This window comes from Papaver somniferum, chromosome 2, assembly GCF_003573695.1.
Source record: "Papaver somniferum cultivar HN1 chromosome 2, ASM357369v1, whole genome shotgun sequence".
NCBI classification, from domain to species: Eukaryota; Viridiplantae; Streptophyta; class Magnoliopsida; order Ranunculales; family Papaveraceae; genus Papaver; species Papaver somniferum.
Window position 1 is genome coordinate 218,477,385 of NC_039359.1, and position 72,089 is coordinate 218,549,473.

Consider the following 72,089-nt stretch of genomic DNA (forward strand, 5'->3'; position numbering starts at 1 on the left):
TCCATCTGTTCTCTCATGTTCTCATTAGCTGAGGCTCAGATGAAGCTTTAGTGGACTGTTAGGTAGTGGAATGCTAGGTTAGAGCCTTAGTGCAGTGTTTTGCTTGTGCAATGGGAAGAAATTAGTGCTCTGGTATGCCTGTGATTGACTGTGCTGTCAAAAGACAGTCAATACTAGGGGCATATCAGTGAGCAAGCTGATTTTCCTCCCATTCTAGATGTATGCATAGGATGTTCAATTCAACCTAGGATCACATTGCTTGGCTAGGTCACAAGGGTGGATTCAAAGCCTTAGCTTTTACCTCCACTGTTACCATTTGTTTCATTGCTGCTCCCTTGCCTTAGGCTAACTGCCTTTGTGCCTCATTGCCACTGATTTTTGCTTCTTTCCCATGATCATTGTTAGTTTGTTGCACTGCCATTGTTAATCTCTTAGTTATTGTTCCCTATTCTTCCATGTTCCTCATCTCTGTCTGTGTTCTCTTTTATTCTCTTTCTTTTGCTATCTTTTGCTCTTCTAGTTTCTCTGTTTTGCTCCCCATTAGTCCATTGAAGCTCACTGTGGCCTAAGTGCATTGATCATTAAGAGCCCAGTCCAGTTCACTATGGACTCATTCAAAAACCAAACTGATAGCTCTATCAAGCCCAGCTCACAGTTCACTTTCCAAGCTAAGGCCTATCACTGTCAAGCCCAGATCCTCATACAAACCAACTGAGCCCAAAGCTCACTTCAACACTGAGCCCAAGTTCAGTTCATTGAAACCAAAGGCTAAAAGCCCAGGTTCATAGCTAAAAAGCCTAGCTCCAGCTAAGGCCCAAATCATACCAAAAGCCCAGGTTTAATCCCAAGCTCAGTTCACTACACTGAGCCCAAGCCTAAGTTTAAGGTCAAAGCGTAGTTCACTGTTCATTCCAAAATCATTCAAAGGCCCAAGGCCTAAAGCACTTCATCATTACAACAAACCCATTAAGCCCAATTTACTCAAAGGGTATTCAAAGCCCAACAGTTCCAAAGGGTATTCATAACCCATTGGTACCACAACCCTTTGTTACCTAAAGCCCAATAGCCAACTAGAACCCAAAATAGTTAAACACTACAAAACACCCCCGGTCTCTGTGGATCGACCCGTACTTGCACGAGCTACATCTGACGACCGTGCACTTGCGGTATTATTGTAGGCCCGTTTTTATTACGCTTAATTTTCACGCTTTCCCGGGCCCACCAAGTTTTTGGCGCCGCTGCCGGGGACTCGGGTTTGTTTCTCTAGTAGTTTTATTAGCTATTTTTTCATTTCACTGTATAGCATTTGCATCTGCATCTGCTTCACTTCATTTGCTGTTGGACCTGCTGTTCTGAACCAGTTTTTCCTCTGCTGGGACGCCACCAAGGAAAAGAACCAAAGCCCAACTGGGTTTTTGCAACAATATCAGAGCAGCTGGGCTGTGCTAAAAAGGTAAACCCATTTAAGAGAACCCGAATTGTGGGCTTCCAATTTTTAATTGTGGGCTTGTAATATTAAAGCCAATTTTTTGGGCTTTTTATTTTCTGTTGGGTTTGTAATTAATTTTTGTGGGCTTGTTTGTTTAATTTGTGGGCTTGTATTTAATTTTTGTGAGCTTGTTTAATTTGGACTGGTATTTTGTATTCTGGGTTTTTAAACCCAGCTGAGCTTGTAACCGATCACGCTAGGTTAACTCGTTAGTGGGCCGAGTACCCAAATTCTAGGCCGAGATTTTGGACTCAGTTTCACCAAACGTTTTCAAACCAGCTGAGCCAAAGCAAACACAAAACCAACAGTGGGCTTGCTCCCATTCAAAAACCAAATTTTATTTTCTTTTTTAAAAAAAAAAAAAAAAAAAAAAACCAAAATTTTGCTCCTAATTTCAAAACCAAATTTTCTCCCATTCAAAAACCAAATTTTTACTTGCTCCCATTTTAAAACCAAATTTTTTTTTTCTCCCATTAAAACCAAATTTTTTTCTTTTATCCCACCAAAACCAAATTTTCCCAAAAATCCAAACCCTTAAAAACCAAATTTGGCTTTGTAACATAGTTACTTAGCTTTTGAGCCAATCATGTCTAGATTTTGGTCTGCTTCGGGGAGTGGAAACAAAACCTTAGAGAACTTGCTTACGGGCCAAATTCACATTGTGATCCTCCCCCATTCCATGATGTCAATAGTCATAGGAATTATTATGGACATTTTCAAAGTCCCGAGCCGCAATACATGAACCCTAATGACTATTCACATGCATCATTCATCACAACGTGAAAATGAACATTTTGCTAGTGCCTCACTCACACAATCATCACTGATCATCAATAGAAGCTCGAATCACAGCTTTAGAAATGCAATCACATGAGGAATCTGTCACACTAATTTTCTTAGGCAACCTGAAATCTATGCATGTCCCGCATGTGGTAGTTTAGACCACCCTGTTGAGAATTGTCATATTTTGCATAATTTTAGGCAATCTAGAGAAAATCCAAGGTATGAAATGCCCATAAATTGTGAGATGGTAGTCATTGGGACCATAATCAATCCTTTGAGGGTTGCGATCAATATTTTGTAAACCCTAATGACCATGCACACATGTACCATTCACCACAATTTGAACATGAAGAATTTTGTACTCCCATGAATTTAGACTCCACCACAGAAGCTTTAAGACTCAGTAAGCAAGACTATGATAGATCTACATCACGAATTCATGCATATTTAGATCAGATTTTGCTTCACCTACAAAAGGAGGAAATTCATGAGGAAATGTATGTTGTCCCTAATGAAGTGTCTAGTCCCATTCATGTAAATAATGTTGAATATGAACCTAATTTAGAGGAACATGAATCGACTAATGACACCACCACTGTTAATGAGGACCAATATGCATGCTACCATGATGATGATTATGATTATGATGATATGTTAGAAGAACATGAAAATATTGTGGAACCTGTTGGTTCAAAACATATGGCTTCTCGCCCTCGACCTTCATGATGTTGTTCTTTCTAATACTCATTGTAATTCATATGATTTTTGATATTGACATGGATTCGTACAATTATTCTGTGAAGATGAGCATGACATAGGAATAGTTGAATCTTCTGTAGACACTAATATGCATGAAATATATTTGATGTGTCTGATTCTCTACCTAGGTCACATTGTGATATTTCTCCTGATTTGCCGATGCATGAGAATAAATTTGTTGATGATGTTGATGACTCTGATTATCTTGCCAATTTGTTTGATGATTGTGAGCATGTTGTGACACGTGTAGAAGACTTAGAGATGTTGATGTGATTAATAATGATGTGCCTATCTTCCTACATAAGTCACAATCTGATGGCCTTCCACCCAACCTAGATTTGGTTTGTACCCATATTGTCAAACCGACTTTTCTGAGAGTCCCTAATCTAGTTTGGAACTGTGTGCTTCCCAAGTCCTTTTGGACTATTTTGCATCTAAGTATAATATTTGAGGAGCCACAGTTGGAATTAGCATGTTTCCCGTCCCTAGCAAGTTCATTTCGAGTAGACCTTGTGCATGATGAACCCCCAAAACTGCGAGATTTTGTTTCCAAAATTTTATCCGTTGAAAAATCCAGGTTTGGGGGTAGCTCATTTTGTTTCACAGCTTCACTTGCATGCCTATCATATTATTATTGTGTGAAGCTGTTGAAACCTCTACACTTTGTCTTTTGGGTTGATCCTCAACTCTTTAGATTGTTAGTGTATGGTGAATTTTTTGTATATAATCCAGTAGATAAAATTTTTAAAAATCCTTTTGTTCCTTTTGTATATATTTTGCTAATCCAATATGATCTCGGCTGACATATGTTGGATTCTTGCCTTGAATAACGGAGTTCTAATATTGCTTTCGCCGAAATCGGGTATTCTCTTTCCTTTTTCTCTACTCAACATGATCCTCTTCATATGTTGTATTATAATTTTGTTCATATTTTGAAACATTGAGGACAATGTTTAGTTTAGGTTTGGGGGTATAGAATGGATACCATGATAATATGCTATAATTGAAAACGAACTCCTTCTTCTTTTGAAAAAATTGAAAAATTCCAAAAAAAATTAGAAAAATGAAAAATCATAAAAATGGAGCTCATTTACCTTGAAATGTTGACTCTTGTGCATATATGTAATTTTTAGGAGTCTTAGTCTAGATATTTAGGCACCCTGATTCTAGCACAATTCACATAGTGATAAGAAATTTGCACGCGCACGATCTACCAATACATGTATAGCCTCGATCTTCAAGGTGTTTGATAGGAAGTCACGATTGCCAATCACATTAGAATACTGAACGAAACTTGACTAGCTTGTTCTTTGGTTGGTTGGGATAGAAGGTGGAGGTTACATTAAGAAAGACAACCATCGAATTTAACTGGGTGCATCAAAAAGGGCTACCTCTTGCAAAGTGTCATGTAATCTTTTGTTTCCTTTTGTATGTATCAAAAGTGTTTCCTTATTCAAAAAAAAAAAAAAAAAAAAAAAATCAAGTATTTATCAATTCCATTCTCTCTTGTTCCAAAAATAAAAGAGAGTAGTCAATGTAAATAAGAGTCATGTAAAGTCATTTTGTGTTTTATTGTAATAAGCAAGGAGGGTGTATGCCATTGATGTACAACGCGAGTAATTGTGAAATACCTCCAACTCATTCACAATTCTCGTAAAGTCCGGACAGCTAGCTAGATTTCGACCTTGGTTCTTAGCCTGAGAACTATCTCTTGGTGATTAGTAGTCATAACTTCAGATCTTTCTTTACACATGTGTAGATACACTTTACACTCTTATCACATGTCTTTTTTTGTTATCAGTGCTAGGATTGTGCCTTTGATAGCTAGATTGACATCTCCATTTTGCTGTGAGCTTAAACTGACTTGCACATGTCACATTTGATGGAATCTGAGCTTATATTTTGACCTAGAACTTTGTAGGTACGTTCTAAGCAAACCTTCACGAGACTTCACTCGTCCACTAGGGACACTTAGTGGTTTAAAAGGCTTAGTGCATACGCTAAATGCATTCGAGAGACCAGCGACAGTGGTATAGGTAGGATTTCCTTAGTTTTGTTTTACTTGAGGACAAGTAAAATTCAGGTTTGGGGGTATTTGATGAGTGCCAAATATTGTATATTTTATCCCTTTTTGTTGGCATTTAACTCATCTTTTGTGCAGTAATTCTACATTTTATCCCATATTCTGTATTTTCATTGTTTTCAAGAATAAATATTTTTCTTACTTAATTTTGCATTTTTAGGTAATAAATAAAGTCTGGATGACTTGCGGAGCGGAAAAGAGCTGAAGAGTGGTGAAAAGCCGGAAGAAATTACGCAAGGAAGCCGCAAAGAATGGAGCGCACGTCCAAAAAGCTAGGAATGGGCTCAAGAAGGAAGAATTGTTCTTAAAGAAGATATGGGCTTGGCATACCCAAGGCCCAAAACCCTTACCCAAACCCATTTTATATCCATACCCGCCTCCATTCTCAACCGTTAGATCGGATCCATCTCATCATCCAATGGTCTCTTCTTCATCGTTCATCAAAATCTGAAGTCCCTGCAAAACACCATAGTACCTAAATTCCAAGCCTTCAGATTAGATCACATTTAGATCCTACGGTCGCTTCTTTGCCTGCGCATCAAATCTCGATACTTCCGCTTAACACTACAACACCTAACCTCGATCTTCGCCGTCAGTTTTGATGTATCTCGTCATCCAACGGTCTCCCTCATCCATTTCCATCCGCCGTTGGATCATTCCATCATCCTATAATCCTACGGTCCAGCTTCGCGAAACATCAAAATCCTCTACACCTGCTCAACACACTAGTATCCTATACATATACCCTAACCAAACGCCCCCTCCTTCTTCTCCATCGACTTCTTCTTTCCCCCCCCCCCCCCCCCCCCCCCCTCTCTGCAGCAGAACCCGTACCACCACCTTCTCCATCATCACCACTACCCACTCCACTGCCACCGCCACCAACTCATCTACCACCACCACACCTCCACCATCATCACCCCTACCTTCCTACAGCTATTACCCATCTTTATAGCCCCCTAATTCGTCAATTTATCCCCTGCCGAAACCCTAGGTGAATGGTTGACGAATTAGTGAAGCTAGAAAAGCAATTGAAGGCATGGGAATGGAGCTGGTGAACGAGGAGAGGAATGGGTTGAAGAGGGAAGCGTCAAATCGCAGGTTTGGTAAGAAAAATCCCTAACCCTAATTTTTTTGTCCATTTAGGGTTTGTTTGATAAAACCCTAATTACTGCTAGGGAGAGCATGAGGAAGAACAGTGGCAACATGGGTATGATTAAATTAGTCGAATTAGGTGAGAAACCCTAATTTTGTCACTGTTCAATTTGGGGATTTGGGGGAATTTTTCTGTAAACCCTAATTTGGGTGTCTGGGTATAAAAAGGGGACTGTGGGTGTGATGTGAAGGGATGCTGGAATAGCCAGTGTCCAGAACTTTGATGTTCTGCATATGTTCTATGTTTGGTTTTGTGTAATGTTCATGATGTTCTGCATATGATGTTCATGTGTTTAATTCTTTTCCCTGTTTTAATATCCTGTTGATGTTGTTGTTAATGTGATGTTTTGGGAGAACTGGATTAGCCAGTCTCTCCAATTTTTGTGTTGTTCCATCTGTTCTCTCATGTTCTCATTAGCTGAGGCTCAGATGAAGCTTTAGTGGACTGTTAGGTAGTGGAATGCTAGGTTAGAGCCTTAGTGCAGTGTTTTGCTTGTGCAATGGGAAGAAATTAGTGCTCTGGTATGCCTGTGATTGACTGTGCTGTCAAAAGACAGTCAATACTAGGGGCATATCAGTGAGCAAGCTGATTTTCCTCCCATTCTAGATGTATGCATAGGATGTTCAATTCAACCTAGGATCACATTGCTTGGCTAGGTCACAAGGGTGGATTCAAAGCCTTAGCTTTTACCTCCACTGTTACCATTTGTTTCATTGCTGCTCCCTTGCCTTAGGCTAACTGCCTTTGTGCCTCATTGCCACTGATTTTTGCTTCTTTCCCATGATCATTGTTAGTTTGTTGCACTGCCATTGTTAATCTCTTAGTTATTGTTCCCTATTCTTCCATGTTCCTCATCTCTGTCTGTGTTCTCTTTTATTCTCTTTCTTTTGCTATCTTTTGCTCTTCTAGTTTCTCTGTTTTGCTCCCCATTAGTCCATTGAAGCTCACTGTGGCCTAAGTGCATTGATCATTAAGAGCCCAGTCCAGTTCACTATGGACTCATTCAAAAACCAAACTGATAGCTCTATCAAGCCCAGCTCACAGTTCACTTTCCAAGCTAAGGCCTATCACTGTCAAGCCCAGATCCTCATACAAACCAACTGAGCCCAAAGCTCACTTCAACACTGAGCCCAAGTTCAGTTCATTGAAACCAAAGGCTAAAAGCCCAGGTTCATAGCTAAAAAGCCTAGCTTCAGCTAAGGCCCAAATCATACCAAAAGCCCAGGTTTAATCCCAAGCTCAGTTCACTACACTGAGCCCAAGCCTAAGTTTAAGGCCAAAGCCTAGTTCACTGTTCATTCCAAAATCATTCAAAGGCCCAAGGCCTAAAGCACTTCATCATTACAACAAACCCATTAAGCCCAATTTACTCAAACGGTATTCAAAGCCCAACAGTTCCAAAGGGTATTCATAACCCATTGGTACCACAACCCTTTGATACCTAAAGCCCAATAGCCAACTAGAACCCAAAATAGCTAAACACTACAAAACACCCCCAGTCTCTGTGGATCGACCCGTACTTGCACGAGCTACATCTGACGACCGTGCACTTGCTGTATTACTGTAGGCCCGTTTTTATTACGCTTAATTTTCACGCTTTCCCGGGCCCACCAAAGATACACAGGGATCACTGCTTTATATAGGCTACCATTGACCAAGGAATCCCTTGAACGATTTTTTGGGCACTACTCAAAAATGGAGGGGGATTATTCTTCAATTTTTTGGGTGGATATTAGATATTACACTCCGCCAATTTCAAAGAGACATTTTTCACTGGGCTTCTAAAATTACTCTCCACTGATTTAGCCTTTTGGAACACAAATATTTTTGGGAACATACACAAAAATATTAAATCTATAAACAACAGAATTGATAGTATTCATAGATCTGGAAATATCTCTAAAGAAATAGACACACTAAAAAATCTTCAAGCGGAGCTAGGAAAATGGTACAAAATCAAAAATGATTATTACCATCAACTTTCTAGGGATAAGTTCTTTAAAGAATATGATCAGAATACAGAATATTTCCATGCCTCCGCCTCAAATAGAAAAAGAATTAGTGCGATAAATTCTCTTTGAGAACCTTCTGGGCTATGGCTTTCAGATAGAGATCAAATCAACTCGATGCTGGTTAAACACTTCCAACAAATAGGTTCGTTCCAAAACATCAACTTCGACTTTGATCTATCTACCATCCTTAACCCTTGCATCAGTATCGAAGAAAATGCATCATTATCTGTAATTCCCACTAAAGAAGAAATTTGGCTCACCCTTACCAATATGAATCAATGGGGAGGTCCAGGTCCGGATGGCTTTCAGTCAGGTTTCTTTAAAGCCAACTGGGAAATTCTGGGAAATGATATCATCGACACTGTACAAGAGTTCTTTCGTTTGGCCACTCTCAACAAAGATCTTAATCATTATTTCCTAACCCTCATGCCAAAAATATCCGCACCACAAACGTCGGGGGATTTCAGACCTATTAGCCTAAGTAATACCATTTGTAAAATTATCTCAAAGATATTAGATAATAGACTAAAACCCATTCTCGGTAAAATAATCTCCCCTAATCAATCAGCTTTCCTCCCTGGTCGACAAATCACAGATAACATCATAATTGCTCACGAACTTATTCATTCGATGAAAACCTCCAAGAAAAAAAAAGGTTTCCTAGCGTCAAAGCTAGATCTATCAAAATCTTTTGATATGGTCTAATGGAACTTTATTGAGAAAGTCCTCTTAGCTTTTGGCTTCTCAGAATTCTGGACAAAGCTCGTTTTACAATGCATTTCAACAACCTCCTTTTCAATCCTTCTTAATGGTTCCCCGGGACCATCTTTTAATACCTCTAGGGGTTTAAGACAAGGTGACCCTTTATCACCATATCTCTTCCTGATTTGCATGAAAATTCTCTCTAGATTCCTCGAAAAGGCAATAGAAGACAAGAGAATTTTTGGGTTCCAAATAAACAAAGATGCTCCAAATATCTCTCACCTCTTTTTTGCGGACGACTGCTTTTTATTTACAAAAGCAGACCTGGGGGAAGCGAAAAGCCTATTGGAAATATTACATTTATTTGGGAACATCACGGGACAAATGGTTAACCTACAAAAATCCAGTGTCTATTTCAGCCCAAAAATACATTCAAGACATGGAAAAATCATCGCAAAAATATTAAAAGTCCCGCTGATGACCAAAAATGATAGGTACCTGGGTACACCTCTATTCTTCGACAAAAACCGAAAAGCAAACTTTGAGTCGCTGCTACAACGTTACTACTATACGTTACAAGGTTGGAAATCAAAATTGTTATCTCAAGTAGGGAGGACTGTTTTGATAAAATATATCCTTAAATCCTACCTAACATATCAAATACAAGTCCTCGCCCTGCCAAAAACAACTCTTGATCAGCTCGATCGTATTCAGAGAAACTTCTGGTGGAAAAAAATGGGCAAAAAAGAAAAGGAGGATTTATAAGGGATTGGAAAAGTATATGCAAACCCATATCCCAAGGAGGTTTAGGAATTAAAAATCCCGATCAGTTTAACTTATCCCTTCTCACTAAACTTGTCAGCAGACGGGTCACTGAACAAGACCAATTATGGGTCAAACTTTTAAAAGAAAAATATTTCCCAAACTCCCACCCTCTCGAAAAATCCAGAACTTCGAACCTCTCGTGGATTTGGACTAGCATACAAAAAGGGTTAGAGTTAATAAAAGGTAATTTATTTGGCAAGTCAAAAATGGAGCTTCGGTGAAAATCTGGGAAGATAGATGGATCCCTAACGCAGATATAATCCAAAAAATCCATAACCGTCAAGAATAGGCACCAACAAGAGTTCAAGATCTAATTACGGATCAAAATAGATGGGATCAAGAAAAGCTAAACCATTTGTTCTACCAGGAGGACAAGGAAAAAATCCAACCTTTAAATCCAAGAAATCTTGAGCAAGACATTATTAGATGGAGACACCATCACTCTGGAAAATTCTCGGCCAAAAATGTTTATACCTTTTTAGCCAGTCAGGATCTTGACAATAATGATAACCCAGATTTCCCATGGAGCAAGATCTGGAGAATTCAAGTCATCCCTAGAATTAGGCTTTTCATCTGGAAAATAGTGCAAAAATTTCTCCCAACATCGGCTAGAGTAGGTGCTCACAATACGGAAACTGACCAGATTTGCCAACTATGTAACAATCAAGTGCAAGAAATGAAGGTTCATCTCTTCTGCGAGTTTCCTTTTGCAAGAGACGTTTGGTTTGGTCTATCCCTGCATAATATAATCCTTAGATACACTCCCAGCTCCGTTATTGATTGGGTTAAATGGTGGATTACGGAAACTGACTTGAGCCATTTTCAGGTAAAAATATCCACCACACTTTGGTTCATTTGGAAATACAGATGTTCGGTAGTTTTTGAGAAAATCCACCCAGACCCAGTCAGTTTAATAGGACAAATAAATATTTTCTTAAATTCCTCCCCGTCGAATACCCTTCAAGGCATTAAGAAGAATCAAAAGAAAATATCAATCAACAATTCTTGGTACAACCTAAATTCAGATTGGATAATCTTCATTGATGCTTCTTATAAGAAAGAGGATTCATCGATGGGATACGCTTTCATCATATACTCTGCTGATGAAGAGACTTTCATGCACCTTTCTGCGGGTTCGCAGTGGGCTATGTCAGCTTTCCACGCAGAAGAAAAATCATTGCTAAAGCAATTACGTGGTTAAAGGAGAATATTTTATCAAGTGTGGTCATTGCAACTGACTGCAAGGCTTTGGCAGACAACTTAAACAGGGTTATTATAGAATCTTCGTGGTCGGCAGAAAATACCGTGCAGGAAATAAGGATAATTTTGGAGACTTACCTCAAGCTAAAGTCAAATTTATAAAGAGAAATAACAACAATGCAGCGGACTACATCGCTAATGAGGCAAGGATTAAAAGGCTACAACACATGTCAGAAAACCTAAACCAAAAAATTTATAAATCTAGCATAGATTCTAATTCTTTTGATAAAAATGATCTTGTAAATCTGTTGTACTACATTTGCTAGCTTTAATATATGATCTTTTCCATAAAAAAAAAGACATTAGAAGTAATAATGAGTCACCCCTTATCTAAGTTTTTTTTTAATACCAAACCTATCCTTGATAATTAAATTAGTTAGTGTAATGATTAATTAGTGTTAGTGTAATGATTAATTAGTGAGATTAGATTAATTAGTTGGGTGTTTTTAAAAGAATAATTTTTGAGAAGGAAGGTTTTTGTTATTTTGGGTATTTAAGAAAGGCTATCTGTTCTTAAGATGGTTGATTTCGAAATGAGGGTTTTGGGTACTTAGGTATACTTCAAATTTAGTCAATGTTGCTTGAATTGGCAAAAACTTTCGGAAAAATGAAAAATTTATAAACTGATTTCGACCATGGAAATAAAGTTCGGCTACGACATCTGAAGAACAGGTAGCCGACCTCATCTACAAGTGTAGTTCGGTTAATGGTTCTGAAGACACGGGTAGTCGAACTCAGCTTTAATGGAGTTTTTGATTTCAGTGAAAAGTTTGGCTAGGAAAAAAAAAGTTGTGACATAACCGAACTAAAAGTTCGGCTGTGAAAAAAAAAATCAACGTAACCGAACTCAGTATATAAGTTTTCAGAGAAAAGTTCGGTTAGGAGAAAAAAAATGCGACGTAACCGAACTTAAAGTTCGGCTAGGAAAAAACGTTGCGACGTAACCGAACTAAAAGTTCGGCAGGGAAAAAAATTTGCGAGGTAACCGAACTTTTCTCTGAAAGAAAAAACTTCATTAAAGTTGAGTTCGGCTAGTTCGACAAACTATTCCACATAATTCCTAGCCGAACTTCTCTCTGCAACTTCAATTTTCAACTTATTTTGATGATAATTGCTCATTTTTTCATCTAAGTAATGGGTTTGTGGAATTTTTTTAAATCGAGACGATGAAGCGGAAAGAAGAGAAGAAAATGAACCCTCTATTGGTAACGGATTTGTGAAAAATTAAAAGTAATGAATTTGTTATAATTTTGATTTTATTTTGTTAATGATTTAGATTAAGTTATATATAATGCGTGTGTATATTTATTAGATTAGTTTTAATTTTAATTAGGTTAAGGGTAGGTTAGTCATTTCCACACTTTAGGACACCCCTTATAAGTATAGGATAGGCATTCCTATCACAAAGTAGTCTCCCTCCGTTTTTGAGTAGTCCCATCCCTCATAGCCTCTAGGCCCATTAGTGATTCACGTGGCTAAGCCCGGGCTGGAGGCATCCCACTAACAAATGTATAGTCCCACATTCCACATATAGAGAAAAGGGTAACCCTTTATGTAGCTCGTGGAATGACGTTCCTACCGAGCAGTGATACTACCACAGCACAATGTGGATAGGGTTACCATAACTTCAGATCTTCTGAAGAAATGTGCACTATGAGCTCATTTTTTAAACTTTTGAGTACATTTTGATACCTATCTATATGCAATATATCAGATCTTCTGAAGAAATGTGCACTATGAGCTCATTTTTTAAACTTTTGAGTACATTTTAATACATATCTATATGCAACATATAGGCCTGAGACTGGAGGCTTGAATACAACATCAGCAATGAAATGAACTGCATGTGCAAAGGAAAGGCCTCCTAGCTAGCTAGAGTAGAGGTTCAAGTAATTTGGAATTAGGGACCATGGATTTTTTATGGGGACCATGGTTTTATTAGGTTACCTTTCCTATAGTGGTAACGGGTGTCCTAAAACGTTGAAATGACTAACCTACCCTTAACCTAATTTAATTTAAAACCAACCTAATAACCACCTATATAATAACCACCACCTCCTCCCACCACCAGCGCCCACCACCGCCGATCACCACCACCACCACCTCCGATTATCACAACCACCAACCACCGATTACCACCACCACCGCCCACCACCGCAAACCACCGCCGATTACCACCACCACCACCTCCGATTATCACCACCATCAACCACCGATTACCACCACCACCTCCTCCCACCACCACCACCACCGCCTATTTAAGAAATGTAACAACATCAATGCAATCACAATTAAGTTCTGTTACATGATAATTTTATCGAGTATAAAAGACGCCAGCCGCAGCCTGATTCTGCCATGGGACCACTCCGGAGGTATTTTCCAACAAACCCTTCACTTTAATTTGATTTTGATTGCTTCAATCGAATAGAAATCATCAAAATAGGGTTTTAGTAGGAGTTACAGAGCCATGTTCGGTTAGGCCGATTTTCCAAAAAATCCTAGTTTACTAACCGAACTTCTTGAAAATAAAGAACACGAAGAACAGTTCGGTTCTATTGGATTTAAAACTAGGTCACCGAACTCTCTGTTCGGTTGTTTCGCAAAAAAATTTAAAACTACAAAGTAACCGAACACCACCCTTAGAACCGAAAAAAAAACAAATCCAGTCTATCCGAACTGTGTTGTTGTGGCCACTATCTTGAGTTCCAAAATAACCGAACTTAGCCAATAGAGTTTGGTTTTTTCGCAAAAAAATTTAAAACTACAAGGTAACCGAACTTAGCCAATAGAGTTCGGTTGATTCGCAAAAATACTTTTAACCGAACTCCTTGTATTAGAACAACAGAAGTCCATAAGTTCGGTTCCTTCGCAAAATAAGGATATCACCGAACTTTAGTTTACGAAAATAATGAGAAGTCCACAAGTTCGGTTCGTTCGCAAAAATGTTAAGTTTTCTTTGTAACCGAACTCTACCTTTGAAACTTTGTAACTGAACTCTACCTAATTCGCCAATAAATAAATTTCGTAGTAACCGAACGTTTGCCTAATTGCATATATGCATATATAAGCCCAGTTCGGTTGATTCGCAAAATATGTTGAAGTTTGCGAACCAACCGAACTTCTAACACTAGGTTACTTTTAACTTGCAGTTCGGTTGGGAACTTGGTTGCATTGAAGTTTGCGAACTAACCGAACACACAAGATGTACCCAAATAAATTGTTAAGTTCAAAGTTACGTTACCTACCATTTTATCCTAGGTAACCGAACATTACATTGTACGACCAAAACCTCCATGAACGAGCGAGTTCGGTAACCTGCGTGTTTGGAAAACGTAACCGAACTACACTTTCAGGTGTGTTCGGTTACATGTTCTTGACATATGGTAACCGAACTGACCCAAATCTACATAAAAATTTTCATTTTTTTTGAAAGTTTGGAGCAATTCAACCAACATTATCTAAGTTTGAAGCACACCTGGGTACCCAAATACCCTTCCTTCGGTTTTGGTTGGTAAAATCCATCGTTTTTCATGTTTTCCTTCTTCATCTTTTCTAACTTTATTCTCTCAATAATTCTACTTCTTTAAAAAAAAAACATCTGATTTTTTAATCTCACTAATTATCTTTAACTTAATCATCTGACTAATCATTACACTAACTATTATTAACACTAACTAATCATCACCCAAAATTAATCAGGAGGGTAATTTAGATATTGATATAAATATCCAGATAAGGGGTGACCTAAATTTACTTCTAATGTCTTTACCCAAAATAAAATCATGATCCCAAAAAAAACTATGGTCCCCAAAAAATCGTTCGTAATTTGGGAAGGCAGTTGGCCGGCCCCATACGGTAATCAGGGAAAGGCCCACTTTGGGGCCGCAAAAGCCTGATTTGATATAGGGGGTATGTTTTAAAGTAAAATATATTGGAGGACTTAATCATAAAACTACATAAATATTTTGGACAGAAGTTAAATTGATATAAATATATGGGGACTTATTTGTGAATCATCTTTAAACTACACAAAAATTTCTTTCTGTTTTTCACAGACTATTTCGTTCTTTCCTTTTGCCTCGGGAGTCTCTTGTACTCTTTAATCTTAAACGTTAGGAGGAAGATGCATCTTCTCTACTTCTAACGTACATACAGATAGATAATACTTAAGGTTTATATTTTGGTGAAAAGATGTTGGTTTTTTTTTTTGATTCATCGATGTTCCCAATAATTAATTGAAGAACTATTTTTAAGGATTATGGAAGGGCTTATAAAGGATGTTCAAGTTGATTTTGGTATTTTTTTGAAAATGTTAAACCTTAGAAAGTTTAAAATTTAGGGTTTTAAAGAAAAAACAATTACTACATTTTATATTCAGAGTTGTATAAGGAACAATAGGGGGCAAAAAATTCCCAGGAACGGCCCTGGTTGGACCACGCAGGGTTCAAGTAATTTTGATACTAATTCATCCGAACTCTTTCCCAAATCCATGGCTTGAATCATTTGTGGTTGATGGATTCGGCAGTGACTCGAGATTTTTAGTTTATCACCAAAGGCAGCAAAAACAGTACAGAACTAAGTACCAACTAGAAAAGACCCCAGACCAACACCCGCTATACAGATAAATCTATACAAAACGAAAATAAGCTTGCTGTAGCCATTCAAAAGTTGGCAGAAAAAGAGGAATAGAATCATAACTAAGACTTCATCTCCATCATATTTTTCTCCATCTTGCTATAAATCAGAGTTAATGTTAACAGACCTCAATTCAAGACTTTAAACCCACTCCAAGGAGAAAAGGATCAATAGAATCTCTGCAAGACTGTGACAAAGTTACTGGCACTTCCCAGACCACATGCAACAGCGTTACTAACCGAACCAATGTGATTTCTTACTACGAACCCAAGATCAGTAGCTCCAGGGTTTCCTTCTGCAGACCCATCACAACAAATAAGGATAAAACCAAACCATCACTTGGAAGAGCCCAACTACACTGCACTCCTCTAATAACCTTCATTCTCCTGCAAACAAATCCTGAAAACTGCAAAATGTGGCTACCAAACCACCTGTGTCATTTCATTCTTATCTGACACTCTTTGGTTAGTTGGCAAATTCTTATCTGGATCTTCAAACCCAACCGGTAGGACAGGATTCTCACTATCGGTTGATGTAAACGATATTTCTTTTATACAACCAAAAGATACACATTTACAAAATTTCTAAACACAACAAAAAAAACTCTCCAAAGGTCAACCCACCTTTAAATTCGGATATATATACCTTTCAAATCAACAAAGAACCTACATTCAATCCATTTGGCATAACATGATTTTTTTTCTAAATTCATTCTTGAATTCAGTATTCGCAAGTGTTCAGTATTATGTGGCGTTAATTACCTTTAACTGAACAAAATACAAGTAGTGAAATACCTTTAACTGGTGTTACCAAAAAAAACTAAGGATCACATAAAAGATTAAATATTATAGGAGAACCATCAAATAAGTTTAAACAGCCACATTTTGCAGTATCAACGACAGTCCAAAGTCCATGCCACCATTGAAGAACGGGTCGTACCTAATACAGCCAATGTAATGGAGAGTTATGCACGCATTTATCAAACGATTAGCAATAGACAAGGTATATGGAAATCCCATTACCATTTCTGGAAAGATGACACGTTATCGCCTATCAATCAAATTAAATCAGCCCCCCAACAGAACTTTTAAATTTGCCAATCACATCCCTGTGTCAAGAGAAGTTTATATTGTATATTGTTTAGTACTAACTAATATTGGTTAAAAGAATAGAATCCGTAGCAAAGCCGCACAAACCTCCGTTGATTCAGTAGATGCTCGGCCTCCTCAAGCTTTCGCCTTTGGCCCTCAACAGTCTATGGTTGACATAAAACAAGGTCCACATCACAGTTAGTTCCAACTGAGGTAATACTTGTAAGTTTCAGTCGCATCTGAGCTACACATGTCTGCAGTTTTATGGCTCAAAGGACGCAAAATCAACTATTTGTTAACAGATGCTCCAGTTGACCAAGAATTCATGGGATTACTAATTGTGCACAAGTAGAGTGTCTATAATCTAACGAACTAGCCTTATGCTCATACGTCAAGATAATCTATTCAGGTTTAGACTAGTTACCGAGTATGTCACACCCAACAAATTTTACATCTGCTTGCAATCAAATTTCCTAGAAGCAGTAATGTTACCATATCTGTTACAATATCTAAAGTAACCTTAACCTAAACGCTAGCGCAATCCCGTTACTAACCCATGCCTGTTTGGTTTCGGATAGACGCGATCCAACAATCAACTACAGGAATATCAGATTTAAGCAAATAAATCCTTAGCTACAACGGAGGAAAAGTTCATTATTCTAGATAATCATACTCACCACAGCCTTCGTGTTAATCGATCCGGCTATAGAGTTCAACAGCTGTTGACATTTCTCGAAATTGCTAGTCAATTCAGTAACCTATCAACAAAATTACAAACTAAGTTATTTAGGGCAAAATCACAAATTTGTATATTAAACAGTTCAAAGAGCAAAAACCCATAAAATTGATACTTACCAACAAATCAGAATGTTGATCACGAGTTCCATTCTCAATTGCATCAGATAAATTCTCCACCAACTGAATTAAAAACACCAAAATTTAAAATCCAAACTTTACAACAAAAAAGCAAATAAATTTGAAAACCCTTTAATCCAATATGTTCAAAAAAGTATCAATTAGGGTTTTTCCTTACATGTAAGAGATGGAAATGAGAAGCTAAAGATTGGTGATGCTGATTTTGCTGTTGTTGTTGCTGTTGTTGCTGCTGCGGTGAAAGAATGAGTCTTTGTTGCTGTAATTGCTGTTGTTGTTGCTGCTGTTGCTGTTGTTGTTGCTGCTGCTGCTGTAATTGTTGTTGAAGGAGTTGCTGTTGCTGTTGTTGTTGAAGGGTAAGAAGTTGTTGTTGCTGCTGCTGTTGTTGCTGTTGAAGGAGGAAACGTTCTTGATTTGAAGAAGTTGGTGTAAGATTGTTAGATTGCGGATTTGGGAGAGAAACCCAATTTCCTCCTGAGTATGGGTTCTCCATTAAATCTCCCCCCTTTCTGTTTATTACAGCTGAGCTTAGTTTTTCGGAAGACAGAACGGAGAGAGACCTATTTGTTGTGAAATCGAACCGGTATAAGACAAGAGAAGGCGTATACCGGGTTGGGATTTCCTTTATGGTTCATACCGTGTGGACAACAACCAACCCGAGTCGGAACTCCCGGTCTAATGTTTTTCTCCAACTCAATTGACTCGTTTGAATGTGATTTATTACATCCACCTCAAAAATATATGCTCCTTCCTATTATTTTGAAACAGAGGTAGTAGTATTCAACTATCTTTTGAATCGGACATCGAGTCAAATGAACAAAAAAAGATCTGATTCGGATTGAAAAAAAGAGGATCTGACATCTGATTCAAACGCTGAGTTAGATTTAATTCACAACTTAGACCGACCAAACAAGGTGTAAGCCTTTCTAGTGTATTTATTTTTTTGCATATAGGTGAGAGGATCGGAAACTCTCGTCCTTAGGCATAATATCCATTTTCGAATATGCAGATCTATGAATGGAAGTGCAGGTTTCTTGAGGAAGAGTTGCAAGAATATCTTTGTTGACGATGAATATTGATTCAATTTACTATGGATTTTTCTTCAGAAAATCAGAAAGGACACCAATCAGTTATTTCCAATCTATCTGAATACTGATTATGGATTGTGAACTTTGCGAAAGGCACAATAGCGCATGACGTAGCGCTTGAGCTTCGCTTGAGGTAGATGCCCATCTGTAGATGGTGGATTTTCAACAAGGGCTAAAATCGTAAAATCATGATACTGCATGTTTCTGACCTAGCTTCAGGAATGTATGTGACGATTCATGTTTTATGATCCGTAAACCGTTTCACGATCTCTGAGTGAGTGAGTGAGTGAGTGAGTGTTCCTCTCAGAGCCATGATGAAAATGTTTCTCGAAAGGCCTCCCCGGCTGAGCGTTCGATGATGCACACATTTCATCACGACCTATATATAGAATCAAATGATTGGGCGGTTCTCTAGACATAATTGTTTGTTAGAGAGTTTAACGCCTTTAGGACGTCACGTTTCTCTTTGTTCCCTGACTACATAGAGAGACCCACCTCTACATAGAATCTTAATAACTGGGCGGTTATCTAGACATAATTGTTTGTTAGAGAGCTTAACGCCTTCAGTACGTCACGCTACTCGTTGTTCCCTGACTACGTAGAGAGACCGTGTATAGAATCAGGCGTTTTTTTAGACATAATTGTTTGTTAGAGAGCTTAACACCTTCAGGACGTCACGCCGTTCGTTGTTCCTTGACTATACATCCCTCAGAACGAATATGATGCTTCAAGTATCTCATATCTTGATTCTGCAAATAGATTAATTATAGTGTCATTCGCCAACTGAATTCCTAGAAAATAATATAATCTATCTCATTACCCAGTTTCATGGATTATTCCCGACCGAATTCCATGAATTAGTAATAGATAATCACTACTCGTGCGTCTGAGCCACCGTCGAGTAAGTCCCAAGAAAATGGTGCAAGTGTACTTGACAATAATGCACGCACGAGCACTCGAACACACGAACGAACGATCGAAAAAATGGACAAACGAGCAACTTATGGAGGAAAATAATATTAAATAAAATAAGCAAGAGGCGTGGGACCGGGCCCACCGGCCGGCCAGCCATGCCTCCGTGGCCGGTCCCCTCTCTCATTATTTTATTTTATTTTAATTTATTTCCCTCATCTCATGGAGACTCCTTCATTTGAGCAAACTCCCTCATTTGATCGAAACTCCCTCGTTTAAGAGAAACTCTTAGTTTTTTTTCATCGAACAAAATAGGGAAAGGTGTCACGGGACCGGGCAACCTAGTCGTCCGGCCATGCCCTGGATGTGGTCGGTCCCACACCTTACAATCCCTTATTTTATCATATTATTATTTCCATCATCTCATGTAACTCCATCGTGTGAGCGAAAACCCTAGTTTTTCAATATTTTCTCAAATATTGCTCAAACCATGAAAAAGCCAAAAAGTCAAATGGTCACTCGACCGACTATGCTTTTCACGTCAAAAATTAAAATATCATTATTTTAATATTCTCAAAATATCAGTCGCATGAGCAAAGTTCTGCTTGCTCATTCGAGCAAAATTGAGAGTTTCAGTCAAGATCAAACTCTTCTGAAAATCCAAAATACTGCTCAAACGCACAGCAGAAAATATAAAAACTCTCAGGACTGAGACACGGACATCATCGTGATATGGACATGCTACCTTGACCGACCAAGGCCGGACCTAAGGCTTGCAAGGAGCCGGTCCCACACATCTTCACAATTTCGACCTAATTTGCTAACAATTTCTCATATTGGGTCCAAACTCTCTCCAACAAACTTGGGACTCCCTCAAACGACCGTCAGCCGGTCCCACGACCACCAAGGGATGGTCTCATTCCCTCTTGGTCCCCTTGGTCGGTCCCTCATCTCTCCATAATTAGGTTTTACTACCTAACGCTCACACGAGCACTATTTTAATAAATGATTAAACCAGCATTTGATCATTCTTTCACCAACCAGTCAACAAAGGACTTTGGTGCATGCTCACTCGAGCACTTGGGCGCTACATGGTCGTCCATCATCCCATGTATCCGGTCACTTCTTCACTCAGTGTCCTATTTTCAGTAAATCATCAATTGACGAGCAATTGATCAAAATTAGGGTTTCGAACAAATGCTATGCAAATCATAATTCTGAGAAATTTAAAACACTAGTAAGTTGATGTTGATCCAGCAATCAACATCTGGATTAATTATACAATATTCGGTCCAACTACCAATATTTTAATTAATATTTTATTTGGTCACGCTACCAATAACTCAACGAATGAGCAATACTTATTCAAATGCTCGAATATTGATTCAACTATCAATATTCAGTAATTTACCGAATGAGCAATACTTGCTCAGATGCTCGAATATTGATCCAACTATCAATATTCAGTAATTTATCGAATGAGCAATACTTGCTCAGATATTGATTCAGCTATCAATATTCAGTAATCCATCGAAAGAGCAATACTTGCTCAGACACTCGAATATTGATTCAACCATCAATCACTACAAGAAAGTGAGTCTATTGCTACACCACTTTGCCACACATCAACAAAGAGTGAGGCAATAGGTAGGTTTTAACCTCACCACACTACAAATGTGGCATTAAGTGGGACCTTTTGCAACACCTACAAATAGTCGAGGCAAAAAACTAACTTTTTGCTACATATAACTTTTAACTGCTGCAACAAGTCTATTTTATGCCACATCGGTGTGGCAATGCTTACAAATAAAATAATTAATAGAATTTTGATTCCTTTTTTGCCACATGTGTGATGCTATAATTATTTATAAAAAATTAATAAATCAATATAATTATTATGTAAATTAATAAATCGGTATAATTATTATGTAAATGGGACATTATGGATGAAACACCACTAACCGTCGGGAAGAATCCAGATTTTGGTGAGACTCTTACGTGCCTCATATTCTCTTTTTAATTTTACTTATGAATTGTTACCAAACTATACAGGACCTACGTGTACACACGAGATGTACAGTTTGTAAACAAGCTTCCATGACCCACTAAATTGATTTAATATTAATATTACAACAATAATGAGATTCTAGAATTAATAAAAAAGAAAAAAAAATTGTGTTACTTCATGTGATTCACACGCGCGCATGAACCAAACCCCATTACTGGACGGAGAAAACGAAGAACAGAACAATGAAATTTGAGTTCGTAGGAGTCTTTCTCTTCTCTGAACAGCAGAACGATGGCTGATTACAAGGGGTTCTCTGTTTACTGTATTTGGTAAAGTTCGATTATTCTAAATTTGGATTGTGTATAAATTCGTAGATTTAGATTTGGGTTTGTTTCTTGTTAGGGCAGAGAGCTATTTTCATCCCCAAAAATCCATTTTTTGTTTCTTAGTGTTTGATTTTTGATTTTTTTGAAATAATTGAGCCATAGGGTGATCTTCCCAATCTTGTAGAGTCAAAAAGAAATCTCAAAAATCCATCCTTAAACAGGAAATTCCTCCCAGCAACGATCTCTGCGCAAAGGTATGTTCTCTCCCAACCTCCTTCTCTGCGTGTCAATTTCTTATCCACCTTTGCAATTTGATTTCCCTGATTAAGGGTTTTTGGTTTTACTTTTAATTGCTAATAACGAATTTGGTATGCAAAGATTTGGATAAGAGAGGATTCAGGATTTTTTTCTAATTTTTATTAGAAACTAGCCTCAGAAAAAGGAACATGGTATGAAAAGACTTGGTATGCTTAGGGTTTTAGCAACCTCTTTTAAATTTTTCCATGCCTTGTATTGTTTTGTATTTGTCGATGTGTATATGCATTTGGTGGGAGATTTGAGTGGCAGACTAGATTATGGTTTTAAGTTGAAGGTTTCTTTAGATGGATTATTAAGGGGTGCCATGCTAGAAAGCATATGTAACTATGATGAGCAAAAGGGATTGTTAAGCACCCTGCCCGCAGGAACGCCAATGCTAGGCCTTGGTGTTTCCAAGTAGAGAGTACCCACAATTATGTAGATGTTTGGTTGGTTATGGGATTTAGGGTGTCTGGAATACATATATTTAACAATGAAAGTCCATAATCATATCATTAAGGAGTCCAGAGTGTTTAGGTGTTCACAGAGGGTCTACAGAAGGATCTGATCTTTCATGTATGCAAGAAAACGCCTAGTGTCCATGAACTGACCAGATGGTCTTACTAAAAGAGTAACACCTGTTGACTAAACTCTTATCATCATGTGAAACAAGTCACAAAGAAAAATATAACGTGAAGAAGAAAAAGAAAAGGAAATTATTTCCCATGGACCACGTGTCTTTTTTTTATTTTGATAAAAGAGGGGTGGTGGTACACGTGTTTTCCTATAGCTAACAAAACCAAACAACATTGACCTATCTTCTCCACACCCAAACCCCAAATCCCCGTACTTTTCTTCATCTCCTAGCTCTGCAACTTAAACTTTAGAACTTTGTTTACAAAATCCAGCGCCAAAATTTCCCTCTAAAACTTTCGTGAAAATCAAATTCCCACCAAAATCCCCCAAAGTTCGCTCAATCCCCCAAAGTTTTCGCATCTTCTCAAATAAAACAGTTTCAGTTTTTCTCTCCAAAATGGAAGAAAAAATAAAATCTCTCCAAACCCTAAAAAAAAATCCATCTTCTGCTCGAAATTAAAGAAAACCTCGTTCTCTCGAATCTGTGCAGTCTTGAATCACACCCAGATTCCCATAAAAAAAGGTCACACACAGAAAGACTTGAAATCCCTAATTTTCTCTCTCGAACATCAAAAGGTATAACCCTAATTTATCCTTTCTCATGTATTAGTACCATTACTGCATAAATAATCGTAAGTTATTCTCTGAATATTTTGCCATAATTTTTGTCTAGAGATCTACACAGCACTCTTGACTAATTTGGGGGTTTTGTTTTCGTCACTCTCCAGAATCTCATAGCAGGTCAATTTGTCACATCTCCTTAAAGTTTCAATTCGGGATTTCCTTAATTTGGGTTTTAATGTCTTACTTTTGTTATCTTTGTTGAAGATGTTGAGAAATTGTTGTGTAGTTATTGCTTTTAGTTTATTTGTGGTCAATTATTTGGTTATATCCAAATGTCACTTGTATGCTATCCCTTGTGTTTGCTTTTGGCCTAGATTTCTGGTGGTTACGATGTTATTAATCATGTTTAGGAACATGATACAACTGTACCTTAGATTTCATGTGAATGGGACAACATACAACTGTACCCTATGTTTGACACTGATATTTAGATGTGGATAGAAAAAAACTTGCATCTAGAGTGAAAAAGATTGAACTAATAAGTTAAGTCTAGCATCAAAGTTATGTCCCTTTTACTTGCTTTTGATCATTTGAAACAGCAGATCGAGTTTTAGAGTTTGCAATTAATTTTTGGTCTAAAACATCCTTCATATTTTTGTTCTTGCTTGCATCCTTCTTATATTTCTATATTATTTGGTTGTGAATATGATCAGAATTGAATTTCTTGTAACTGATTCTATAATCTACTCCATATGTATGTGGTTTTGTTCTCATGTTCCCTTGTTCAGTAGTATAATATGCATTTGGGGTCGGATATGCTAATCCAAATCATTGGGAATGTGATAGTTCTGAACTAAATTGATTCCAATGTCGTGCTATTAGTTCAATAAAAGAACAATGTTACCTTGAATTAATTATAGTCAAATGAAGAAAACAAATATTTACAACTGCGCAATTGTGATTTGATTGCAAACTATTAGTGATCCTACCTACAGATTAAGCTTATGTTGGGTTTGCTTATGTTTTGATTTCTTTTTGATTTTTTTTGGTTTGTATGGTTCTATACAGGATGGAAAATGAGCAAAATGGTGAGGCTAGTGAGCACATCAATACCTTAGCTACTGGTACAATACTAAACTGTGTTCGTTAATACTGCTGTGTCTAGACGTATTTTAGTAATACCATAGATTGCTAACTTTCCTCTCCAAGCAGCTGATGTCCCTGAAGAGAGAAAGGTCCGACGTGATACCACTCTTGCATCTTTTATGGCAAAGCGGGAAGAAAAGAAAAAAGTTGATTGGGATGATGGCAAACCTAAAGGAGCCAATCAAGTGCGATATTCTGACGCCATTGGGGTATTGCTAAAACAATCTCGGAGGTTCAACTGGACAAAGCACTGGGATAAGCAGGATACAGTGGCGAAGGACTGGCTGTGGGCCGAACTTCAGGTGAACATACTTAGCAGAAGTTTATACCATGTTTGTTTATTTTGCGTTCTAATTATAATGATAATCTTTTCTGTTCGGCATTGTCAATGTGCAACACGTACTGCTACTTTACAAAATTTATTTGTACCATGCTCTATGTTTGTAGGCTTGTAGACATCTACTCAGAACCAAACATCGCTAAGAAATTTAGTCTTATGTAAGGAATTGAGATTGTTATCATATTCCTTGTGCTCCTCATGTTTTTGTTGCTTTCAACCAGTTAAGTTGAAGAACTTAAATTGTTGATCAAACAATTTTGAAAAAATACGAACTCACATGTCTAAGGTTTAATATGTTTGTGAATAAGTTATGATGCTTAAATTACTTTTCTGGTCACATCAATGATTTTGTGGAGTTATCAAATAAATATTCCTATGAACTCGTTGATTGGCCACATCAATGTTTTTTGTTATTCTATTTTGAAACTAAAGCTGTAAGTGTTTACCTGTTAGTTGTTCACAGATATACTCACTGCAAGTTATCATTTTTTGACTATTACAGGATTTGTTCATAGTAGATGAACTTTATAAAACTGCCACCCTCTCTATTGCTGGTGATATATTTAGGGGAAAGAAAGGTACATGGAAGGGAAAACACTTTACACGACACGATACAACTGCAAAACGTCTTGCAGATAAACCACCTGCTTTAACTGAAGGGGAGCGGAAGAATCTTGTGACATTCTGGGAAACTGATGTAACACACCAGGTAAGTTCACACATCTTATATGTCTGGGTTTATGTTTTGGTTATACATCATGTCTAATTAATTCTGCCTTTTATATTCGTAAGAAATTTTCCGAATAAAATGTGAAGAGTAGAAGCTGCCAACAAGTAAAGCATACAATGGGCAGGAAAAACCACGCTCGATGCAAAGCTGAAATGGTACATACATAATTTGGTCTTTACAACCACTTTTCATTGCAACTTCAAAAAATTTTGGATATAAGTAAGGAGACATGAACCTGTAAAAGTTAGAAGTTTTTTATTTGTAACTGTACTTAGGCGTGTCTTTGTTTTCGCATGTTGTAGCATTTGTTGATCATCTGGATGACTTAGCTGCAAATTGCAAAACCTTGTCAAGAATTGGAATATCATATGCTAGGATAGTACCTTAAGCTTTTTGTACGTAGTTTTTCATATTTTGCTTCCAATTACTATTATTCATTGCACGTGATGGAATTTGTACAGGCTGAAGATAATGGAGGGAACCCACCAACTGATGGTGATGTGTTCATTAAAACCCATGTGAATAAAAAAACTGGAAAAGCTTTGGACCCAATTTCACAAGGCTTCATAGTAAGTATCTGCTGTAGTAAGGTTCATACACTTCTTATCATAGAAGATAAAATCTTTTATCCTACATTTTTTCTGATATACATAGGTCCATATGAGGGAACAATCAGGGTTGGACGAGAATGGGTTTGATGAGGATGGTAACCAACAACCAATTAGTGATGAAGCCTATGGAAATGTAGTACCTACAACAAGGCAGAAACGTGTAAGAGCTGAAAGATATCCGACATGCTCTAGTTATGAGAGAAATGAGGATTTTGAGAGACGGATGAAAGAGCGGGATGAAGATTTTGATAGGCGAATCAGGGAACGAGATGCAGAATGGGAGGCACGACTAAAAGCACGTGATGAGGAGGCTAAGATGCGTGAGAACAAAATGTTGGAGTATGTCAGATCGTGTTGCAGGCCAGGGCACGTTTTGAGTCCGGGGCAGTTTTCAGGACCTTCAGATTACCACTTCAGACCTGCGCATCCACTATTTGCACCTTGGGAGCAGCCTTACAGACCTTTAGAGCAACTTAACAGATCTGAGGAGCAGCCTTATAGACACGAGGAACATCTTGTTAGACCTGCGAATCATCCTTACAGACATGAGGAGCATCTTGCTAGACCTGCGGAGCAGTCTAACAGAATTGAGGAGCAACTGTACAGATCTCAAAATGATTGTAAGTATCATTTTCCTTGATTTTAAACTTATATAATTCTGACTATTTCACACAAACATGTGAAGTGGTCATAATTGTTGGTATGTTAGTATGATATTTACTCTTTGCATGTTGGTGTTATATTTAATATTTCTCTTACAGCCCAATCTTTTTAGACATGATGATTCTCTGCCATTCCGTGATGTTTTTTTACTTGTTGGTGTTTGTTTTGATCTGTGATGTTCATTTTTCTTGTTGGTGTTTGTTTTCATCTCTTTAGCAAGAGCGCGAGGCCTAGGGGTGGACGGCTGGGATGGATTTAGCGTTGAATAGTTCTAGTTTGAAGATTAAAGTTTCTTTGAAGTTTGTTTACTTGGGGATTGTGTAAATGTTTTCTTATGTCAAAGGGGAATCAACATACTCTGGAACAGATATTTTTCATTTTAATTCAATTTGAATTCTTTGTTCTGATTTAATTCATGCGAGTAAAATGATTTTTTTTAATATAATTTTACTGTATAACGTCCTTGTTTATGAACGCGTTGGCGAACATGTTGCAATAGATATTTTGTTGCTGCAGTTAGGCTTTTGGTTGGCAAAATACATTTTAAATAAAAGAAAATTAAAATTACATCACTAGCAGTGTGGCAACAAATATTTAGAATAAAATGAAACTAAAAATAAAATAATAATTAAATTATAAAAATGTCTTTTGCCTCATATTATTGCCTCATCTTTTGGTGTTTCATAAAACCTATTTATAATTAAAATAAAACTGAATAAAATAATAATTAATTTAGCAAAATGCTTTTTAAATTAGAAAAATGCTTTTTGCCTCGTGTTATTGCCTCACCTTTTGGTGTGGCATAAAACCTATCTATTTCCTCACTATATTAAAGGTGTAATAATTAATTTAGCAAAATGCTTTTTAAATTAGAAAAATGCTTTTTGCCTCGTGTTATTGCCTCACCTTTTAGTGTGGCATAAAACCTATCTATTTCCTCACTATATTAAAGGTGTGCCAACAACTTTTTGTCACATGGTTTGTTTCCACACAGTGTGGAAAAAAAATTTTATGTCGCAAAAGGATGTTGCCACACAAAAAGTGGGTTCTTGCCATACAATCAACGTGTTGCGATACATGATGTTTCTTATAGTGAATATTCAACAAGTCATCATACGGACAATATTTCTTCAGGAGAGCAATATCAACATCATTGATTCGATAACTATACGTCTCAGCAGACATGTTCAATTCATGAATCCTAGAGCATTCAGCAATCATGCTCGATTGAACAATACTTAGACCCATCGTCTAATCAAGTCAACGACTGACTAATCAAATACACGTCTGCTTTGCAGACTTCACATTCGTGAAACATCAAACACGTAACATGGGGGATATTAATTAGGGTTTTGGTATGGCGTCCTACAACATGTGTGTTCATCCACGATGATAAATGTGAGTAAGGCGTGCAAGAAGTTGAGGGAGTTAGCAAAGTAGTGGGTGGACAATCAACCAAGTCTCCGCACGACCTGGAACTGGTTAAACCACGATTTCCCACATTCCCACTCTTTCACTCGAGCAACCGTCACACTTACTGGAGATCAACGTGTCTATTATTCTGACTAGATAAATAAGTCTCTGAATCCACGATTGAAGGACAAACAATTTTTCGAGCTATCACTCTCAAGAATTTCATCAATCGACCAGAACTTATTCGAACTCAACAGTTCATAGAAAACTTGCAGAAACCTTAAACACATTCACAATCCTTGATCATCATTGATCTCACACACTTCTCAGCTTCCCTCCTACAGATCAACCCTCTTCCCTCTTTGTGACTGAATTGACTCTGGAACGACCATTGTCTTGGTTTAGGACGGAGTCCTACAGATATATCTCTCGTACTCAAAGCACTCCCATGCAGTGTATCTGTTTGAGTTTAGGAAGTTCGCTCGGTTGAGGAGTCTCCGTCACACGGGAGTCTCTCCATTCCCTAAAAAACCAGCGAACCGTTTTTCCCCATCACACCATCATAAATCTGTCACGAAATCTACATATGCACATTCAATTTTAACAAGTAGCGAATAGTTTTGATTCATTTTTGAATTATTCCATGATGTATGTATGCCAAATGGAGAATATCAATTCACAGTACTTATCTCATCAAGATCTTTCAAACTGGTAGTGAACAAGAATGCCAAGATTGCAGATCTGATAGAAACAAACAGGTGAAAAATCATATTAAAAAGATAAACTAATTAGTATAGGAGTTTATAGACTTGTGCAACATTTTAGATGATTCCCTTGGCAGAAGACCCTGAAGATGAATTGGTTGCAACTCAAAAGTAAACTATACTGCCAAAAATGTATATGGGTACAACAACAACTACATCAGACTCTAACAACTTCTCATACAAATATATGCGGGTCAACTTTGTCCCTCTAAAAGTGCATATATTCATTTGGGTTGTGATGCGCAAATCTACTTTAGTAGTGGATATAATATTAATAAAAGAGATTGTGGAATGAAAGTTAATTATTATTCTTATAACAGTAAATAAGAAGATGCGGATCACCTACTGCTTCTTTGAAACTACTCTCTATCAGTGTGGTACTACTTCATAAAAATGTATGACATAACTTTTACTAACAAGAGAAAGCTGCAAGAACAATTGGAAGCATGGTCAGATAAGAAAGGGAATAAGCTTGGTAGAAAAATTTAGCCATGGCTGCCTGTTACAGTATTGCTTGGTTGACCCCACAAGTTTTGATATATCAAGCTTGTTGTTAATGTTAATTGAACAAAACTGTATCTTGATTTCTAATCTACTAAATCAAGTCTCGGACTAGGTTTAGAATTCGGTAGTTAAGTATCAGATATCACCCTCGAAGACTGAAGATCGACGAAGACATTTAGAGAACTTTATCAACAAGATATGTGAAGATTGAACCATTCAATTTTGCTCACTATCCTAGCATTTTATCTATTTGAGACTATGTCGTATGACTTCTAGTAGATGTATTGCAAATAAGAAATTTTAAGTCAAGCTTGTCTTGTTAAACATCTCAAAATATGATTCAAGCATTGGATGTTCATAGGTCCTTAACAATATTAGTTCGAAACAATTGATTGTTCAAGAATTAATTTGTGGATCAATTAAATATTTCCCAAGCAATGTCATTTGGGAATGTTTCAAATATCAAAAGACGAAAATTAAGAACTTATGATATTTCGACTCAGGGTAGATTGGCGAATCATCTCGCAAAGCATAGATGTCTGAGTTTCTTTAATACAGGAAGGTTGGTGAACCAGTTCGCAAACCGTAATTTCAGAACATGAGAGTACACGAAACTGTGGTGATCTGAATTTTTAATGTTGGTGTAAAAGGCTAAGTAGTTGACGAACCCGGTTTACGAACCGTGTCCATCAGAGAGTTCTCAAGCCGAGTAGGGTTGGAAAACCCGTTTCACGAACCGTTGCACCCTGACTCGTGAACTATTGCCTTACGGCTCACGAACAGTCCCAATAAACATTAGCAGATACTTACAGACTTATTTCAAATATGTTTAACATTGCTATGACTCTCATAAACACCTGTAAGACGTCGTTGATCACTAAAACACTTGTGTATGTGCATCCCGATTAAATTCTTATGTTTTTAAATGAACAAATTGCTTATGGTTCATAAGGCATATTTTCCAAAGAACGGTCATTATACACGGTTCTGTAATAAGACCACTATGTATATTCTTGTATGTGATTTCAAGACTAATTCTCATATGCTTACTTGAAATCTTAATTAGGGTTTCATCTAAACAGAGAAAATGTTTTCTCTTGAAACTCCAGTTATCTTAGCTTGAATTTTAAGCAATTCGCCGTCTTAAAAATCTATAAAAAAAGATGATATTTCAACCGGGAAATTCAATCCCTGACACTTCTGTGTCCTAGTTGATAGCTAGAGTCGTCCTCTATTGACTTAAGTTTCATTTGAGAAACATAATTAGGTCTACGATTAAAAGACTTTGCTTTGGGTATTCGTGAAGCAAGGTCATATTATGTTTTATCTTGATAGTTCGCGTATCCGATCTTGTTGTTCTGCTAGTGATGTTTTCATAATATATTTAAGGCAAGATAGATAGAAATTGCAGAGTTCTCTTCATCCCAAAATTTGTGGTTCCTCAAGATGGATATCTGAAAACTTTTGTTAATTGATTAGTTCAAGATTTCTCTTGAGAGGTGGTTAAATATCTAGGTTTCTCATCTAACTGAGTGTAAGTATTCCAGATTGTGAGGTTTGCTAGCTTTATGTATTGCAAACAAATTTCCAATCCTTGATCTCTAATCTAAAGGGAAATCAAATAGGATTATCTGTTAGCGGTAGATTGGTATCAAAATTTTTAAATTTGGTCGAAGCAACTCTTAAGCTATAAAGGACATCAACAAAGGGAATCAAATGCGTAGAACCTTGCGAGGTACAAGATATGTAAAAGCAGGACCGTAACTAAATCGCTTGGGGGATAGATTCGGTCTCAACTACATTCCAGTCCGAAGTATGATAGTAGGCTAGTGTATGTAGAAGCTTAATACAGTTTGGTGTTCAAATATGGACGAGGTCCCGAGGTTTTCTCTGCAATTACGGTTTCCTCGTTAACAAAACTTCTGGTGTCTTGTGTTTTTCCCTTTCGACATTATTTTGTTTATGAAAAAGCAGGGGTCTAACAACCACATCCAATATTTCGTTTGGAAATCTGAATAGACAAACCCCAATATACTTTCAAGAGAATCAACTAGACAGTCAGACTCAATCTAGAGAAAAGTATATCAAAGAGTTTTATATCTCTATCTCTCAATTCAATCCGCAATCAGAAAATAGTAATTCGCGAGCCTGATTGAATATAAGAGAAGTAACTTGAACGGTACCAAAGACCAATGTTCAAGGATCAATCAATTTCAATCAACAACCAAATGTTAGATTTCCAAATTGATCAATTCAACGCACAACCTGTGACATTTCAATTATATAACAAATATAATGCGAAAAAGAAATAACAAAGACACAAGAATTTTGTTAACGAGGAAAACCGCAAATGCATAAAAACTCCGGGACCTAGTCCAGATTTGAACACCACATTGTATTAAGCCGCTACAGACACTAGCCTACTACCAATGAACTTCGCACTAGAATATATTTCAACCCTAATGAATCTCACACTGATTCGAGGTACAGTTGTGCTCCTTACGTCTCTGATCCTAGCACGGTATTGCGCACTTGATTCCCTTAGCTGATCTCACCCACAACCAAGAGTCGCTATGACCCAAATTCGAAGACTTGATAAACAAATCTGTCTCACATAGAAAAGTCTACTGGAATAGATAAGTCTGTCTCCCACAGAAATACCTACGAGTTTTGTTCCGTCTTTTGATAAATCAAGGTGCGCAGGAAACAATTGATAAACCGGACTTATATTCCCGAAGAACAACCTAGTATTATCAATCATCTCACAATAATATTAATCGTATGGTAGCGAACAAGATATTATGGAATCAAAAACGATGAGACGAAGATGTTTGTGACTACTTTTTATCTTGCCTATCGGAGAATCAATCTCGAGAAAATCTTAGAGAAGATAGTATTACTCAATATGATAAAACAGGGAAGATCAGAGAACACGAAACTACAGAGAAAATAGTTGGGTCTGGATTCACAATCCCAATGAAGTCTTTAAGTCGTTAACCTACATAGTTTCGTGAATAACCTAAGGTTAAAGGAGAATTGAATCTAGCTTATACAACTAGTATCACACAGGAGGTGTGTGGATTAGGTTTCCTAGTTGCTAGAGTTCTCCTTTATATAGTTTTTAAATCAGGGTTTTCAATATAAGTTACCTTGGTAACAAAGCATTCAATATTCGCCGTTAGATGAAAACCTGATTAGATTCGAGCTAATATCTTTCAACTGTTAGATCGAACTTATCTTATTATACACAAATGAAATGTACCCTCATTTAGGTTTAAGTAACTGTACCTAAACGCGTACACCATGTTGGCTCAACAGTAATCAACCAAGGTTAGATATATGTACACTCTCATATCAACCTTGTTAATCTTAACCATAACTAGTTCCAATGACTCAAATGTAACTAGTTAAAGAGTTGTTCAATTGTTATATTCTCATAGAAGTATACAACAACACAATTGAAGCAAAATCGGTTTGATTTACTCGAATCAATTCATGGACATTATAGATATGGTTTGCAAAGAATGCTTTCCTTAATATATAAATGTATTAGTTCATGACCAACCGATTTTAGAACTTTAACCACTCAAGTGTGCATACGGGTACGCATACCTAATTAGCTGGTCTGAGTTTGGGTTCGTCAGTATGCGAACGAGTACGCATACTTAAGTACACTTCCAAAACCTAGCATAAATTCCCGGACCTATACCTTACGCAAGTACGCGTACCGGTATGTGTACTTGGTACACGGAATTTCACAACTTCAAGTACGCATATGGGTATGCATACTTTAGTTCAGGTCATGGATCACATAATGCAAATATGCACACTATGTAATCCAATGATGGTTAAGTATTCTAAACTTTATTTCAATCATTGAAACTTTCTTAGAGGATGACAATAGCCCCTTTCACACACTATGAGCATCAAAGAGATTTTCGAGTTATTGAAATAATCATAACGAAACATTCCAAGTCTACACCAAATGATTGTATCACACAAACCATGTAAGATGTTACACTAGTCCAGAAAGGGATATTAATCACGCTTTTAAATGACAAATTAATTGTGTGATTAGAATGTTACAAACAAATTCTGTCGTATAACATGAAAATGGTAGGATCCTTCATTTAACGCCAAAAAACTGTTATTTTCGAACGTGACAATTTACTAGACGTGTGATTTTAAGATGATGAATTAAATAACGGAATATATACGACAAATAAATTAAATTTATTTACGCCCACCATTGATTTTGTATTTCATACCAAAAAATGACCAGTTATATTATCACGTAAATGTTTTTATAGCCGCTGGCATAGTTGCCATCAGTCTTTGTTTTTTGGTCGGTTTGACATACACCCATCTTTATCTTTGACCCATATTCATTTCTCGCTCTACTTCCTGTACTCTAATCTAACATAACTGCGCCTCTCTCTTTCTTCTTCCTCTTCTCCTCGATTATGAGCGAAGCTTTGGCAGATTATCCCCGAAAGTAGTTTCTTTATTTCATTTATTTGTTTTTCAATAGTATTATTCAGTCATACAAAAGTTGAAGAGAGAATTGTGGAGTATTCTTCCTCTTAAGAGTTTATATGACTGAATTCTACCAAACCCTAACCCTGAATTACTCAAATCACACACACAATTGTACGTGTTTCATTATCTTCCCAACCCATAGTTGTTCAGATTTAGCCGTATAACGAACCCAATTTTCGTTTTACCTTCTTAAACCCTACTTTCGTCTTGTTTTTTCCCCTATAGAAGTATAAGGTAATGATCTTCCAACCTCCAATTTTCCATTTATTCTTTATTATTATCAATATCTTCACTAAACATGTTAGCTCTAGATGATGTTTGCAGATGTTTATTAGTAATTGATGTTGTCCTGACCCTGACAAGCAGACAAGGTAAAGACCCTTCTCTTTTCATTCAATAACTCCATCCAGATCTGTAATTAGATCTATGTTTTGAAGATCCTTTCATGTTGAAGATTTATGTTTAAGGTAAAGGCTACATTTCAATCTTCCTCTTATCTTGTTTATTCTGACAGTTCCACTGGTTCCTAGGTTTCACTTGGTATTAATATTATTGATAACTTGATTTAGCTAGAATGACTGGTTATGGAAGTGGATGGTCACCTCATGCAAATTTTCGTTGTGGTGTGGGATGTTTCCAGTACTCTGGGTAAGAAAGCAAACTCTAAAAATATAATCGACAAAATTTTGATTGAATGTAATGTTTACACTTATCTCAATCCAACATTATAAGTTTGTATTGTAGAATTTAGTAATTCGTATCTCAAATTTACTGATCTCTTTTGCATTATATTAGGATGGTGTTGGTGGGTAGGTATTGAGGGAGGAGGATCATGTTAGAAGGAGTGTTTTTTTGGTGCCTATGGAGGATTAAGAGGTGGTGGTGTGGATACTGCAGGCGATGGTGGACTATCAAAGGCTGCTGTTGGAGGTAGAGGCATAAGTGGTTGAGGTGATGGTGGTGGGCAATTCCCTCACAAAGAATTTGTTAAAAGGCATTTTGACCCAAACTAATACGGTACCTCGTGAAATAACCTTTTTTTCATTTCGAGAACACTGTCTTTTCCTTTTTTTTAAATAAATATAGGAAAACAGAATTTATTAATCTGTTGCACTATGTCTTAGTTCACATGCCAGTTTATAAAGGAGGCTACTGGGGGTTGACACATGTCCTAGTATACATTTTATAGTCATGAACATTTTCTTGCTCGTCCATACACTCAATGAATACGGTTTACGGATGTTTGGTTTGCTAGAGTTAGAACCTTTTAGGGGTCGTATCTTCTTCTTTGCATTTCCCTCTTTTCATTTCTTCTTTACTTTATCAGTTTTCATCCTATATGTTGTAAACTTTGCTGTTATTACTTACCTTTAAAAGTAAAATAAAAGTCAGGGTTTTCTTTTTCTTAAAACATGAAAGTGTACCGCGTTGAAGGTCATCTTGAAGCAAATCTTTAACCTTATTTCAGTGCTTAAGTTGAGCTCTTTATTTTGGAGAAATAACCTTAGATTGTGTATATTAACAATACTAGTTTATATTATTATAATAAAAATGGATCATCTTGGTTGCCGGCCATGTACACATTATCATAATTTTTCCATTGAGGAATTCAAAGTTTATAATCTCCTCTCATTTTGCATGTAGCTAATATTTATCCTTGAACACAGTACTTAATGTATCATTTCGTATAGGATGATTCATAAGAGAAGTGAGGAGCTTGTGCATGCAGCTGGATAGAGGTGGTCGCAAGCAGTATTGTTAATAATGGTATCTCAGGATCTAGAGGACATCAGTTTTCTGCTGCCATAACTACTAGTGCATACGCAGATGAATTTGACACTTCTGTTGCAAAACTGTACATTGTAAGCTCTCCTGATTTACTTGGCAAACAGTTGGTTAAACTTTTGTACTAGATTATTTGTCTTTAGGCATACCATGAGCAACTTTTGTAGTATGTTTTTGATTTACTTACTAACAACGGCTCGCGGCTCTACGTGCAGTTATCTTAATCCATCTCCACGAGTACGAAAATGCGTTGTCGGTTTCGGGACCATTATATGAGAATACTGATCCCCTTGATGAGGTATTAATTATGATGATTATTAGTGATATTTTTTTATCTTACTGTTATTTCGCTATATCAAACGATTGATTTTTTCATTATTTTTCTTTCAGATAACTGCTCTTCATATCTGCCTTCTGTTACTGGATGTTCCATTAGCCTCCAATAATGCAACAAAAGCTGCTGAAGTTTCTATCCTTTATGCCTTTCTAATTGGATTCTCGGGGTATCATCTATTCTATATGAAGCGTTTATGAATAGTGATGCAGAAAGCATATCCGACTTGGTTGTCGAATTGGGTAGTCTGTGGTTCTCAGTTTGGTCTTTTGCTTTTTGAGGAGCTTCAGCTTGAAATCATATATTCTGTTTGAAGCGTTTATGAATAGTGATGCAGAAAACACATCAGACTTGGTTGCCAGATTGGGTAGTCCGCGGTTTTCAGTTTGGTCTTTGCTTTTTGAGGAGCTTCAAGAAGAAAGCAGTTGCATCTGCATATGTTGATAGAGCAAGGCCTCCAAATGATGGTGATTATGACTGACGTTATGCGATAGAGTTGGAGTACTTGTTTCGAGAGGTGAAATGATTTGTGGCCAAAGCTTATGCAGCTCCTGTAAGAGAGCGACCAAATTAGAGTCGCAAGGTGACTGGATCTAATTAGTTTTAATGTTCTATATGTAGCTTTAGGTTGCTAGTATACTTTGGATTTGTAATCGGAGATTATATTTCTTATTTGTTATTTTTGGTAATTAGAATTTTGTTTCATAATCAGAATTTTGTTTCCCTTCCAGATAATTTCAGATACATCAAATCTGAATCTGATTGAATTTCAGATTCAGAAAATCTGAATATCGAAGCCTGGATCTGAATTAGTAGCCAAAAAAACGACAGAAAATTCTTGTTTGAATTAGTAATATAATTTTTATGAAAATGCCTCTGTTATTATTATTGTGACAGATGTTAACCGTTTTTTTATTTTACAGACAATTGTAGTTGCAGGAAATCCTACACTACACCCCTCACAAGATTTCATTAATATTCAATTCATTTTTGGATTAACAATCTTAATTCATTTTTGGATTAACAATCTTAATTTTATTGATGAATCTTTGAACAATCTTACAAGAAAAGATAAAGGAATCGAGAATAATCACTGCTCTAGATTTTCTCTCTCCTATTTACTTACTTCTCATTCAAAAAAAAAGATCTCCCCCTCTCCTTTACAACTGAATGGTTATTTATAGGAAATTACATAGTGGATGACAGCTAATCTGTCCTTTATTTTCGGATATGATTTGCGACATTCTCGCACCCTTACAAACACCAATCTCGCAAACTTCCTTATTTTCGCAGGATCGTCACACTTTTCTCATGATTTGGCTGATGTCGTTTATTATGTCATTTCTGAAATTGTTCTGCGACACTGTCGTGTTGTGTTATTAATAATTTCGCTGAAGCATTATTGTTGCGATATTATGATCCTACATCTTGCCTCTTCTCATATCTTCTCTGCGAAGTAGAGAACGATGTGAGAAATGCCGCAGCTATCCATCATTTCATATTCTGTATTTATCACACGTATCCTTTCTCCCATCTGTTTCTTGACACATCTTCTGTAACCGCTGCTTTTCAACTGCTCACGTCTTTTCGCATTAATTGTGTTTATCTTCTCGAAAATCTCCTCTATATTACTCTCTTACTCTCCCTTCTTTTTTACTCTCTTTTTCATTCTCTGCAACTTCATCTTTTCTCCGTAAATTCCTTGCTGTAATTTTTCTTCTTTCCTTTTCAATCTTTTAATTCTTCCATTCCATATTGTTCCCTCTGTAGATCTTCACTGTTCGTAATTTTCTTCTTTTTAATTTTTACGAATTAATCTTCCTGCTGGTGTTTCCATGGATTCATCGAGGTTAGTTTTCTTTTTCTTTCTTATGGGTTTTGCTGAAATTGATCTTGCTTACTGCCTTATTTGATGTTGTTTATGTGATTCCCATACTGTTGTTATTTCAGCAAAAACGCCTCTAACACCAAATTTACGGTTCAGAACCCTAATATTCCCAAATCGCAGCATAAGGTTGTTGTAAACAAAAGAAAGTCTGCGGATCATAAGGTAGTAAGAAACATTATTCTTTTCTAATAAAATATTGTTGCCTCTGTTTCTTATCTGGATTGTGATTCGCAGGGTGATAAGGATGCCAACAAACCTCTCAAGAAATCTCGCCACCTCAAAACCGTTGAAACCTCTGTTCCATTTCACTTACTTATCCCTTCAAAATCTCCTGCGACATCTTCGCAAGTTAAACCATTATCTCCAATTCGCGAAAAGGTTGCCTCAGATTTCATCCCTTCAACTGACCTTTCAATGATTGAAACCCCCCTTATTAATCCTTCTGTGAATGAAACTTCTTCTCCTCCTATTGATAATGTTTCCCAATCTTCTATCATTGCCAGTTCTCTACCTGAGCCTCTTCCTGTAATATATTGCTTTCAAAGTTTTGTCTGAGGTTCTGGATGATGTTAAGAAGTCTCCCATTGATCCTGTCAAGTCTGGTGTTTGCGAAATTCTGAGTAAGTATTTTGGCTCTGACAGAGCTGCTTCGCAAACAGCTTTGGAAAAAGAGGTTGAAACCTTGAATAAGAATCTCCAAATGATGACTTTAGAGTGTAATGCTCTTCGTCTCGAAAATCAAAAGCTCCAGAATGTTTCGCTGGATCGCGACAATCTTCGCAAGAAGAATGATGAACTGAGAGGTATGATTTCCTTATTGTGTCTTCAATTTCCTTTCTAATGATTTTATCCTTTCCATATTTAATTGTCCTTGAAATCCCTTTTTCGCATGTTAAGCCTTAAACCAGAAACGAATAATGGAGAGATATCAATTTGAATCTGCTGTTGAAGAAGCCCGTGTTGATAAAGAGATTTTGACGGATCAATATAACCAATTAGATAACCTCTATTCATACTGTTGATCATATAAATAATCTTACCAATGAAAATACCCAATTAGTTCAGAGGCAAAATTTATTTAAGTAATGAAATATCTCGCCTCTCTTATTCTTTAACTAAAGCTAATCTAGGGATGGAAACTTTATCAGATGAGAATAAAACTCTATCTCAAGAGAAGCGAACTTGTTTAAACAAGATGGCGATATCTTCGCAACAACTTAGCATCCTTCAGAAAGTATGTGATGACCAAGAACAATCTCTTCGCTCTTTGAGAAATGAACTTAAAGAAGTAACAGAGTCATCTATCGCTGAAAGAGATACACTCATTCAAGGTAGAATAGCTTTAAGTGTAAAGGCGAACCAACTTAAAGAACAATATTCCAAATTAGAAGAATCTTATTCTTCACTTGCGAAGAAAAATGCCTTTCTTATTTCTAAAGAGAAAAATCTTCAGTCTCGACTTAAAGGTTTAGTTGGAGATAAATTTGATGATGCGATGGACCGTTGGGAGAATAGTTGTCTGACCTTGATTCAACACCTTATTTCGCAAAAGGAAGGTAGTCATAACAGTTTGACTGCCTTAACTATCTTTTCTTTGTCATACCTTTTTGAGTTCTTCATCTTACTGAAATTTTGTATTCTACTTTTCGCAGAGTCTGAGAAAAATCTTCATTCCTCCATTTCTGTTTTGGAGGCTAAATATGCCAAAATTCGCAAAGAAAATGCACTACTCGTCTCTGTCCTTACTGGTTCTCGCGACCGAGCAAAAAGAAGACTTGATTATCTTGCTTACTTTAAGGATATTCAAGATAGGAATCATCAGAGAGCACTTCTTCGTCAAGTTCATCTCCGGGCTGAAGTTCTTGTGAATGATATTTTATTGTCCAAATCTCTTCCTCCTACATCAATCGAACCTTTGGAAGTAGATGATGATGAAATTCCTCGTCCTGCTGACAGTGATTATGATTATGAAAGTGGTGGAGAGAATATCTTTTGGAAGATGAAGAAGAGATCCCTTCTAAGGAAGCAACTGCTGGTGCTAATCAAGATGGAAGCGAAAAAGAAATCCCTTCTAAAGAAGTAATTGCTGGCGATAATCAAGATGGCGGCGAAAAAGAAGTCCCTCTCAAAGAAATTATTGTTGGTGAAGATCAGAATCGAAATGAAGAAAAGGCTGGCGATAATGAGAACATTGGCGAAGAGCGTCCATTGTCTCCTTCTACTGGAATTAATACTGAAGCATGAGCTTCTTATCTAGTTCTATCTTCTTGAACTGTTTCATCTTTATTATTTCTTGCGAATAATATTCTTCAACCAACTTTGGAATTAATTTTCTCTTTTAGTATTTTGCTGGCGAGAAAGATAATGCCTCTTGTTTACTGATTCCCATACTTGCCTCTCATTATCTTTCTTGCGAGAAATGATCTGTTATGAATACTTATAAATATTTTGTTTTGTCATGTGGTCTTATTTTGCCTTCCTAATTAAAGGTCTTATTATGCCACCTCTTGTCATTGCGACAAAATCGCAGGACGTCCTTGCATTTTCATGCAAAAACCCATTGATCTTGCCTTAACTTTTTCTTTTGTATTATTGCCTCTTCAGGATTGTTGCGACAATATGACAGGCCTAAATATTCTTGCGAAAATAAAGCCCCATGACATTGTCGTCGTGCGACGAAATCGCAGGACGTCTTCGCACTTTCATGCGAAAACCCATTGATCATTCTCGTCTTATCTTTTTAGTATTATTGCCTCTTCAGGATTGTCGCACAAATATGACAAGCCTTAATACCCTTGCGAGTAAAAAGCCTCATGACATTTGCGTCTTAAGACACTTATCAGCTCCCTAATGGAGGGTGCCGCCCTTATCTCCCCCTGGTTGCCCCTTCAAGGAGGCGTACCTCTACCATACAAGGTTGGCTCCTCCCATCCGGTCTTAACAACAACCAGTTGTTTTCGCAGCCTCTTATCCCTTTTACCTATAGGGTTTATGGTTACGAGACTGCACCCTAAGTGGGGTTTTCTTCGGGCCGAGTGCAGTATAAGCCAAGACTTGTCAAGAATGGCAAGGTACGCTCCAGACGCCCCTGGCACTCTTGACTCAACCGTGTACCTCGGCGCCTTGGTCAGATTCTGCACTCCTTGGGAGAGTCCTTATTACCTTAGTCGCCCAACCTAAGTCATATGCTTAAGCTGAGAATCCAAGGTGCCTCTCCCGGATGGGCTTTATTGACCCCAAATCTCCATGACTCAGGTTCCGGGGCGGTGTAGCCTTTCCCTGAGCCATGCAACAGGTACCCCCTTATATGACGTACTTTAGGTCTTACATTTGCCTCTTGCGAAATTTTATTCACGAACTAGGGTGTACGCCATAAAGGTTCGCCCCTTTCTCTTTGTCATTGTCTTTTTTGATTATCTCTGCGAAGTTTCGCATATCATGATCTTGTTTTGATATGAATAATCTCGCAACTATTCTTTCATTGAATGTTTATTCGCAATCGTTTTGTTGCGTCATACATAACTTCTCAAAGCTTCTTATGGATAATATCTCTTTAAGTACAATCTGTTCCATGGTCTGTCAAGTCTATGACCAACATCTCTACCTTCTGGATCCATTAATTTATAAGCTCCTGTCCCAACTATCTCCTTAATGATGTAAGGTCCATCCCATTTTTTCGCTAACTTTCCACCATTTTCTCGCTGATATATTGGTGTCTCTCGCAGAACTAAATCTCCTGGTTGAAATTCGCGTACTTTGACACGTTTATTATATTCTCGGGCTAATCTTCGCTGATAATTCTCCATATGCTGTAAAGCTTTCTCTTTTTTCTTCTAACTCATCAAGTTTGCTTAAGATCAAACCCGCACTAAGATTTTTCTCCCAAGCTTCTCTCTTTGTCGTCGGAATAACAACTTCTGTTGGTAACACCGCTTCAACTCCGTATGTTAAAAAAAAGGTGACATTCCAGTAGCTTCTCTCCTAGTTGTGTTATAAGCCCATACTGCATTATGTACTTGTTCGCACCATGCTCTATGATGTCCTTCTAATTTTTCTTTAATATATCTGCAATTGTTTTGTTTGTTGCCTCTGCCTGCCCATTAGCTTGTGGATACAGAGGAGTAGACTTTCCACATTTTATCTTAAATGCATTAAGTAACATTTCTATGTTCTGTCCTTCAAACTGTTTCCCATTATCAGATACCAACTGCGCGGGAATTCCGAATCTGCAAATGATATTTTCGAATATGAATGTAAAGATATCTTTGTCGCGAATATGCTGTACTGCCTTTACTTCTGTCCATTTTGTGAAATAATCTGTTGCGACTATTAAGTATCTTCTTTGTCCAGATCCTGGTAAAAATGGCCCCACAATATCTAAGCCCCACTTTCCAAAAGGCCATACACTGGTTGAAGATGACAATGGTGCTCCAGGTGCATGTATTTTCTTTCCGTGCCGCTGACAATCTTCGCAACGTCTTGATATTTGTTTTGCATCTTCGTGCATGTATGGCCAGTAATAGCCTTGCATTTTTGCTCTATGTGCCAAAGATCTTCCCCCGCTATGATTGCCAGCATCCCCACTATGTAACATTTTAACACCTTTTCTCTTTCTTCTCGTGTCAAACATCTGAGTGATGGTCCATTAAAGGATTTTCGGTATAGCAACCCATCTCTTAATTCATAATTTGTTGCGCGGCTTTTTAACTTGTGTGCTTCCAATCTGTTTCTCGGTGTTTCTCCTTTCGCCAAATATGCATGAAGTTCTGTTCTCCAATCTACGATATTGTTCGTTTGTTCTTCTTCTCCACCTTCCATCATCATTACGTTCACTTCTTCTTCTTTATTGATTGATGGTGACAGAAGTGTATGTATTTTTATGCATCTCCAGTTGGATCTGTCATCGTGCTTGAGATGAAAGCAAAAGCGTCTGCGAGTCTGTTATCCTTCCTTGAAATGTGCCTCCATTTTATCTTTTGGATTTTCGCTGACAATTCTTCAACGAGCTTCTTGTATTTCTTTAAGGATGGTTCATTTGTAGTGTACTCTCCCTTTATTTGGCGAATAACTAGCTGCGAATCACTAGTGATCCTGGCATTTTCTAGTTTCATTTCTATTGCGAATTTTAAGGCATGTACCACAACTTCATATTCCGTTTCGTTATTAGTGGATGTGAATTCCAATATGAATGAAAAAGCCATCTTCGCTCCTTATGGTGAAATTAAAACATTCCAACCCCATTGCCTTCCCCATTTGATGATCCATCTACCAATATCTCCCATCTATTTGGTTTTGTTAATAAGTCTTTTGGATCTCCATGTTCTTCTTCTATATCCATCATCTCCTCCACCGCTTCATCATCTTCTAAAGGAAATTCTGCTAAGAAATCTGCGACAACTTGTGATTTTTGTGAAGATAATATTTCACTTGATTTCGAAATGTCCTACTTGTGCATTCCATCTCTCCACCTTACCTGATCTTTTTGAATTCTTCATCACTGATTCAATTGGTACTTTTGTTAGCACCCTTATTTTATGTGCTTGAAAATATATGCGAAGTTTAAATGCGGCGTATACTAATGCTAAATTAGCTTCTCAATCTTTGAATAATTCCTCTCTGCAGCATTAAATGTTTTGCTGATGTAATAAATGGGCTTTTCAATTCCTGCTTCCGTTCGCAATAACACAGCGCTTAAAGCATGTGATGTTGTCGCAAGATAGATCAATAGTTCTTCTCCTGGTTCTGTCTTTTGTAAAATAGATGTATTTATAAGGTGTTCTTTGATCCCTTGAAAAGCTTTTTCACATTCATCAGTCCATTTGAACTTCGCACCCTTCTTGAGTATATTGAAAAAATGTTTACATTTGTCTGATGATCGCGAAATGAACCTTCCTAGCGAAGCTAAAAGTCCGTTCAATTTTTGTACATCCTTTATCATTGCTGGTGTTGGCATGTCACGAACTGCTTGTACCTTTTCTGGATCAACTTGTATTCCTTCTTTTGATACAATGTAGCCTAAAAAATTTCCCGATGCAACCCCAAAAATGCATTTTTCAGGGTTCAGTTTAATGTTATGATGCCGCATCTGTTCAAAAATCTCCCTCAAATCTTGTACATGATCTTTGGCTTCTTTACTCTTCACCAACATGTCATCCACGTACACCTCTAATGTTTTGTGTATCCATTTCGCGAACACCTTCTCTACCATTCTTTGATACGTTGCTCCTGCATTTCGCAAACCAAACGGCATTTTTGTATAACAGTATAACCCTCTTGGAGCGAAAAAAAGCAGTATGGTCTTGATCTTCTTCAGCGAGGGGGATTTGGTTATAACCTTTTTACCCATCTAAAGAAGACACTCTATCATTTCCCGCTGCTGATTCAACCATATTTGAGGAATATCCGGCAATGGAAAACTATCTTTAGGGAAAGCCTTGTTTAAATCGGTGAAATCTATGCAAATTATTATCCCTTTATTTTTCTTTGGAACAACAACCATGTTTTCTATCCACTCCGGGTATTTAGCTTCTCTTATAATTCCCGCCTTAAGCATTTTCTGTAATTCTTCTTTTATTTGAGGATGGTAGGTCGTTGCGATTTTTCTTATTCTATGTTTAAATGGTCTCACATTCTTGTTAATCTCCAACTTATGACATGCAATTGACGGATCTATTCCAGGTATCTCATCCATGCTCCCCGCGAAAATATCTTTATATTCCCGCAAAATATTAACAGTTCTTTCTTCCTCTTATGCATCCATCTTGGTTCCAATCCTCAGTATTAGGGGTTCTTGTATAGTCCCAACATTTAATTCTTTTGTTGGTTCTGCCGCAGTGTAACTGGCCTTGGGTTCTCCCATTGGTGTTGGCTCTTTTATCATCTTCGCAGGTCCATCTTCTTCCTCCGAAATTTCGCTGTGTATTCCTTTACCTTCTTTTGCTCTTATCATTTACACTCTAAATTCTTCTTCTTTCTTTGCCTCCTTGGTTATTTTTCTGCGAAATTGTCGCTTTTTTGCTCGTCCTTCATAATGCTTTACTTCAATTTGATAACATAATTTCGCATTGTCAATATCTCCTCTAATTTCACGTACTCCATTTGGCATGGGGAAACTGATGCATTGATGCAACGTTGATGCTATAGCTTTAATTGCGTGTATCCATGGCCTCCCCAACAACATTTTATATGGTGATTCCATATCCACTACGCATAGTGTCACTTGTGTTTCGATCTCTCCTAGTGGAATTCGCACCACTATTTCTCCTTTAGGTTTTGTTGTGGATTTTCCAAAGCCATGAACAAGATATGTTGAACAAGACATTTGTTCATCTTTGAATCCCATTCCTTTGAACACATGATAGAATATTATATCCACTGAACTTCCTATATCGACTAAAATTCTGTTCAATATCCGTTCTTTCATGGATTTTGTTGCTGTCCCCTTCTCTTTTCGTGTAATAGGTACTGTAATAACCAATGGAGATGTGTGGCTCAAATTTTCTTTTGGTATTTCTGCTGCCATGAATGTAAGTTTTTGCTTTTCCCAATCTTTCAAAGGTGATGTTTTTTCTACCTCCATAACCTTTCTTCCTTCAAAATCTCGTTTATGTATCCTTCCTTTGATGTTTTCATGGAATTCATTAACCATTGTTTTTCTTATCATATTACACTCAAATCTTTTGTCATCTTCATTGACTCTAATCATTTTTCTTTTAATTGGTTCACTGATTTGTTTAATCACCTTCTTGATTTGAACAATCTCAACAACAATCTTCAACTTTCAACCTTCAGTCCCTGTTTCTAGCGCCATTATGTAGTTGCAGGAAATCCTACACTACACCCCTCACAAGATTTCATTAATATTCAACTCATTTTTGGATTAACAATCTTAATTTTATTGATGAATCTTTGAACAATCTTACAAGAAAAGATAAAGGAATCAAGAATAACCACTGCTCTAGATTTTCTCTCTCCTATTTACTTGCTTCTCACTCAAAAAAAAGATCTCTCTCCCTCTCCTTTACAACTGAATGGTTATTTATAGGAAATTACATAGTGGATGACAGCTAATCTGTCCTTTATTTTCGGATATGATTTGCGACATTCTCGCACCCATACAAATACCAATCTCGCAAACTTCCTTATTTTCGCACGATCGTCACACTTTTCTCATGATTTGGCTGATGTCGTTTATTATGTCGTTTCTGAAATTGTTCTGCGACACTTTCGTGTTGTGTTGTTAATAATTTCGCTGAAGCATTATTGTTGCGAGATTCTGATCCTACAACAATAACTGTGATATTTAATAACAGATTTTGTACGTGATTTTAAGTCACAAATTTTATTCGTTATACTTAATAACGTTTTTTATTTGTCATTTACAAAGAGTCACACCAAATAAATAACGGTTCGAATAACATATGAAAACCGTGATAAACCATGTTTTATAACAGATTTCATCGTCATTTATGTCCTCTTCTGGACTAGTGTTACTCGGCGATTTTCAAATGATCATCTTTTGACTTTAGTCAAGAATATAAGATAAACTTGGTTGAAGCGAAAGCTTACCAACACATATTTCGAGAAATATGTAAGCGAGCTAAACTCATCTTGAAATATCAAATGTGTATAATCGACAACTATATAGTAATACGACTTTTGTCTCAATATAGGAGATAGAGTAGAAATAGACTTTCCAATTTATAGATGAGTTTTAGTCTCCACATACTTTTTGTTGATGAAGTTCCACAAGCTCTCCTTAATAGTTCTTCGTCTTCAAGATGAACGTCATGAAGTATAATGCTCAACCACACATTCTATCCTAGTCCGAGACATCACTATAAGTAGACTAGAAATCAAGACTTATAGTTTTGATCACTAACTTTTTGAGATAGCAACGCTTGCGAGTTCGACCGAGCAGTGCTCTAACAATCTCCCCCTTTGTCAATTTTAGTGACAAAACTACCAATACATATGGATTACAAAATAAATAAACTTTGTAGCTTCTCATCCAAATGATTGATCTCCTTGGTTCTTCAACATTACTCGAAATCTTCGTCACTTCCGAGTACTCCAATGATTCCAAATGTATTCAACTCAGAATCATAGTTGTTAAAGATCCGTAGAAATAACAATGAGAAAACAGTTGCTCTCAATCATTGTTATACAGTGTCATAGTATGATTACACAACATCAAAGTTCAATTGAATCACATCACAGCCGCACTCCCCACAAAGATTCGGCAATTAAGTGCAAGTTCAATTAAGAACTCTTCCCCATAAAATGTCATTCCCGAAATAACAACAAGAGCGACCTTATTTTTACAAGAAAAGAAGGATTTCTTTGGACATTAACAAATCACATGAAACATGAATAATTTGTATCCAAAAATCTCAATTGAATTAACCACAAGGAAAATGATCAATTTAATTGGTCATGCTCAACACAAGAGAACTTACGGAGCAACACAGTACATACACAAAATAAACTTTCAAAAACATAATATAAATACTTATGCAAACATGTTTGTGAATGATAATCCGTCTAGGAGCGATAGAAAAATAGCTAGAGAATCAGAAAACACTTTGCCATCAAGTATACCTGATCATATCTCACTCAACCAGGAATTTTTGTGAGTGAGAATTAGACTTTGTGATTAATTAGCATAAGTATAAGCCTTGAGCTCATCAAATGAACGTTGTTTTGATTAAACCTCTTTCTCCTGATCTTGGGAGGAAAACTGTTATGATGCGAAAAGTTATCATAAAATTTACTATCATCAAAATACGATGCATAGTATGTATTCTTACCTGAAGAATTTTGACTAGAGGGAATTGACAGCCTATTAATAATCTCTTTATAACCTTCAATTATCATTTTTAGGTTGTCTTCCATCTCTCCATTTTTCTTTCCTTCTTCTGGTACCATTTTCACATCCTGAACAACATTATCTCCCTTTTTGATAGAAGAAAACCCATGAGTTCTTCTTGAACGAAATGGTTTAGGAAGACTGTTTCGCAATTGAACATTTGAGGAACACATCGAACTGACTTTCATGGTGGGGTACACAGGGTGAGTAGTATAATCAATTGGTTTAGACATACGAATGTCAGTTACACCTTGGAGAATTAAATCTAAAGTGTGTTGAAGACGATCAAGAGAATTTTTATTCAACCTAGATTTTCTCTTTTGTTCACCGTGTCCTTTTGAATCACAAAAGAGATGCACTTTCTGATCACATTAGTGATTAGAAAGAATAGTCTTAATACCATCGCTAGGAGATATATTCCTTCCAAGTGATGTGGATATTCCTTGATTAGAGGAAGACACAAGCACATCATTTGCAACATGAAGGGATTTTGATTTTGCTTCTAGAACAGAAATTTTTCTAGTTAACTCAGAATCACTTGGTATAGTGGACTCTTTGGAACATTCTTGAATAGAGAGTTTACTCAAAAGAAGTTCAGTTTCCAAAGCATCTTCTTTGAGTTTTTCCTCAAGTAGAGTTCGTGAAGAACAGAGTGAGGAGATTTCCTCTCGAAGGACCTTTAAAAGAGAGTCACGCTTATTTAACATACCAACAAGGGTATTGACTTTGTGTTTCAACCGGTTGACATCATCAGCCTGGATTCTAACAAGTTTTAGAATCACTGTACTCTCTTTAACTGCTTTCCTTTCAACTTCAGAGTCAGACTCGTCATTAGGGTAATCCGGGTAACACTTGTCAATGGAAGTCTGTTTCGTTGGAACACAAGGTTCGTCTATTTTTGAGATTGACAAATCTTTCTCGTTAATTGATTTAATAGAAACAGAACTTTTGTTTCTGGTGATGCGTTTATCAGAGACATCGCTTCTGTCTATATTCAGATCGCTACAAACAAAGACTTATGAGGTCTTTAATGTGTTTGCCTGTTGTGATACCAATTGAAAAAGCGGGGGTCTTACAACCACACCCAATATTTCGTTTGGCAATCTGAATAGACAAACTCCAATATACTTTCAAGAGAATCAACTAGACAGTCAGACTCAATATAGAGAAAAGTATATCAAAGAGTTTTATATTTCTATCTCTCAATTCAATCCGCAATTAGCAAATAGGAATTTGCGAGCCCGATTATATATAAGAGAAGTAACTTGAACGGTACCAAAGACCAATGTTCAAGGATCAATCAATTTCAATAAACAACCAAAGGTTGGATTTCCCAATTGATAGATTCAACGCACAACCTGTGATATTTCAATTACATAAAAAAATATAATGCGGAAAAGAAATAACAGAAACACTAGAATTTAGTTAACGAGGAAAACCACAAATGCAGAAAACCCCGGAACCTAGTACAGATTTGAACACCACACTGTATTAAGCCGCTACAAGCACTAGCCTACTACCAATAAACTTCGTACTGGAATGTAGTTGAACCGTATTCAATCTCACACTGATTCAAGGTACAGTCATGATCCTCATGTCTCTGATCCCAGCAGGATACTACACACTTGATTCCGTTAGCTGATCTCACCCACAACCAAGAGTTGCTACGACCCAAAGTAGAAGACTTGATAAACAAATCTGTCTCACATAGAAAAGTCTATTGGAAAAGATAAATCTTCCTCCCACAGAAATACCTACGAGTTTTGTCCCGTCTTTTGATAAATCAAGGTGCATAGGAACCAATTGATAAACTAGACTTATATTCCCGAAGAACAACCTAGTATTATCAATCATCTCACAATAATCTTAATCATATGGTAGCGAAACAAGATATTATGGAATCACAAACGATGAGACAAAGATGTTTGTGACTACTTTTTATCTTGCCTATCGGAGAATCAATCTCGAGCAAATCTTAGAGAAGATAATATTCAATATGATAGAACAGGGAAAGATCAGAACACGCAACTACAGAGAAAATAATTGGGTCTGGCTTCACAATCCCAATGAAGTCTTTAAGTCGTTAACCTACAGGGTTTCGTGAAAAACCTAAGGTTAAAGGAGAATCGACTCTAGCTTATACAACTAGTATCACACAGGAATTATGAGGATTAGGTTTCCCAGTTGCTAGAGTTCTCTATTTATATAGTTTTCAAATCAGGGTTTGCAATCTAAGTTACCTTGGTAACAAAGCATTCAAAATTCATCGTTAGATGAAAACCTGATTAGATTCAAGCTAATATCTTTTAACCGTTACATCGAACTTAGCTTGTTATACACAAATGAAATGTACCCCCATTTAGGTTTAAGTAATCGTACCTAAACGTGTACACCATATTGGCTCAACAATAGTTAACCAAAGTTAGCTATATGAACATTCTCATATCAACCTTATTCATCTTAACCATAACTAGTTCAAATGACTCAAATGAAACTAGTTAAAGAGTTGTTCAATTGCTATATTCTCATAGAAGTATACAAGAACATAATTGAAGCAAAATCGGTTTGATTCACTCGAATCAATTCATGAACATTATAGCCACGGTTTTCAAAGAATGCATTCCTTAATATATAAATGTATTAGTTCATGAGCCAACCGATTTTAGAACTTTAACCACTCAAGTATGCATACGGGTACGCATACCTAAGTAGCCGGTCTGAGTTTGGGTTCGCCAATATGCGAACAGGTACGCATACTTGAGTACACTTCCAAAACCCAGCAGAAATTCCCGGACATATACCTTATGCAAGTACGCGTACAGGTATGTGTACTTGGTACACGGAATTTCATAACTTCAAGTACGCATACGGGTATGCATACTTTAGTTCCGGTCATGTATCACATACATGCAAGAATGCACACTATGTTTATAATCAATTGATGGTTAAGTATTTTAAACTCTATTTTAATCATTGAAACTTTCTTAGAGGATGACAATAGCCGTTTTCACACACTATTAGCATCAAAGCAATTTTCAAGTTATTGAGATAATCATAACGAAACATTCCAAGTCTACACCAAATGATTGTATCACGCAAAACATGTAAGATGTTACTCGGCGATTTTCACATGATCATCTTTTGACTTTCTTCACGAATATAAGATGAAGTTGGTTGAAGCGAAAGCTTATCAACACATATTTCGAGAAATATGTAAGCGAGTTAAATTCAGCTCGAAATCTCAAATGTATATAAGCGGCAACTATATAGTAATACGACTTTTGTCTCAATGTAGGAGATATAGTAGAAATAGAATTTCCAAGTGATAGATGAGTTTTAGTTTTCACATACCTTTTGTTGATGAAGTTCCAGAAAGATCTCCTTAGTAGTTCCTCGTCTTCAGTTGATGAACTCCGTGAAGTCTAATGCTCAACTACACATTCTATCCTAATCCGAGACATCACTATCAGTATACTAGAAATCAAGACTTATAGTTTTGATCACTAACATTGACGAACAGGCTTGAGATAACAACGCTTGCGAGTTTGACCGAGCAGTGCTTTAACAGTTTATCTTTATTATTGGATTTGTACAAGTAGTACATATTCAATCTTAGTAGATACGTCCATATTGATTGTGATCGATTATGAGGCTTATTGTAGAATTCGTTTCTTGAAAGATAGATAACAAGTTTCATACTTTGCAGAATTCCTAGATATATGATTATTTGGATACGACTAGATTGATCTCGGATATTGATTTTTGGGATTGTCCAAGTACCCCTCTTAACAATCAGGTTCACTGAATCCATTGTCTAGACTTTCTGATTGAGAAGAGATAGAGATATAAACGTTATATACATATTGTCAAGAATCATTAAATTGGTCTACTTGTGTTTGTATTAGGTTTTTTTCATACAGGTTGCCGAACGAAAAAGTTGGTGGTGGTGTACTTGGTACCCTCTCATTTTTACTGCCAACAGCTATTACGTAGGTTTTATGGTTGTAAAGAAATAACAGAATGATGGGAAAAAAAGGGGGAAGAGAATCTGTCATAGTCATTCTAGAAGTGAAAGGATTTATATTTCAATGGGGTTTTCTTTTAAATTTGTTTTGATGTCTTTCTTAAACCTTGTTTATAATTGGGACGAAGTGAAAGATATCAATTGGCTTTTCTAACCTGTGTAATTGTCAGAAGTTGGTTTCCTGGTTGTTTTCTTTATTTTTTTTCGTTATTTTTTCAAATAAAATTTTAACCTTTTATCCCTCAGAAAAAAGAAGAAAAAAACATCAAATACTGAATGTTATTCACAAATTTTTATCTAACAATGTAAAATTCAAATGTGCAAATAAAGTAACAAAACAATTTCATAAATTAATATCACCTTATAGTTTGACTAAACTAATGAGACTTATAAACAAGAAGCTAGAAATTTTTTGAAGCTACACAACATCTCAGCATGAATTGAATGACTTTCTCGGATTTAATTTTTCCAGTCCACCAAAAGGAAAAAACTTGAAACCCTAACCAGGTTTCATCTCCAGAATATCATTAAAAAACACAAGATATTGTACTACATAAAATATATGTACCATCCAGAGTCCCACGCCTGGATAATCATTGCCCTCGATAAATTAGCAAAATAATTTATGATATTTTAGTTTCCACCAATGCCTCAATTCACTGTAAAATTCTTCACAAGTTTGCATAGCAAAGTTATTATATTGTAAACTAGTAATACGTTTCCTTTCCTCTATTTATATTACTTTATTCACGTTTCCTTTCCTCTATTTATATTACTTTATTCACGTTTCCTTTCCTCTATTTATATTACTCTCAAAAAAAAAACACGCAATAGTCATCAAACGTATGCTATTTTATTTACACTCATTTAAGATCCATTTATTTGGCATAAAAACTTCATTCATTCGAGATCAAGCAACGTAAAATTGCAAATTTACTCAAGTAATACTCAATTAAATTTTTACCATATAATTATGTATTTAATCCGAAATATAAAATTTTGAAGTGGTTGTTTCTAATTTAAAACTACACAATATAACATCAAAAGTTTTTCTTTTTCTTTCTTGCTTCTCTTTTGAAATGTGTGGATTTCTACTAAAGTATATCATTTTATTGGTTTAGCAGCTTTCTTTTAGCCCGATGTTTCCATTGATTAATCATTTATCCGGCTAAGTGTTCTTAAGCTTACCAGGCCGAATTTCGTTCAAAAACTTAGTTCACACTAGGTTCAGCTAGCTATTCTTGAGTTATCTACCCAATCTTTTATCGACCTGGCCAACCGGCCTTTCATATGTACGATTTTTATAATATTTTTGTGAATTCAAGCAACAAAAACTTAGTAACAAGTATACTGAGTATTTTCATCATCATAAATCTTCATTTTCTTTGTTTTTTTTATTTGGCTTATAAAAATCTTTATTTTGAGCTTGAGATTGATTTTGGATAAATATATATTCACCATCTAAAAAAATTACTTGTTTCAGGACCATTATAAGGTAAACCATCATATGCTTCAAAAATTTACTTAAATTACTCATTTTCAGTATGAAAATCTCAAAACCTAGGTTTTTCTAAAATAATTCTTATCCCTTTTGTCCTTCTTCTAATTAACAATCTAATTCTCAAATAGTAACAATAACTCTAACACTAATCTAGAATCTCACTAATTCAATCTTGGAACTAACTATATACACCATGTTAAATGGGTTTCGCAAATAAAACTATTTTTTTAGCCATTAATATAGATATTCGGATAGAGGCCTTTGAAGCTTACATCAAGGTGACCTTATTGCGTTTTATTTCACCTTTCCAAGAAAAAGAAAAAGAAAAAGAAAACAATGAACCCTGTTTTTGGGCATACCTAAATCTTTTTGGGCATACAAAACAATAGTCCTATCTTGGGGGACCTTATAAGGGGTATCCTATGGGTAGTTCAATTACCTATATACCCTTAAATATTTTAAATTACTAATCTATCCCTAGCCCTAATACAAAAACCTAAAATCAGTTTCAAAAACCAATCTTCTTCTTCCTCCTCTCCTCTGCCGAACCTCTCTTCTTTTTTTTCATCGCATCATCGCCGAAACTGATAATCGTCGATTCGTGAAAATTTAATCGATTATTAAACTCAACTATATAATGGTTCGTCGTAAGAAAGTAACACGTTCTAATAGGTCAATTGAACAACCAGTTGAAAATGAATATTTAGAAAGTGAAAAACAAACTGAAATCCAACCAGAAATCGAACCGAAAGAACAAAGTGAAGAAGAACCAACTCCTCAAATGAGAATAAGAAGGTTAGTTCTACAAACCCTTCTCGTATTTGATGTTTTTGATTGGTATAATAGGTTTAATTCGTCAAAAATTAGGGTTTTGCGGCGGTTACAGGATAGGGTTTGGCTTAAAAATAAGTTTAGGTTTGCGCCGAACTGTTCTTCAATTGAACTCTGAAAGTGCATATGAACGGTTCAGCTTAACAGTTCATATTCGTTATGAGCCGAACTTAGTCACATAGAACCTTATATTTAGGATCGACTTATTCGATACTATTGTTTTGAGCCGAATATGTATTGTTAGAAATTCAAAAATTGTGCAAGTGTATAGAATCGACTTATGCTATTATTTCATTATGCACCGAATATTTGTTAAAATTCATAAGTATAGATTCGTCTTATTTGATAGTATTAGTTTGGAGCCGAATATGTGTTGTTAGAATTTCATAAATTTTTAAAGTGTATAGGTTCGTCGTATTTTATGATTTCATTATGCGCCGAATATATGTTAAAATTCATAAATATAGATTCGGATTATTTGATAGTATTAGTTTTGAGCCGAATATATAGAATCGGCTTGTAAGTATTTTGTACATATAAGCCGAACCACTCTATGTGTATGATAATCAAAAGTTTAAGACATAGTTCGACTCATTTGTGTTACTTCGGGTTAGCCGAACCTGTTGATGTGTTGACAAATTTTTGGTATTTCAAATCCATATTTCATATAGTTTGTATTCCTTTGTTGATCGAAGTATTAGCCTTATAACTTTTATACTTGTGTCAGGAACAATGCAGCTAAAAATAGGAAGAAGATGGAGGTAACGCCTTCTACTTCTAAAACTCCCGATCCTCCAGAGACTTACACATTTCAATTACCTTTTGGAGAGATGGAAATCACTCCTAATGATGCGAGTAAAATACAGGGCTTAAAGTAAGGGGTGTAAGTGTGGATGCTGATTATTATGACATGAGTTGGGAGAAGCTCTACAAGTTGTTCGAGGAAACTCTTGGTTGGAATGCATACAAAACTGAGATGGAGTTTTGTCGATACGTTAAAGATGTCGATTCCGTTTTCATACCCAATGGGAGAAATAAGAAAAATAAGAAGATCAAGCTAACTAACTTGAAAAAGGAATTTGAGAACACAAAGGACAGAGTAAAGGATGGGTTGTCGGTAATGGACGATATCAAAGTGAAGCAAACCGGAACCGCCTACTTGCTTTATACTCTTGGCAGAGATATCTGTAGTTGCAGGAAATCCTACACTACACCCCTCATATGATTTCATGATTACTCAACTCATTTTTAGATTTACACTCTTAATTTTATTGATCAATCTTTGAATATTCTTACAAGAAAAGATAAAGGAATCAAGAATGACCTCTTCTCTAGACTTTCTCTCTCATATTTACTTGTTTCTTACTCAAAAAATATCTCTCCCTTTCCTTTACAACTGAACGACTATTTATAGGGAAGTACATAGTGGATGACAGCTAATCTGTCCTTTATTTTCGGTATGACTTGCGACATTCTCGCAACCTTACAAATTTAATCGCAAACTCTCTAATTTTCGCAGGACATCACATCTTTCTCATGATTTAGCTGACGTCGTTTATTATATCATTTCTGAAATTGTTCTGCGACGCTGTTGTGTTGTGTTGTTGATAATTTCGCTAAGATATATTGTTGCGAGATTCTGATCCTACATCTTGCCTCTTCTCATATCTTTTCTGCGAAGTAGAGAATGATGTGAGAAATGCCGCAGCTGTTCTTCTTCATATTCTGCATTTATCACACGTATTCTTTCTTCCATCTTTTCTGACACGTCTTTTGTAACCGTTGCTTTTTAACCGCTTATATCTTTCCGTATTAATCGTGTTTATTTCTCGAGGAAAATTCCCTCTATATATTCTTTCTCACTCTTTTTCTTTCTTTTTATTTTCTCTGCAACTTCATCGTTCTTCTGCAAATTCCATTATTGCAACTTTTCTTTTCTTCTTCAATCTTTTTAAGTTCTTCTTCATCTTCATACTATTTCTTCTAGATCTTCATCGTTCGTAATTTTCTTCGAAATAATCTTCCTGCTTGTTTCCATGGATTCATCAAGGTTAGTTTTCTTTTTCTTCTTTATGGTTTTGCTGAAATTGATCTTGTTTATTGCCTTATTTGATTGTTTATGTGATTCCCATACTTGTTATTTCAGCAAAAGCGCTCCAACACTAATTTACAGTTCAGAACCCTAACATTCCCAAATCGCAGCATAAGGTTGTTGCGCATAAAAGAAAGTCTGCGAATGAGAAGGTAGTAAGAAACACTATCCTTTTCTAATAACAATATTGTTGCCTCTGTTTCTTATCTGGATTGTAATTCGCAGGGTGATAAGATGTCAATAAACCTCTCAAGAAATCTCGCCACCTTAAAACTGTTCCAACTTCTGTTCCTTCCACTTACTCATCTCTTCTAAATCTCCTGCGACATCTTCGCAAGATAAACCTTTATCTCCAATTCGCGAAAAAGCTGCCTCAGACTTCATTTCTTCAGCTGACCTTTCAATGATTGAAACCCCCTTGTTGATCCTTCTGTGAATGAAACTTCTTCTCCCATTGAGAATGTTTCTCAACCTTCTATCTACCAGTTCTCTACCAGTCTCTTCCTCTTTCGAAAGAAACCGTGGAAGGATAGATATTGCTTTCAAAGTTTTATCTGAAGTCTGGATGATGCAAGAAGTCTTCTATTGATCCTATCAAGTCTAATGTTTGCGAAATTCTGAGCAAGCATTTGGTTCTGACAGAGCTGCTTCGCAGACAGCTTTGGAAAAAGAATGTAATGCTCTTCGTCTCGAAAATCAAAAGCTTCAGAATGTTTGTTGGATCGTGACAATCTTCGCAAGAAGAATGATGAATTGAGAGGTATGATTTTCTTATCTTGTTTAATTTGCCTTTTAATGGTTTTATCCTTCCCATATTTAATTATCCTTGAAATCCCTCTTTCGCATGTTAAGCTTAAACCAGAAACGAATAATGGAGAGATATCAATTTGAATCTGCTGTTGAAGAAGCCCGTGTTGATAAAGAAATTTGATGGATCAATATAACCAATTAGATAACCTCTATTCATATTCTCTTGATCATATAAATAATCTTACCAATGAAAATACCCAATTAGTTCAAGACAAGATTTATTAAGTAATGAAGTATCTCGCCTTTCTTATTCTTTAACTAAAGCTAATTTAGGGATGGAAACTTTATCAGATGAGAATAAAACCTTATCTCAAGAGAAGCGAACTTATTTAAACAAGATGGCGATATCTTCGCAACAACTTAGCATTCTTCAAAAAGTATGTGATGACCAAGAGCAATCTCTTCGCTCTTTGAGAAATGAACTTAAAGAAGTAACAGAGTCATCTATCGCTGAAAGAGATACACTCATTCAAGGTAGAATAGCTTTAAGTGTAAAGGCGAATCAACTTAAAGAACAATATTCCAAATTAGAAGAATCTTATTCTTCTCTTGCGAAGAAAAATGCCTTTCTTATTTCTAAAGAGAAAAATCTTCAGTCTCGACTTAAAGGTTTAGTTGGAGATAAATTTGATGACGCAATGGACCGTTGGGAGAATAGTTGTCTGTCCTTGATTCAACACCTTATTCGCAAAGGAAGGTAGTCATAATAGTTTGACTGCCTTAACTATCTTTTCTTTGTCATATCTTTTCTGAGTTCTTCATCTTATTGAAATTTTGTATTCTACCTTTCGCAGAGTCTGAGAAGAATCTTCATTCCTCCATTTCTGTTTTGGAGGCTAAATATGCCAAAATTCGCAAAGAAAATGCATTGCTCGTCTCTCCCTTACTGGTTCTCGCGACCGAGCAGAAAGAAGACTTGATTATCTTGCTTATTTTAAGGATATTCAAGATAGGAATCATCAGAGCACTTCTTCGTCAAGTTCATCTCCGGGCTGAAGTCCTTGTAAATGATTTTTTTGTCCAAATCTCTTCCTCCTACATCAATTGAACCTTTGGAAGTAGATGATGATGAAGTTCCTCGTCCTGCTGATAGTGATTATGATTATGAAAGTGGTGCAGAGGATATTCTTGGAAGATGAAGAAGAAATTCCTTCTAAAGCATCTGCTGGTGTTAATCAAAATGAGAAAGAAATCTTCTCCTGAAGAAGTAATTGCTGGCGATAATCAAGGTGCTAGTCAAGGCGAAGATCAAACCGAAATGAAGGAGAGGCTTGCGATAATGAACATTGGCGAAGAACGTCTGTTATCTCCTGCTACTGGAATTAATACTGAAGCTTGAGCTTCTTATCTAGTTTTATTTCTTGAATTCTTATTTTATCACTTTTGCGAATACATTTTCAACCAACTTTGGAATCAATTTTCCTTTTAGTATTTTGCTGATGAGAAAGATAATGCTTCTTGTTTATTGATTCCCATACTTGCCTCTCATTATCTTTCTTGCAAAAATAATCTGTTACGAATACTTATAAATATTTTGTTTTATCATGTGGTCTTTTTTTCCTTCCTAATTAAAGGTCTTATTATGCCACCTCTTGTCATTGCGACAAAATCGCAGGACGTCCTTGCACTTTCATGCAAAAACCCATTGATCTTGCCTTAACTTTTTCTTTTGTATTATGGCCTCTTCAGGAATGTTGCGACAATATGACAGGCCTAAATATTCTTGCGAAAATAAAGCCCCATGACATTGCCGTCTTGCGACGAAATCGCAGGACGTCTTCGCACTTTCATGCGAAAACCCATTGATCTCGTCTTATATTTTTCTTTTGTATTATTGCCTCTTCAGGATTGTTGCACAAATATGACAAGCCTTAATACCTTGCGAAATAAAAGCCTCATGACATTTGCGTCTTAAGACACTTATCAGCTCCCTAATGGAGGGTGCCGCCCTTATCTCCCCCTGGTTGCCCCTTCAAGGAGGCGTACTTCTACCATACAAGGTTAGCTCCTCCCATCCAGTCTTAACAACAACCAGTTGTTTTCGCAGCCTCTTATCCCTTTTACCTATAGGGCTTATGGTTACGAGACTGCACCCTAAGTGGGGTTTTCTTCGGGCCGAGTGCAGTATAAGCCAAGACTTGTCAAGAATGGCAAGGTACGCTTCAAACGTCCCTGGCACTCTTGACTCAACCGTGTACCTCGGCGCCTTGATCAGATCTGCACTCCTTGGGAGAGTCCTTATTACCTTAGTCCCAACCCAAGTCATATGCTTAAGCTGAGAATCCAAGGTGCCTCTCCCGGATGGGCTTTATTGACCCCAAATCTCCATGACTCAGGTTCCGGTGGCGGTGTAGCCTTTCCCTGAGCCATGCAACAGGTACCCCCTAATATGACGTACTTTAGGTCTTACATTTGCCTCTTGCGAAATTTTATTCGCGAACTAGGGTGTACGCCATAAAGGTTCGCCCCTTTTTTTATGTCATTGTTCTGTGATTATCTCTGCGAAAATTTCGCACATCATGATCTTGTTTTGATATGAATAATCTTGCAATTATTTTTCAGAATCCATAACTTCTCAAAGCTTCTTACGGATAATATCTTTTAATACAACCTGTTCCATGGTCTGTCAAGTCTATGACCAACATCTCTACCTTCTGGATCCATTAATCTATAAGCTCTGTTCCAACTATCTCCTTAATGATGTAAGGTCCATCCCATTTTTTCGCTAATTTTCCACCATTTTCTCGCTGATATATTGGTGTCTCTCGCAGAACTAAATCTCCTGGTTGGAATTCGCGTACTTTGACACGTTTATTATATTCTCGGGCTAATCTTCGCTGATAATTCTCCATATGTTGTAAAGCTTTTTCTCTCTTTCTTCTAATTCATCAAGTTTATTTAAGATCAAACCCGCACTAAGATTTTTCTCCCAAGCTTCTCTTTTTGTTGTCGGAATAACAACTTCTGTTGGTAACACCGCTTCAACTCCGTATGTTAAACAAAAAGGTGACATTCCAGTAGCTTCTCTTCTAGTTGTATTATAAGCCCATACTGCATTATGTACTTGTTCGCACCATGCTCTGTGATGTCCTTCCAATTTCTTCTTTAATATATCTGCAATTGTTTTGTTTGTTGCTTCTACCTGCCCATTAGCTTGTGGATACAAAGGAGTAGACTTTCCACATTTTATCTTGAATGCATTAAGTACATTTCTATATTCTGTCCTTCAAATTGTTTCCCATTATCAGATACCAACTGCGCAGGAATTCCGAATCTGCAAATGATATTTTCGAATATGAATGTAAAGATATCTTTGTCGCGAATATGTACTGCTTCACTTCTGTCCATTTTGTGAAATAATCTGTTGCGACTTAAATATCTTCTTTGTCCAGAACCTGGTAAAAATGGCCCCACAATATCTAAGCCCCACTTTCCAAAAGGCCACACACTGGTTGAAGATGATAAGGTGCTCCAGGTGCATGTATTTTCTTTCCATGCCGCTGACAATCTTCGCAACGTCTTGATATTTGTTTTGCATCTTCGTGCATGTATGGCCAGTAATAGCCTTGCATTTTTGCTCTATGTGCCAAAGATCTTCCCCGCTATGATTGCCAGCATCCCCACTATGTAACATTTTTAGCACTTTTTCTCCTTCCTCTCGTGTCAAACATCTGAGTGAGGTCCATTAAAGGATTTTCGGTATAGCAGCCCATCTCTTAATTCATAATTCGTTGCGCGGATTTTTAACTTGTGTGTTTTAATCTATTTCTTGGTGTTTCTCCTTTCGCCAAATATGCATGAAGTTCCATTCTCCAGTCTGCGATATTGTTCGTTTGTTCTTCTTCTTCATTGTCTATTATCATCACATCCACTTCTTCTTCTTCTTTATTGATTGATGGTGACAGAAGTGTTTGTATTTTTATGCATCTCGCAGTTGGATCTGTCATCATGCTTGAGATGAAAGCAAAAGCGTCTGCGAGTCTGTTATCCTTTCTTGAAATGTGCCTCCATTTTATTTTTGGGATTTTCGCTGACAATTCTTCAACGAGCTTCTTGTATTTCTTCAAGGATGGTTCATTTGTAGTATACTCTCCCTTTATTTGGCGAATAACTAGCTGCGAATCACTAGTGATCCTGGCATTTTCTAGTTTCATTTCTATTGCGAATTTTAAGGCATGTATCACAGCTTCATATTCTGTTTCATTATTAGTGGATGCGAATTCCAATCTGAATGAAAAAGCCATCTTTATTCCTTCTGGCGAAATTAAAACAATTCCAACTCCATTTCCTTCTCCATTTGATGATCCATCTACCAATATCTCCCATCTATTTGGTTCTGTTAATAAATCTTTTGGATCTCCGTGTTCTTCTTCTATATCCATCATTTCTTCTACCGCTTCATCTTCTTCTAAAGGAAATTCTGCCAAGAAATCTGCGACAACTTGTGATTTTGGTGAAGACAAAATTTCATATTTAATATCAAAGTGGCCTACTTGTGCATTCCATCTCTCCACTCTTCCTGATCTTTTAGAATTCTTCATCACTGATTCAATTGGTACTTTTGTTAATACCTTTATCTTATGTGCCTGAAAATATATGCGGAGCTTAAACGATGCATAAACTAATGCTAAGATTAACTTCTCAATCTTTGAGTAATTCTTCTCGGCAGTATTAAAAGTTTTGCTAATGTAATAATGGGTTTCTCACTCCTGCGTCTATCGCAATAACACAACACTTAATGCATGCGACGTCGTCGCAAGATAGATCAATAATTCTTCTCCTGGCTGATTTTTGTAAAATAGTTGTATTCATAAGATGTTCTTTGATCCCTTGAAAATTTTTCACATTCATCAGTCCATTTAAATTTCGCACCCTTCTTGAGTATATCGAAAAAATATTTGCATTTGTCTGATGATCGCGAAATGAATCTCCCCAGCGAAGCTAGAAGCCCATTCAACTTTGTACATCTTTTATTGTTGCTGGTGTTGGCATGTCACGAACTGCTTGCACTTTTTTGGATCAACCTGTATTCCTTCCTTTGATACAATGTAGCCTAAAAATTTTCCCGATGCAACTCCAATAGTACACTTCTCAGGATTCAATTTAATGTTATACTGCCGCATTTGTTCAAAATCTCCCTCAGGTCTTGTACATGGTCTTTAGCTTCTTTACTCTTTACTAACATGTCATCCACGTATACTTCTAATGTTTTTGTATCCATTTTGCGAACACCTTCTCTACCATTCTTTGGTATGTCGCTCCCGCATTTCGCAAACCAAATGGCATTTTCGTGTAACAATATAAACCTCTAGGGGCAAGAAAGCAGTATGTTCTTGATCTTCTTCAGCGAGAGGGATTTGGTTATACCCTTTGTACCCATCTAAACGATACTCTATCATTTCCCGCTGCGGATTCCACCATTTGAGGAATATCTGGTAACGTAAAACTATCTTTTGGGCAAGCTTTGTTTAAATCAGTGAAATCTATGCAAATCCTGATTCCTTTGTTTTTCTTTGGGACAATGACCATATTCGCTATCCATTCTGGGTATTTAACTTCTCTTATGATTCCCGCATCAAGCATTTTTTGTAGTTCTTCTTCTATTTGGGAATGGTAAGTTTTTGCAATTTTTCTTATTCTATGTTTAAATGGTCTCACATTTTTGTTAATCTCCAACTTGTGGCATGCAATTGATGGATCTATTCCCGGTATCTCATCCATGCTTCCTGCGAAAACATCTTTATATTCTCGCAAAAGGTTAACAGTTCTTTCTTCTTCTTCCACGTCCATTTTGGTTCCAATTCTCAATATTAGAGGTTATTTTATAGTCCCAATGTTTATTTCTTTTGTTGGTTCTGCGGCAATGTAACTGGTTTTAGGTTCTCCCATTGGTGTTGGTTCTTTTATTGTTTTCACAGGTCCTTCTCCTTCTTCCGAAATTTCGCTGGGTATTCCTTTGCCTTTTTTTGCCCTTATCATATATACTCTAAATTCTTCTTCTTTCTTTGCTTCCTTTGCCAACTTTCTGCGAGATTGTTTCTTTTTTGCTTGTCCTTCATAATGCATTATTTCAATTTGATGACATAATTTCGCATTGTAAACATCTCCTCTGATTTCACCTATTCCATTTGGTGTGGGGAATTTAATACATTGATGCAACGTTGATACTACAACTTTATCGCATGTATCCATGGTATTCCTAATAACATATTATATGGCGATTCCATATCCACCACACATAGTGTTACGTGTATTTCGATCTCTCCAAGTGGGATTCGTACCACTATTTCTCCTTTAGGTTTTGTTGTGGACTTTCCAAAGACGTGAACAAAATATGTTGAACTGGACATTTCTTCATCTTTAAATCTCATTCCCTGAAATGCATGATAAAATATTATATCCACTGAACTTCCTGTATCGATTAAAGTTATGTTCAATATCCATTCTCCCGTGGATTTTGTTGTTGTATCCTTCTCTTTTCGCGTAATAAGCACTGTAATAACCAATGGAGATGTGTGGTTCAAATTTTCTTTTGGTATTTCTGCCGCCATGAATGTAATTTTTTGCTTTTACCAATCTTTCAAGGGTGATGGCTTTTCTACCGCCATAACCTTCCTTCCTTCAAAATTTCGTTTATGTATTCTTCCTTTGATGTTTTCATGGAATTCATTAACCATCGTTGTTGTTATCATATTACACTCCAATATTTTGTCATCTTCATTAATTCTAATCATTTTTCTTTTAAATGGTTCACTGATTTATTTAATCACTTACTTGATTTGAAAAATCTCAACAACAATCTTCAACTTTCGATCTTCAATTCCCTGTTTCTAGCGCTATTATGTAGTTGCAGGAAATCCTATACTACACCCCTCATATGATTTCATGATTACTCAACTCATTTTTAGATTTACACTCTTAATTTTATTGATCAATCTTTGAATATTCTTACAAGAAAAGATAAAGGAATCAAGAATGACCTCTGCTCTAGACTTTCTCTCTCCTATTTACTTGTTTCTTACTCAAAAAAGATCTCTCCCTTTCCTTTACAACTGAACGACTATTTATAGGGAAGTACATAGTGGATGACAGATAATCTGTAATTTATTTTTTGAAATGACTTGCGATATTCTCGCAACCGTACAAATCTTAATCTCGCAAACTCTCTAATTTTCGCAAGACCATCACATCTTTCTCATGATTTTAGATGACGTCGTTTATTATATCATTTCTGAAATTGTTCTGCGATGCTGTTGTGTTGTGTTGTTGATAGTTTCGCTAAGATATTATTGTTGCGAGATTCTGATCCTACAATATCTTTCCCGACCTTACCGGAAACAAGGTAAATGTTAATTATCTCCAATTGGTAAAGAATCTTGCTACCGTTAACAAGTATGCTTGGGGAACGGCTGCGCTAGCTTACCTGCTGGACCAACTTGGGACCGCATCTAGGTTGACAAGTAAAAACATCGGAGGAAACTTCACTATGCTTCAGGTAACTCTCGACGATCAAACTTCAAAATTTCTAGGTCATCAGTGTCATGTTTGGCTTATAACTCTACTCACTTACAACCCGAACATGTTACTTATAAGGTTCGGCTTATATAACTTTTTCATTTTAAGTCGAACAATGCACTGAATTTTCAAATTCCATTCTTACTTTGTTGTGTCCAAACAAACAATTTGTTGTGTTTTGTTTCTATTACTTCAATTCCTTTAATTTTTGAATGTGGTTCTTTGGATGTAGGTGTGGGTATATGACCATTTCCCAATTTTGGAATTGGCCAAAACATTTGAAAAGGATGTCGATTGGGTTGATACAGATCCAACTGCATCACGGTACCAGTACGAGGACTCGAAGAAAAGGAATAAAAAACAGTTGGTGGCAAGTTCGAGAGAGAAGTTAGACACAATGGGTGTTGATGACGTCGTTTTTCAACCATATGAGAAGGAAGATGAAGAAGATGAATTTTTCGAAGATGAGGATATGCCGGTGGGTATGTACCATGGGCCATTATTTTATCCCGGTGGTTATGCTATATACGATCCTCGGCGAGTACTCCGTCAATTAGGATGCGTCCAAAAGGTTCCTTTGTTTGATGAGAAATTCAGTTTTTTTCCAAATGGTGGTAATGGAACTAAAAACACCACATCATAATGGGAACCAAAGTATGAGCCCAAACCTACCCTTGAGTATTGGAAGAAGTTAGATATTAACAAATTAGATGCGTCCAAGTTAACGCCTTTAGTTGATGATCCATGTGAAGAGGATCTAAAATATCACAGGTCCGCCAAGCGCGATCTACAAAGAATATCACAAGGTTAGATACTAAAATGAAAAATAAATTGTGAGGTTCGGATTATACGATAATCATAACATGTGCCGAACCTGGTACATTTGTAAGGTTCGGCTTAGACGATATTCTCAATATGTGTCGAACCATCAACAAATTGTGTATCCAACAATTATTAATGGTATGTTCGGCTCATACGATTTTCATTAAATAAGCCGAACCGTTAACATATTTTATTCCAGAACTCTCAGGAATAGGTTCGGCTTTATATGAAATTTTCATATAAGCCGAACTAGTGTCTAGCAAATGGGTTGGAAGTGGAAATTATATGTTCGACGCATAAAGTAAACAGTTTCAGCTAGCCGAACTGTTCATCAATTGGATTGGTTTGGCTCATAGATTTAAGCCGAACATCATCCTGGTTCGCCGAACCGTGATGAAAAAAATACAAACTTTTAATAATTTCCATCTACAGAAGTGAGATTAAACATATGATAGAAGTGTACCTGTGTATTAGAAGCATTGGGTTACTCATATATGTATTCATCATCCGGATTTGGCTCATAAAAATCATCACCTTGAGTTTGAGTTTGATTTTGTGCTTGAGTTTGAGTTTGAGTTTGTGTAAAATCATTCTCATAATCTAAGAAATCATCCATTTGGGAATCATTGTTGTAGTTGATGTGTATTTTCCTAGGTTTTTTAATATGTATAATGATCCTCCTCATCCTCCACTGAATCAAGATAAAAAAAAATTCTCACTTTCTCCTTCTCTCCTTCTCAATACAAATTTGATTTTTTTCTCCCAAAAATTTTAATCTACACAAACCTTTATAATTTTTAAATTATCTTAATCACTAAATAAAAGTCTTAACCACTAATCCAGATTATTAACACTAATACATAAAGGGAAGATTTGTCATTATTAAAAAATTTGGTTAAGGGGGCATTTGATTTTGTTATTTGACACCTTTTTTTTGTCTTTATTCAGTATGCCCAAAAACATTTGGGTATGCCCAAAAACAACGTTCAAGAAAATTCCCCCAGAAATTGCTCAAGAGGAATCAATGGGCTATGAGTAGAGAAGAGTGTTGATTTAGGCTTGGGAATAGAAAACGATTTCATTTTTTATTGGGCTTTGATTTTGTTTCCCTACGAAGAATGAAATAAGAAGAAATAAGAAATGAATGTTTGGAAACAAGTAGGGCTGAGCATAAAAACCGTAACCGCGGTTTTTATCCGTATCCGTCCGCAAATTTGCGGGTGAAAACCAATCCACTAGAGTTATGGACCGGACACGGGTGCAATCTCAAATCCGCACGCGGTGCGGTTACGTTTGCGGGTGCAATCTCAAATCCGCGGATTAACCGCACCGTAGGACAATTAGGGAATTTAGTAAATGTATTAAGGATATTATGGGAAGTTGGATGTTTATATATAAACATCTTTACATTTGTAAACCCTAATGATTTTTTTTCTTCGAGAGGAACCGAACAGACCTCTTCTCCTCTCCTTCCTATCTTCGATTCTTCTTCAATTAGGTTTAATTTTGATTACAGAGAAATCCGGAATTTTCAGTTTTGATTCAGAGAAGTAAGTAACGATTAACTTCATTTTTGATTACAGAGAAATTATGTTTTTTGATTTTTTCCCCCAAATCGATTGCATGTTAGGATTCAATCAATTTCTTCGTCATTGGTTCTTCGGTATTAACTTTCAATCTCTGTTTCATGTTGCAGAGAATTAGTTTCAGAAAATGGTGAAGTGAAGAATATACCTTCAACGAGATTTAGTTGCAGTTGACTTGATTGATAAACAAGTGAGGTAATAAAACACAACCCTTGTTTACTAATGAAAATTTAGTTTCTGTTTACTAATATTTGGTTTGAAAATGAATTTTGTTATTTGAATGGAGATTAGGGTTTGTTATTTGAATGAATTTTGTTAGGTTATACTAAAAGTAAAGTTTGTGACTGTACCGATAATGATGTTGCAATATCTACTGTCAATGGGTATGAACAGGAGAATCTGAGAGAAGATGGCTTCAAGTACTGAGGGACCTTCTATTCCTGTTGACGATCCTGATGAGAGCATGGCTACAGTTAACCCGGCAACCGTCGAGAGATCGAGACGTGCTTTCTATGCAAGTATCAACAGTAGCTTCAAAATCAGCTTTCTCCACGGGTGGTCGTGTTCTTAATGAGTTTCGAAGTTCCATGCTTCCAAAAACAATCCAAGCACTGATCTGTGCTCAAATTTGGCTTCTATATAAACCAATCAATCTCGAGGAGCTGATAGAAGCGGTTGAAAAAATTGACTTATGTAAATCTCAAACCTTGCTTCCTTTGTTTTTGCATCTTTCTCTTTGTGATCAGCCTTGCACTAATTAAGTTGATTTCTCAAACCTTGCTATATTTTGATGTGATGCTACAACTTTGGGGCCTATGGGGCATAACTTTTTGTGTGCAAATGTGACCTGATCAGTTCATTATAGGGTCTGCGGTCATAACTTTCTATTAGTCTCCTTGGAATTTGATTAGTCATAATCAATCTTAAAACTTTGGCTTGTTGTTCGTCAATGTCGATTGGGTCTGCGGTCTAGTTGTGATCAGCCCTTTTAAATGGTCTTTACTAACCAATGCTGATTGGTTTTTGTTTCTTCTTGTTTATTGCTTCCTTATATCTTTTTGTGACATTGGTTCCTTCGTCTTATGATATATCAAATCAAATTAGGAACTTATGATCATAATGATGCCTAAATTTAGTGTTTACTGATTATCTATAACTCCTCATTTTACAGATGCGGCAGAAATCTTGCAGGAAATTCCAGACATATCTATCATGGATTGAATAAACTAGTACTCGAATCCAAGGTCTCTTTTTCAGTTTTTGGCATCAGAGATTCATATGGCTTTGCACCAGACTTGTTGCATTTGAATTAGTACTCTTTTGTGTTAACTGTTAACTATCTTATGTCCTTTGTTGCTTTTGAATTACTGAATTAGTACTCTTTTGCTTTTGAATTACTGAATTAGTACTCTTTCTGTACTTAGTTTTTTTTTTTGATGTCTTGTGATCAAATCCGCGGTTAATCCGCAACCGGCCCGCAAAATCCGTTGATCCGCAGAGGACAAATCCGCGGGTGATTGGGCCGGTCACGGTTTGAATTCCCAAATCCGCAACTTTGACGGTTTGGTTGCGGGTGACCCCTGATCCGCAACCGTCCGTCCGTTGCTCACCCCTAGAAACAAGTTTAACTAGTAACTACAACTGCACAAACGATATCTTCCTCCATCCGTAGTCTTTTGATCTTCTTTAACGATAGCTCACTTTTCAGACTAGGAAAAACGTTACCTTGATGATCACAACTATACCATGACGATGATATATTCTCCCAATTTGTTAAAAGAAATGTTAGCAGACTACTCCTTCAAAGAATAACACACCGATACACCTCTCATGTCGGTTAAAATGTCCAAGAAATATCGAGTTATTTTCACACTAACTTAGGATAGCGCACGGTCCCTAGAATGACGGCACTATAATAACTTCAATGTCGACTAAATCCCGAAGAATTGGTGGCCACTAGTATAATGTTCCAAAACAAATTTGGACCATTGTGTTTTAGACTCTACATTATGATATGAAGTTCTAGTTAGGCTGCGGCTTATTTAAGTTCTATCAGTAATAAACCGCTGTTCATTTTTCATTTCAATTATTAAGGACCTTGTGGTGGTTCCATGGTCAATTTGCAAAAGCTAAGAGCACTGAGTGGTGACCACACAGAAAGTGGCCCAAAAGAGCCGAAACAGTACTATACCCCTTCCCAATAGAGACAGTGACTTAGAGAGGACTGCAAAAGTTTTCGACAGTGATTATGTAGAAGAAAAGAACAAGAATTGAGTGGGAAAAGGCCTAATAACAAAAGCTAAAGCCGTACCAAGATTGTGGGCAATCAAACCAAGTTGAATCCTTGCTGTCAAAAAGCATTCATGTTTGCACGAATTTTATTACTCAGGGTGCATTTTTGCTGATTTAATTACTACCGCTAGAAACGTGACATTAAGTTGGCTGCAAGAGTCGTAAATAAATCTTGAGTATTTTTCTTTTATGTAAGAAGCACTCAGACAATAACTTCGCCGAGTTATTGAGCAAATGTGAAGCAGGCGAGTCGTTAAGATTTAAGACTTTGAGTTGAGAGCACGCGCGGAGCCAGAATCTCTATTAAGGGAAAGCAGAATATTGCTAGGGGGTTCAACATAGCGAAAATGAGCTGGAGAGCCGAAAATCCCTGAAAATTCAGGCCTGAGAGTCCGTTTGGCGGGTGTGCAACTGCACATCTTTGCTTTAAACTGCCTCCGTTTGTTTTTTACTCAAATCTATTTGAGTACGACATCATCTTATATCTATCTCTTTCGCCACATATTTGTCTGATTCAAAAGTTTGTTATAGTTTTGTTATTATTTAATAAATTTTAAATCAGATATGACGAATCAGATTTAGACAAGTCAGTTGAGTTGAGTCGGTAATAGACAAGTAACCTTTTAGAAAAAGCTAAACAACACTACAGCTTTGCCATCATCCTATTTACCGCATAATAGATACATATGGTTTGGATACACATAAAAGAATCTAAATATTGGTAAGCTCTCTGGCCTGCGGGATGAAACGCGAATACAAGAAAATACCATATCCAAGGACCAAAAATTCCTTTACTTTCTGGATACATGACATAAACCTAGACGTGTCCTTGACATATCAGAAGTAACTACTGAGCTCACACCCAGATAAATTTTAGTTTTGACCCAAGGGTTAAAGCTTTGTGCACGAAATCAGCAAACCACGTACCCCCTTGAGAGTTGAGACTCGAGAGTGAAAGAGGAGTCTTGTCCAACTCCTAGTTTGTTTTTTCCTCTGATGATGTGAGTAGGACAAAAGATATTCATTTTCTTGACATAGTACTACCTAACAACTGCCATAGACGGAATATATTACAACAACAACAAAATTGATTGATTGATTGATGCAATTTATTTTTATGTGGTGCCGATAGTCACCAAAATGCCATGATCTATTCATTTGATTCCTAGCTATCTTATTTCTTCATTAACCCAAGGGCCATGGCCGTGTACAAACAAACATGGATGTACCATAACATAAGATTTGTTTTTGCCAGGCACATGCAATGATCAAATATCAGTAGTGCATTTTGTTTCGTTTCAAAATATTTAGTACAGGGCACATTTTGTTACTTTGATCATGGATGAATATGGACTACATGATCATCTTGTACTAATCTCCCCACCAAGATCTTGCATATCTTTCTAAATATGGATACTGATGGGGAGATATACACAACCAAGTCATGCCCACTATTTTCTTTAAACTCTAGGGCACATAGAGATGGAAGATACAGCTATACATACATATCCTGATATATCCATTTCCACATTGATTGATTATCTCCTGTTAGATACATTTTTGATTTTTTCTCGCCTTCTTACTTTAGTTTCTGAGATCTGCCTAAGTTTTACTGTTTAAACATGTGAGTGTTGTGAGAAATATTGGTGAGACTGACATACTACGATTTACAAAGTGAATATAATTGCACCGTCTTTCCTTTTGGTGAAAAAGATGGCCGGTGTTGAATGTTGACACAATGCATTTTCCACATTCTCGCCGAGTATTTAGCAATGTACAGTGAACGATGGCACCTACGTGCAAATATAGTTTATGAGTGCTTCAGGAAAAAAAAAAATTTATGAATTCTGAAGATATCTAAATGTAAGGTTTGAATGCAAAATAGTCGATCGATTACTATCAAAAACCCATACGCTATAGGCGTTTCACACACCAATAGATGCATTGATATGAAGAAAACAAACCAAGTAAAGGAAATTAATTTAGATTTTAGGGGGTAACTTAATTGCATGACTTTGCATGTCTGTCACTGTCACATACTCTTATCAAACAACGATACCAAACTATAATGAAATTAACTCAACTTTACCACTATAATCAGTGACATCTGCAAAGAGATACAGGATTTTAGGTGCGTACCATACATGATTATCAGATTAGGCGTCTCTATCCCACAGGGGAGGAAGCAAAGCCAGACTTTCCCTCACTGAAGCTCCCTGTAAGTCTAGCAGAAACTATCAAATAGCTTAGCACTACTTGAACTGTCACAAAATTAACCTCTAAAGAAAATTAAGCTTTTTGGTGGATACTATACATGACTTTGCATTAGTATCCCCATGCATGCACTTGGCAACGATTAAATTGCTCCGAGATCAACCTAACAAAAGCAAAACTCAAGATTTTAGGAAGGGGTCAGGTCATACATGATAATATTGTGTCACAGACACTTAGCAATACTTTTTAAATTGTTACAATGCAAATAAAATTAAGATTTTAGGTGGGTACATGACTACGTGTCTTCTCTTGGCGAAT

General features: G+C 36.6%; 1 protein-coding gene and 2 long non-coding RNA genes across 8 annotated transcripts; 2 read left to right on the forward strand and 1 right to left on the reverse strand.

Annotated features, from left to right (window-relative positions):
• Positions 1 to 16,289: 16,289 nt before the first annotated feature.
• Positions 16,290 to 18,237, reverse strand: LOC113350558 (mediator of RNA polymerase II transcription subunit 9-like). The gene is made up of 6 exons (XM_026594708.1): positions 17,829 to 18,237; positions 17,651 to 17,713; positions 17,473 to 17,553; positions 16,901 to 16,959; positions 16,727 to 16,812; positions 16,290 to 16,643 (listed from the first exon to the last, which is right to left on the reverse strand). The coding sequence occupies exons 1-5, from the start codon at positions 18,159 to 18,161 to the stop codon at positions 16,767 to 16,769; spliced, it is 582 nt and encodes a 193-aa protein (XP_026450493.1). The 5' UTR covers positions 18,162 to 18,237; the 3' UTR covers positions 16,290 to 16,643; positions 16,727 to 16,766.
• Positions 18,238 to 34,085: 15,848 nt separating this feature from the next.
• On the forward strand, positions 34,086 to 37,039 carry LOC113350559. 6 transcript variants are annotated; one of them, XR_003360966.1, is made up of 7 exons: positions 34,086 to 34,443; positions 34,521 to 34,676; positions 34,779 to 34,857; positions 35,005 to 35,226; positions 35,901 to 36,071; positions 36,210 to 36,292; positions 36,385 to 37,039. It is a non-coding gene; the product is annotated as an uncharacterized LOC113350559 (long non-coding RNA). The 6 variants fall into 6 exon arrangements; XR_003360965.1 differs by having other exon boundaries at positions 34,534 to 34,676; XR_003360967.1 differs by having other exon boundaries at positions 34,576 to 34,676.
• Positions 37,040 to 67,402: 30,363 nt separating this feature from the next.
• Positions 67,403 to 68,656, forward strand: LOC113354566. The gene is made up of 2 exons (XR_003361954.1): positions 67,403 to 67,460; positions 68,437 to 68,656. It is a non-coding gene; the product is annotated as an uncharacterized LOC113354566 (long non-coding RNA).
• The last annotated feature ends 3,433 nt before the right edge of the window (positions 68,657 to 72,089 follow it).

What these genes read in the sequence shown, in the direction of transcription:
- LOC113350558 (XM_026594708.1), bottom strand. Translation starts at nt 18,161, where the DNA reads ATGGAGAACCCATACTCAGGAGGAAATTGGGTTTCTCTCCCAAATCCG. An exon ending in CGATTAACACGAAGGCTGTG is followed by an intron (nt 16,960 to 17,472) that starts GTGAGTATGATT and finishes TGTCAACCATAG; the next exon opens with ACTGTTGAGGGCCAAAGGCG. An exon ending in CATCTACTGAATCAACGGAG is followed by an intron (nt 16,813 to 16,900) that starts GTTTGTGCGGCT and finishes CTCTTGACACAG; the next exon opens with GGATGTGATTGGCAAATTTA.